General features: G+C 35.4%; 5 protein-coding genes and 2 long non-coding RNA genes across 10 annotated transcripts; 5 read left to right on the top strand and 2 right to left on the bottom strand.

Annotated features, from left to right (window-relative positions):
• Positions 1–7,862: 7,862 nt before the first annotated feature.
• On the top strand, positions 7,863–9,570 carry LOC113361177. 3 transcript variants are annotated; one of them, XR_003364997.1, is made up of 4 exons: positions 7,863–7,916; positions 8,670–8,727; positions 8,865–8,954; positions 9,256–9,570. It is a non-coding gene; the product is annotated as an uncharacterized LOC113361177 (long non-coding RNA). The 3 variants fall into 3 exon arrangements; XR_003364996.1 differs by having other exon boundaries at positions 8,865–9,009; XR_003364995.1 differs by lacking the exon at positions 9,256–9,570 and having other exon boundaries at positions 8,865–9,174.
• A 7,409-nt stretch (positions 9,571–16,979) lies between these two features.
• Positions 16,980–18,438, bottom strand: LOC113359341. Its single transcript, XM_026602993.1, has 2 exons — positions 17,612–18,438; positions 16,980–17,418 (listed from the first exon to the last, which is right to left on the bottom strand). Exons 1-2 carry the CDS (start codon positions 18,436–18,438, stop codon positions 16,980–16,982), a joined length of 1,266 nt encoding a protein of 421 aa, XP_026458778.1.
• A 4,700-nt stretch (positions 18,439–23,138) lies between these two features.
• Positions 23,139–31,146, top strand: LOC113359340. The gene is made up of 7 exons (XM_026602992.1): positions 23,139–23,412; positions 24,255–24,374; positions 28,661–28,723; positions 29,204–29,310; positions 29,390–29,494; positions 29,664–29,763; positions 30,924–31,146. Exons 1-7 carry the CDS (start codon positions 23,308–23,310, stop codon positions 31,098–31,100), a joined length of 777 nt encoding a protein of 258 aa, XP_026458777.1. The 5' UTR covers positions 23,139–23,307; the 3' UTR covers positions 31,101–31,146.
• A 7,518-nt stretch (positions 31,147–38,664) lies between these two features.
• On the top strand, positions 38,665–43,091 carry LOC113355962 (pentatricopeptide repeat-containing protein At4g30825, chloroplastic-like). 2 transcript variants are annotated; one of them, XR_003362684.1, is made up of 3 exons: positions 38,665–41,462; positions 41,767–41,854; positions 42,999–43,035. XR_003362684.1 is itself a non-coding variant. In XM_026598950.1 (2 exons), the coding sequence occupies exon 1, from the start codon at positions 38,762–38,764 to the stop codon at positions 41,447–41,449; it is 2,688 nt and encodes an 895-aa protein (XP_026454735.1). In that variant the 5' UTR covers positions 38,665–38,761; the 3' UTR covers positions 41,450–41,462; positions 42,999–43,091. The 2 variants fall into 2 exon arrangements, 1 of the variants encoding a protein (XP_026454735.1); XM_026598950.1 differs by lacking the exon at positions 41,767–41,854 and having other exon boundaries at positions 42,999–43,091.
• Positions 41,881–44,596, top strand: LOC113355963 (probable folate-biopterin transporter 6). Its single transcript, XM_026598951.1, has 4 exons — positions 41,881–42,788; positions 42,999–43,094; positions 43,188–43,361; positions 43,805–44,596. The coding sequence occupies exons 1-4, from the start codon at positions 42,210–42,212 to the stop codon at positions 44,435–44,437; spliced, it is 1,482 nt and encodes a 493-aa protein (XP_026454736.1). The 5' UTR covers positions 41,881–42,209; the 3' UTR covers positions 44,438–44,596.
• A 12,061-nt stretch (positions 44,597–56,657) lies between these two features.
• Positions 56,658–60,029, bottom strand: LOC113355961 (serine carboxypeptidase II-2-like). Its single transcript, XM_026598949.1, has 10 exons — positions 59,567–60,029; positions 59,315–59,422; positions 59,040–59,135; positions 58,834–58,926; positions 58,545–58,630; positions 58,188–58,457; positions 57,931–58,064; positions 57,600–57,698; positions 57,295–57,400; positions 56,658–57,109 (listed from the first exon to the last, which is right to left on the bottom strand). Exons 1-10 carry the CDS (start codon positions 59,832–59,834, stop codon positions 56,945–56,947), a joined length of 1,425 nt encoding a protein of 474 aa, XP_026454734.1. The 5' UTR covers positions 59,835–60,029; the 3' UTR covers positions 56,658–56,944.
• A 4,008-nt stretch (positions 60,030–64,037) lies between these two features.
• LOC113361176 lies at positions 64,038–64,517 on the top strand. The gene is made up of 3 exons (XR_003364994.1): positions 64,038–64,053; positions 64,130–64,240; positions 64,353–64,517. It is a non-coding gene; the product is annotated as an uncharacterized LOC113361176 (long non-coding RNA).
• Positions 64,518–72,089: the final 7,572 nt, after the last annotated feature.

Here is a 72,089-nt window from a genome sequence, read left to right as displayed (position 1 = left end):
TGTTTATAGGTTTCGTAACCCTACATATCTTTTCCTTCTCTGAAACTCTTTTCAATCAAAGATTGTTTGTTGAGCCTATTTTGTGACTTCCTCTCACAAACTCTTATGCATATGGATACTCCAAGCATCATGTCTTCTGATGGAAAAGATGTTAATATGATTGTTAAGCCATCAATCATGAAGGAAAAAGAAAAATCTCTGATACCTCCAACTATGAAAAGAAAACAAAGGAATGTGAGGAAGCCAAGAGTTGTTCCTTCAAATTCTCAGAAGTTTTCTGATGTTCTTGAAGTGTTAAAGGAGACAAGGAAGGAGATTCAGCAAATAAAGGCTTTTGTTTTGAGAACTCTTGAAATTCAGAAGGTCCTGGTTCGACATCTTCAGCCTAGAAGATTTATTGGAATTGACTCCTTTCTTCACGAACCATATGTACCCATGGCCGTTGCAGACAAGGAGTTTGGGGACGATAAAGAATTTTTCAGAGGTCTCGATGTCTAGGAAATCTTCTTATGAGAACTTTATTCTTGTGTTTTGAAGAAGAATAACTAGAGTTTGGAATAACCATTATTGTGATTACACATAGATATGTCCAACGATTTTCATCTTCAATGTTTTTAGATTTTTTGGTTTAAATTCTAAAAGTTTTATTTGGAAGATGATTTTTGCAGTATTAATCTTTATGATTTTATATATTGCAAATTGTTATGGGATATGTGTGTTTGCGTCCGTGAACTATGATTGTCCCATACATGGTCAAAAGTTAAGTCTTACGTATGTCGATATGCAAGTATTGATAAAAGATTGAATGAACTTTTGACAAACGAAAGTTAAGCCTTTTATGTCATTATGCAAATATTGATGGAAGAAATGATGAACTTTCGTTTACAAGGATTATGTCTATTGTATGTCACTATGCAAATAATGATGAAAGATAGAATGAATCCTTGTTTATTCCGCAGTATTGATCTTCCCTGATCCATATTTTTTATGTATATACTGTGCGGTTCCGTAAGTTCTCTTATGTTGAGCATTTCCGATTAAATTAATCATACGTTCTCTTGTAGTTAACCTAGTCGAGTATTCCGATTGAATTAATCATGGGTTATCTTGTAGTTAATTTAATTGAGAATTTTGGATACAAATTCAGATTCTTATGTGATTTGTGTTGTCCAAAGAAATCCTTCTTTTCTTGTGAAAGTAAGGTCGCTCTTGTTGTTCTTACGGGAATGGCATTTTATGGCGGAGAGTTCTTAATTGAACTTGTGCTTAATTTCCAAATCTTTGTGGGGAGTGCGGCTGTGGAATATTATAGGGGTTATCTTGTATCTTATAAAATCCTTGTTGAATGCATTTAGTTTAGGCTATATGATTGCATCTAAAAGGTTGATATGTGCTTTCTTTTGGTCATGAAGTATCTCTACGAAAGTTTCATTAGGATCCCACTAGTTTTCGTACCTTTGCCAATTTTATTGACAAAAGGGGGGAGAATTAATGTGTAGTTCACATTACAAATACATATGGTTTTCGGATCATTATGTAAGGGAGAGTGGTTTCCATATGAGATGGAGTATTGACTAAGAGGGAGTGATACATATCACCATAGTATTGTTGTCAAAGTTGTGATACAATTGAATTTTGATGCTGTGTAATAATACTATGACACTTTGTAACAATGATTGAGAGCTCTTGTTTTCTCATTGTTATAGCTACGGATTTTCAACAACGATGTTGCTAAACTTACAACCTTTGGAATCATTGGAGTACTTGGAAATGACGAAGATTTCAAGTAATGTTGAGGAACCAAGGAGATCATGCATGTGGAAGAGAAGCTGCAAAGTTTATTTATTTTGTATTCCATATGTATTGATAGTTTTGTCACTAAAATTGACAAAGGGCATTGTTCGGTTGAACTCGCATGCGTTGCTATCTCAAGCATGTTTGTCAATGTTAGTGATCAAAACTATAATTCTTGCTTTCTAGTCTACTTATAGCTAAATCTCGGACGATGTAAAGTGCAGTTGAGATCTAGACTCCACGACATTCATCACACATAGACGAATAACTACTCAAGGAACTGGTGGATCTTCATCGACTAAAAGGTATGTGGAAACTTGAACTTATCTATCACTCAAAAGTCTATCTACTCTATCTCCTATCTTGAGACAAAAGTCGTATTGCTATATAGACTTCGATTATACACATTTGCTATTTCGAGACGAGTTTATCTCGTTTATCTATTTCTCGAAATATGTTTTGGTAAGCTTTCGCTTTGGACATGTTCATCTTTACAAGTGACGAAAGTCATGTTGATTATTTCAATTTCTTGAAAATCGCTTTGATGAAGAATAGCGTGTGAGTAACCTTTACTTAACATCCTCTAAGAATATTTCAATGATTGAAATGGGAGTTTAGAATATATAATCTTGAATGGATATAAACATTGTATGTGAATTCATACTTGTGTAAGTCCATAATCCTTGAACCAAAGTATGCGTACTTTGCTGCTCAGGATAACCAGAACTAAAGTCCGCGTACTGAGGTTCACATCCGTGAATTTCTGCTGGAGTTTATTCGTGAACTTAAGTACCCGAAAGCAAACTTAATCCGGGTACTTAAGTATGTGTACCGGTATGCATACTTGAGTGCGTTATTTTCTAAAAACGGTTTATTCGTGGACTTAAACTTATATAAACTAGGGAATGTATAATTTGCAAACCGTGGATATAAAGTTCATGAATTGATTCGAGTGAATCTAAATCGTTTTTGCTTCGATTGTGTCTTGTATACTTCTATGAGATCTAAGCAATTGAACAACCCTTTAACTAGTTATTTTGAGTCATTTGTACTAGTTATGGTGAAGATGAATATGGTTGATATGAAAGTGCTCACATGGATAACCATTTGGTTAACTACCGTTGAACCAACTAGGTGTGCACGTTTAGATACGGTTACACAAACCTAAATGAACGTGCATTTCATTTGTGTATAACAAGCTAAGTTCCATCTGACGGTTGAAAGATATTAGCTTGAATCTAATCAGGTTTTCATCTAACGGTGGATATTGAAAGCTTTGTTGCCAAGGTACTTAGATTGCAAACCCTGATTTGGAAGTCTATATAAAGGATAACTCTAGCAACTGGGAAAGTTAATCCCCACACCTCCTGTATGATACTAGTTGCATAAGCTAGAGTCGATTCTCCTTTAACCTTAGGTTTCTTCTCGAGACCCTGTAGGTTAACGAATTGAAGACTTCATTGGGATTGTGAAACCAGACCCAACTATTTTCTCTGTAGTTGCGTGATCTTATCTTGTTGTTTCTATCGTGATTGAGTGCAATCGTAAGATTGGCTTGAGATTAATTTCTTCGATATGCAAGATAGAAAAGTAGTCACAAACATCTTCGTCTCATCGTTTGTGATTCCACAATATCTTATTTCGCTAGTCGATTAAGTGAGGTGACTTATAATTCCAGGCTGTTCTTCGGGAATATAAGTTCGGGTTATCAATTGGTTCATGTTCACCTTGATTTATCAAAAGACGGAACAAAACTCGTAGGTATTTCCGTGGGAGATAAATTTATCTATTCCTGTAGACTTTTATGTGTGATACAGATTTGTTTATTAAAGTCTTCGACTTTGGGTCGTAGCAACTCTTAGTTGTGGGTGAGATTAGCTAAGGGAATCAAGTGCGTAGTATCCTGATGGGATCAGAGACGTAAGGAGCGCAACTGTACCTTGGATCAGTGTGAAATTGGTCGGGGTTCAACTACAGTCCAGACCAAAGTTAGTTTGTAGTAGGCTAGTGTTTGTAGCGGCTTAATACAGTGTGTGTTCAATCTGGACTGGGTCCCGGGGTTTTTCTGCATTTGCGGTTTCCTCGTTAACAAAACTTCTGGTGTTTGTGTTATTTATTTTCCACATTATATTTTGTTATATAATTGAAATATCACAGGTTATGCGTTGAATCGATCAATTGGTAAATCCAACCTTTGGTTGCTGATTGAAATTGATTGATACTTGAACATTGGTCTTTGGTACCATTCAAGTTAAATTCTCTTGTATTCAATTAGATTCGCAGATTTCTATTTGCTTGAGTAAGTATTGAATCGAGAAATTGAGATGTAACTCTTTGATATAGTTTTCTTAAGATTGAGTCTGACTGTCTAGTTGATTCTCTTGAAAAGTATATTGGAGTTAGTCCATACAGATTGCTAAGCGAAATTTGCGGTTGTTAGACTCCCACTTTTTCAGCGTGAGATAGTCTTCCGAATGTTTACGTTTGACTCTATTGGGTTCTTCAATGATTATTAAACGTCATTTCCTTAGTCAGATTTAGAATTGTACCATTACCATTTCTCATTCATACACATATTCTACATATCAAACATTCAAAAACAAACAAATGGTAGTTATATTATACTCGACATGCTTCAAAAGAAAAATAAGTATGCCAGATGGAAGAATGTACCACATAGTGTCTGTTGAAACCATGTGTCAATCTTCGCACGCAAGAATCCCTCCATCCTTCTATCGGATCTATGTTGTTCCATATGGTTGTCAAATTCAAAATAAAAATCCATCAAAATAAATATATGTATGTACCCTTTTTTTTTCTTCCCATTTTCACTCTAAATAAATAGTTCCATCTTCTTCTTATCAAAGCTGTAATTGTCTTTCCTTTTTTGTTTTTCATGTTACTTTTCCATATATTCAAACTTGCCTCAAACTTTTAAACCACACATATTAATTTGGTCAACGGTTAAAGAGTCACTTACATTAGATAATATATAAACTTTAACGATCCTAAGGCCCATCTGTATTCAAATACAATTCAATGGTTATGCAAAGGCTCAACTTGAATGTCATTTTCGAAGAAAGTTGAATTGGTTATGGTTAAACTACCACATGCTAATTTTTGAACGTCGTATCTTCTTCGCGTGATGTCCTAATGACGCGGTCTAATAGAATTTCAAGTAGTTTTCCGAAATCTATCTAATAGTACTAATTTAATACCCAATACATTATTTTATCGATAATTACAGTTGGTGTTCAATTTAAATTAACTACATCGTTATGCGGCGTAACCGTTATTTGATCGGTAAATAAAGTTGGCCTGCTTGCCGGTTCTTACATGATTCATTAATGATAAGAGGTAAATATTGTATGTTAAACATGCACAGAGATTTTGTGCACCGAAATCTTGACCCGTCAATTCATTTTGATAAGAGAAATTGGAATATGTTTGTCTGTAGGGATTGTTTGTGACAATGTAAAACTCTTTCAAGGTTAGTTTGGTAATAATAGAAAAAACATAAGTGATCAGTTACTATATACTATAAACGGAATCTATGTGATTCCCTTGTTTAATGCTGCAATACTTTTTGAGGTTTGATTGGTTTGGAGAAAAAAAAAAAGAAGAAGGTGGTGATGAGGATGATCTTGGAGATCAGTTCAGATAAAATGGATCCTATGGAGATAATAGTTGATTGGAATCCCATGACGTGGTACCTTTTTTAGTTAACCTTTTAAAAACATTTAATCTATAAATTTTTACATAAATATTTAATTGAAAAGCTTTATATTTACCTGTACTTACTACCTACATGTTTTTTCTTCCTAAAATATTTTTAGTTATTCATCTTCTGGTACTTTCTTCGGATACTGTTTTGCAAGTGCAACTACTAAAGAGAATTGGTGTCCTGCTAGTAGTTTTCACAAGTGTATACAACAAAAACGAGGTAATTTACAAGATATACTTTGTCTCAGTTATATCTAGTCCGCGGTCCGATAATAGGAAAGAGGCATGTCATGGCTTAATTTAATGCGTGTTCAAGATGGACAGGTCCCAACAGTATTGTACTCTTGTGTTTTCCTCGTTAACAAAATTTCTAGTGTTTTGTGTTATTATTGTTTCCGCATTATGTTTGATTGAGTTGCAAATAGTATTTAATCGTCTTTGTAATTTGAAAATATTTTTCAGAGATTATCCAAATATATTCCTTATATGCTTTTATCGTTGATTAAAATTCACTCAAGGAACTGTTAAATTAGTTTTCGAAATGTAAAATTTAGTGATGTAATTAGTACCCTCTCCTTTTTAGCTTTTAAGTCATTAGTTATACATGACTCATAGATGAGAAACATTAAGTTAGGGACATATCAATCATGACTAGAACAGCTCCAAGTCAGGGTGGTGTGACTGGTGTCCAAGTGAGATCACGACTCAGGGATTACAAAAACGCAAAATTAAATCATCTCACAAGAAATAAGACTCTCTAGTTTCTCTCTGAGACTAAAAGTTTCATTCACAAATAAAAAATAAAGCTAGTGATCCTTAGGGGATCTTATTTCCTAACATCAAACCTCACCAAGAACCTATTTAGTTTTTTTTTTTATTTCTAATTTTTTTTTTGGAAGAAACTCTTATTCCGCTCCACTATAAATGATGCGCGCAAATGACCACTGGGTTATTATCTAATTTTCCAACAATATGGACACCGTGTAAGGATGCAAGTTAGGATGGATGTCTTTTTTGCTGAAGGACGAAGCTGCACATATTTTTTTGGTAGGAGAGTTTTTTTCTTTATTGTGTGTATCCTTATTTGTAGTGCTGTGACATCCCTGATTTCTTAAGAAACTGAACGATTTTTGCTAAGTTATACTTCTTTTTGATAACTGTATCCGGAAAACCTAAGTAAACTTTGTTGTTTTAGAAGCCAAATTTCTTAAAGCCAAAAGATCGAAAATTCTAATCTTGTAACTCTTGTTCGTAATTTTTTTTTTAGTCCTGTATCCTTGTTTGTGGTGGATATAATATCTACACATTTGCATTTTTTTTAATTAAAATTCACAAATATGAATAACTTGGTAGAACAAAATATAAATATTACTAAGAGCCTAAGACTAGGATGGGCTAAACTCCATAAATACAAATAATACGGTGGAGCAAAATATAAATACGTTGGATGATCTAATATAAAATTCGAAGAAACTGAAGGGTTATTTGGGTTGTGTATGGGGTAAACATAGTATTCCTGTGACGGAAATACCTACTCGATGTGATTAAAAAGAAAAATCTTAAAAATATAAACTTCATTGCTAATTTTGAATATGGGTCGTCTGGGTGAAGCCAAGTATTCTAATCGGGCTGGACAACAGTGGACTTGAGAAAAGTTTGTCGATATTACTATATATATCCTTTAATCCGACCACCCTGAACACCATCCACTAAATCGTACTAGTTACCGGCTTATCTTGACTCGAGTATATGCTGGTTCAAGTCTGTCAGATTTTCAAGCCGATAATACCTGTACATTGCCAACCTCCGATCATGGCTTACAACAACAATCGAAATAAATTTGAATACAATTGATAAAAGCAATATAGAAATTAGTTCTAATATATATATACACACAGTACCATCCATGCACATTTGAGGAGTTTTAAGGGACAATTCAATAAGAAAGTTACCTCATTCTTAAGAGATGTGATTTTAAGTATCCACTACAAATCCTCAACTAACAAATAAATCTCCCAAATTTAATTTTTTGGATTTTAACATTATTCCAAAATTTAATGTTTTATTTCAGGAGGAGAATCAGGTAAGAGCAGATGAGATCAATTATCTCACTTGTTAACGGGCTTCTTAAATTTTCAGCATATCTAGTTTCTGGACAAACTCTCTCAAAAGTTTTGCACCTTTCTACATCCTGGTCTCAATTTCCCAGTAAAATTTAGAAAAAATAATCAAAGGCACCAAAAAAAATGGTGTATACAGAGTGTAAGAAATGAGAAGGATGTATCCCAAATATGAGGCCTTGTTAACCCGTTTTATCCAATATATGAGGCGCCATTTGTTTCTTCCTCCTCTTTCTCTTCCACTAGTCCACCGATTTGATTATGAAAACACTCTAGCAGGTAAATATCTCCACTCCTACTATTTCATCCTCTTACACTTTGTATACACCATCATGTCCACCATCAAAATCTGCACAGCATCATCAGAACTACATGAATCTCAACAAAAAAAAAAATCAAATCTTTTGTTTATAAATTCATTTCCTAGTTGTTGTGTTCATCAAAAAATCAGTTATGTGAAACAATTTAGGGTTTGTAGATTGTCCACAACAGACTCAATTGATACTGCTATTGGATGATGAGATTATTAGAAAATGGGATTCGGCAGAATGTTGTTACATTTGGAATGTTGATGAGTCTTTATCAGAAGAGTGCTAATGTTGCTGATGCAGAATCTGTGTTTGAGAAAATGCAGAGCTAGAAGTATGCTTGACAATAGGATATCGTGACGGTTTAACTAGGTTGTGCAAGAGTCGACGCACTCAACTTTGTAACGTGTGAATCATTGTCAAATGGGTTGAATACTTGAGTAGTATATATGTACCTACGGATTTTTGTTTGCATGTTATGACTTATTAGCCAGGCACAGCTGGATATGATGCTGAACAACTCGTAAATTTTTATTTCATTGATTGGATTTCATCATCCTTTTCACTCGAGTTAATTCAGAAAATCAGTAGTAAGCCTCCCCACTACATAAACTCGTCATACTGTTTCTATCGTAGCAGCCATCAGAAACTACTAAAACATGTCGGTCAATGCTGCAAAAATCTACTTCACTTGACTGTTTAAAAATATTTTTCTTTTGAATAGGTGACAATGACTACACTTGGGGAGATGTTCCAAGCTGCTCGTCTGCGATTGTGCAAAGGTACATTCTGACTGCTGAAAGCTTTTGTACAACTAGAGTGACTAAGATTTAAGGGATTTTCTCATTCTTGTACAACTAAAGTGACTAAGATTTAAGGGATTTTCTCGTTCTTATAATCCGTTATGGAGCTTTGACAGGTGATCACCTCAGAAAATAAGCCTGTGAGGTGGACTACTCCTCTTGGGCTCCCAGTTGTGCAACCTTACCGCAAACCTGGAAGACATCTTGTGAGTTTTCAACAGTAGAAGTAGATACTAATGTAGTCAAGAATTCCTCGAAAATGTATGTTCTGAGATCGATCCTTTTCCACAATTTTGATCTTGTTGACCATTTTGTTTTAACTAGTGATGTATGTATGCAACGAAGTATAGTGATCCAATAGTTGCCGCCACAATCCTCTACTAGTTGAAAAGAATGATAATGATAGAATTTTTTTGGCCGGTTGAAGACTACATCCTATGTTAGCCAAATCGATTCTCCGAGAATATATTAAATTGCTTTCTGATTTTTGTTAAATATGTATTGTAGGTAAGAACTTCCCTTTAGGTTTTAGCTTTGCAGATATACAAGGATCTTCCAAGATAGATACAAATATTGTTCAGGTATACAAGGATCTTTCAAGAAATATTCAAATCATGTGAAGATATACAAGGATCTTTCAAGATAAACATAAATCTGTGGAAGATAGACATGGATCTTCAAGGATAAGTACAAATCTAGGTAGTTATTTTGGATAACTACAAATCTAGGGTTATTATGGAACCAAATTAGGGTGTTTTGGCTAAAATCCAACTCAAAGGAAGATGAAATTCTCGGTTTGCTAACCACACATAACTATTGTAATCATCATATCAACAAAATCTCTCCCTACGGGGTTTAATCCGTGGACGTAGGCACAACTTGCCGAACCACGTTAAATTCTTGTTTCTCTTTTATTTTTCTTCAATTGTTTCATAACCCTAATGTCATCATCATCGTCATCATCAATCAATCGTGTTTTGTGCCTAAGAGTAATTTTAGGTACAAACACCTAACATAAAAAAAATCAATTGGCACGGGTTCATGACTTCTTCTGGACACATGCATGTGATGTTTACAAGATGAACCTAATTTTTGACAGAGAAATTTGTTGAATTGTACGATATGCCAAGTTTCCAACCCATATAGTATAACGAGAAAACAATTTGAAAAGTTTGAAAACAAAACCAAATGGAGGGGAAAAAACGGTTTAGTCCAAAACCGCACAAAAAAGAAAAGATTAGTCCACTCCGGTCCAACTAGGAACAGATTAGTCCAAAAAATATATAAAGACGCTGCTATCCTTCGCACGCTTTTAATAAAGCACACGTGCATCGAATGGATACAGTTTTGTAACTGACACCATAAACGTAGTTGTGACACGTAGCTTGGAAAAAAAAACTGAATTAAACGGCGTAACGGACAAATCATTTATTCCTTCTTTTTCTTTTGAAGACTGAATAACAGAAGAAAAAAATCAAAACTACTCATACCTCAACATTTTGAACCCTAGAAAATTTTCAATTCACATAAACTTTCAATCAAAAACTCTAACATCTTACTAATCAAAACAACTAGATGGTTGAACAATCAGTAACATCATGTTGAAAGGAAAAAAAGTAGTTTCAAAGAAAAACGCACCACCAACAGTGCAAGATTCAACATCAACTGAAGAAGAAATTCCATCAGTTGCGGTAGAAGAAATTCAAAAATCAACATCACCAAGAACGAGATCAAAGTCAGCATTAAAAGATTCAACACCAATTTCATCCCCAACTCCATCAGTTGCTGCAGAAGAGATTCGGAAATCAACAGGACCAAAAACGAGATTGAAGAGATCATTAGAAGATTCAACATCAATTTCAGTACCAGAAACTTCAAAAACATCACCATCTAAGAAGAAATCAAAGCCTTCAAAGTCTTCAAAGCCTTCAACATCTGTTATCTAAAAAAAAAGGTAACAATTAAAGTCTAGTTCTGTCTATTTTTGAGCAATTTTTATTCAATTTCTTGTACATGTGTATAGATCTGTACACCGCCATGTTGTTACAGTGATTGATGTCTAGTTCTATCTTATTTTTAAGCAATTTTTGTGGGAATTGTTGTTGGTGTGTATAGATCTGTACACCGCCATGTTGTTGCAGTGATTCATTTCCAGTTCTATCTGTTTTTTTAGCAATTTTTATTGGAATTGTTGTTGGTGTGTACACACTAGTACACCACAATGCTGTTGCAGTGATTCATGTTATGTTCTGTCTGTTTTAAAGATGTTTCTGTAGCAGTGTACTGGTTTGTACATCAGCATGCTATTTCAAATTCATATGGCCTAATGTGTGTGTTGTGCCGTCACTTGTGTTTACCGGTGTACACACCTTTGCACCAACATGCTATTTCACCTTCATATGGCATGTTGTGTGTGTTGTCAACCTGTTGTGCCGTCACTTGTGTTTACTGGTGTACATATCTTTGCACCAACATGTTATTTCATCTTCATATGGACTAATGTGTATGTTATCAACATATTATCCCATCGTTTTTGGTGCTGATGTACACATCTTTGCACCAACATGCTATTTCACCTTTATTTTGCTTGTTGTGTGTGTTTTAAAGCTGTTTTTGATAGATTTATGTATGAGTGTAAAGATTTGTACACGCACATTGATTTATGGCATGTTGTGTGGGAACAAATGTTGCTTTAGTTAGTTTTCTGTAGGAGTGTACACAGCTATACACCTGTATGATATGGTCCTATTTATGCGTACAGTGATATGATTTGTACTTGTATGAGTATAAAGAATGTATTATTCTTCTTGGTTCATTTTCGTAGATACCAACAAACCATATAGGTCAAGTTTCCATGCCTTCAGTGACTTTGTGAATAGAAACCTTGAGGAACATGAAACAAAAAGAGGAGAAAAAGTATGGTTCACCAATTATCAACTAGAGAAGCAAAAAGAAGGACCATTCTGGCCTGTTGTAGATATCTTTGTCCACAAAAAAGCAGACCGGAAAGATGAGAAACATACAAGTAAAAAGAGAGATGATATATGGACTAAGAACCCAAACTCAACTCTGAAAATTATGAGACGATACTGCCATGAAATTTGTGACTCAGGGGGACATTATTTCATGTTTGATACTACCAAGAAGAACAAGCAAGTGGCAGTAAAGAGTGAACCTGAGGATTTGTTTATATTTTATGGGATTAAGATGGTGCCAATGGAAGTTGGAAAAGGGGAAGATGTAAAAACTGCAGCTGAAAATAAATACGGTCCGCTGATAAACAGATTGACTCTTAAGAAACGAACTGAGCTGGGAAAAAAAGATGTGGAAGAGGAAATCGTACGTATCATGAAGCTAAAACCAAAGTCGAAAATGGAGATTGAAAGAAATGCTGAAGACTTAGTGGTGTTGTTTACTATGTACTTGTGTATCACGGTCTTTTTTACCCAGGTAAAAGGAAGTATGATTAGCAAGAACCAGTTTGCACACTTTTTTGAGTCTTTGGATAGGATGAAGAGAACTTGCTGGCCAGTTCATATACATGAGTATCTCATGGCGAGCATTAAGAAAAATCAGGATTCACCACTTAAAGTTAATGGTTGTGTGCTTTATCTGTTGATGAGTTCACAGTTGTACACCTGATATATCCATTCACCATTTTAAATAATTCTGTTCATTGTGTTTGTTCCTTTCTCTTACATTTCCAACTATTCACCTATCTGTTAATGCAGCATTGGTTTGCTGAACACAACAAAATCATGAAGCCAAGCAATGAGGAAGGTGTGCCAAGGCTTCTTAGGTGGATCATCAGCGACGTCAGTAATACAATCGAGAAAGACCTGAATGATGCCATGAAAAAGGTATCTCAAAAAACTTTCTTAGAATAGTATATGTACATTGATATACACCTTTAATAAGGTGTACAGGATTGTACATTGTTGATAGATTTTAAGAAATTTGTCTTGTGTACAACAATTGACACTCTTACAACATGTGTAAAAAATTGTACACCTGTGATCAATGTTGATACTTTGGCATGTTTTCAGATGCAACCAGGATGGGTGAAGGATTATACTGATGAGGAGCGATTGCTTTTGGATGAGTACCGGAGGCAGAAACAAGAAAATAACATAGATGCTGTGAAAGAAAAGCTGCGCATTTCAGATATGCGAAGAAAGGAGTTGGATGAAGAGCTTACTGAAGTTCTGGATAGGCAAGAAAGGCTTCTTAGTTTCATTGAAGAGAAAAGACTAAAAGTTAATGAAGTTGGTCTAATGAGCTTGACAGAAAGAGAAGCTAATGATTTCCGTAATTACACTTTGCATGAAATCTTTAAATGTTGAAAGGAAATACGGCTTGAAACTGAGGAGGAGGAGGATATTGAGGAGGATGAGGAGGATGAGGATGATGGGGAGGAGCACAAGGAAGATGATGAGATTGAGGAGGATGAGGATGAGGAGGAGGAGGATGACAAGGTTGAGGAGGAGCACAAGGAAGATGATGATGACAGTGATGACAATGACAAGGAGGAGCACAATGAAGATGGTGATATGCATGATCATAATGATGATGATAATGATGATGGTGATGGTGATGACAATGACAAGGAGGGTAGCAAGGGTGGTGATATGCATGATCATGACAATGACAAAGAGGGTAGCAAAGGTGGTGATGACGAGCATGGAACTGAATCTGAAAGGAATGAAGTTCCGTCTGAAACTCCTGAAAAGCAAAGGTACAACATCACTTTTTTTAAATTTGCAAGTCATTTCTTTTTTTATTTGTGTACATAGTCGTACACCAGTGTGTGAAAGCTAATACCTTTTCTCAAAACTTGAATCTTTTTAGCACTCCTTCACCAAAGACCAATGAGGCAAATGAAGAAGAGGATGGCAAGGATGGAACAAGCCAAGGAGTTGAGTCTTAAACTGGTAACAAGCTGAGCTATATGTGTATCTCGCATTTCTTCTCATTTTCTATATATGTGTACCAATATGTACACCTTAGTGATTTCTCATTTTCTAAAAAAGTTGCATTTTTTTCAGCACTCTTCTGCCAAAGGAAGTTGAAATCCCTGAAGGTCAAGAAGAGCATATGAACCTTAATGACCAGGATACTGCTCAAACTGATGAAATTGACAAAGTAGCTGGGTGTGAAGCTGCTAACAAGCAAAGGTATAAAGAAAATGATCTCAGCTTATATATTTTATTTTATTTTGTTTCCAGTATGTGTGTACAAGGATGTACACCTTTATGACTTCTTCTGAATTTGTGTACATACCTGTACATTGGTGTAAAACTCTATACACCATTAAAAATTCTCATAAAAATTTCATTTTTCAGTACTTCTATGCCAAAGACAAGTGTAATCAATAAAGATAAACAAGACCAAGTGAACCTTGATGACCAGAATGTGATGGATGGCACTCGAACAACTGAAATTGATGAAGCTACTATAATTGCAGTTGAAGCCATATGTCAGTTGGATCCTAAAGAAGTCCTTTTACTCACACAAGGAGAAGAATCACAGAATGAGACTTATACATCAATTGAGGACCTTCTAGATAACTTGTCTGAAACTGTATTCGTAAAGCTTGAAAAAGGTTGTTACAGAACGACACCATCTGAAGTGAAGGAAAAGATGGCAACCCTGATCCGCCACGATTGTCCAAGCTTTGCATTATTGAGCCAAGAAGATCCAAAAGAAGAGTCGTCGCAAAAATCATTATCCAATGAAGATGTACGAGAAAGGATCATTGAAGAAGCAGTGCAGTTCATTAAACAAAATCCTAGTGAATTTTTTAGCAGCCAAGAGGTAGAAGAAGAGAAGACCACTCCAGTGAGGACAAGAGCAGGGAGGATGAAGGAAGCAGAGATGTTGAAGACACAAGCCGCTGGCAAGTTGTCCAAGACACCACAAAAGAGAAATGCAAAAAGAAAGCTAGATCCTGAATTCACTGCCGAGGGTAAAACCAAACGAGTTGTGATAAAAGCAGATCCAAAAGGCAAGGGGATCAAAGTGGGACAAGAACCAGGCTATCCTGCCCCAATAAAGAGAAAGGGAGATGTATATCGTCCTCACAATCCATTCCAGATGTTCGTCTATCACCACTATACCATGCTATGCAACCAGGACAGGACAAAAAAAGGGTACAAAAATTCTTCGACTATGCAAGCATGGAGTAAGTTCACAAAACACCATGATTGAATCTTATAAAAAAATTATGTGCACAACTTTATACACCATGTTAACATTTCCTTTATGTTTCCGCAGCTCTGTAGCTTGGCAACTAACAAGACTGGATGATCCAACAGTCAAGGAAGATATTTTGATTGTTGGAAGAGTACTTCGTGAACTGATGTTCAACAAATATCTGGACCAAGAGGTACTCCAGTTCTACATCCATCGACGTAGAAGAGCACTTGTCAGAGATAGCATTCGTCATCCAGATGACAAAAAGTACCTGAGCTGTGAAATTATGAGTCCTACTGCATGTGTAAGTTTCTCAAAACAAATAAGAAATGTCATATATAGTTACTTTAATATTGTGTACATAGTTGTACACCTAATTGACATGGCGTGTTCTATGTGTTTTTAGATTTCTTTAGCTGTGTACATTGATATACACCAATATGAATATATGATTGACACAAGGTCTGTTAAGTGTTGATTGTTAGATTTATTTAGCTATGTACATAGATGTACACCAATATGCATCTATGATTGACACATGGTCTGCTAATTCTTGATTGTTAGATTTATATAGGTGTGTACATAGGTGTACACCTGTATATCATACATGGATATACGGTCTGTTTTCAGGCCTACAATGTTTGATTTGTTAGTTTTTGTAGTAGTGTACATGCTTGTTAGTTTTCTGATTAAGGTGAGCCTAATTAATTTTGTTTTCTAACAAATTATTAATTGCAGTACTATGTCAAGTATAATGTCACCAGCGAGGTGCAAAAGCTTGTGGTTGATTTCATACGAGACATGCCTGAGAATCTGGAAGTTCTTGTAATCCCTATCAATCACTCTACAGATCAAACGAGGATGGGATTGCACTGGTCGCTTTTGAATTTTGATTTCGAAGCTAAGGAATGGAAATGGTATAACTCGTTACACTCAGAAAATGAGCAGTCATATAAAGACGATGCAAAGAAACTAGCAGATGTGGTACAAGTGGAACTCAATAAGAAGAGAGCATTGAAGGGTCACCCACCTATAGAAGAGCACGAATTAAACATCATGACATGCCCTTCACAAGGAATCAACCCGGACTGTCTAATATATACTTGTTACTTTATGAAACGAAGTATGAAGACAACAAAAGGTATGGAAAAAGGTCAGCAGAGGGCCGAAGACATTTGTCAGCAAATGAGATCAAAATTGGTGGCCAAGATGTTGACAAAAGTCGGATGGTATGAAAAGGTGTGGGATATAGCGAAGGACGAGGAGCATAATCAGTGGCGCAAGACTACAGGAAAGCAACCATTGAAGAGGAAGAAGAGTTTTTAATCTTCATTCAAGATCACTTTCTGAATTTCTTCTAAACATTTTTAATCTTTAGACAAATTTAAGTTTTCAACTTTCTGTTTAAGACTTGTCACTATTATAAAGACCTTGAATTAATGTTTTTTATTAGTTTCAATATTGATGTTTTGAAAATAGACTTGTGTCAGTACTAAAGTATGTATTACAGCTTAGGAAATATTAAGGTGTACATGATTGTGCACAGTTTCTGACAGAGTAGAAAATCTGACAGGCAATGGTACAAGAAGGTGTACATAATGGTACACATGTACTAACAGAAACATAAAATAGAAAAAGTAATAGCCTAGTATCAATCATTAAACAACAAAAATAAAAACTAATTACTGCATTAGAACTAAAAAAAATGAATATTACTAAACAAAATAAACTAGTAGCATCCATTGTACAACAAGGTGTACATAATGCTACACATGTAAAAAGATAGGTAAGAAAAGTGAAGTGCACAGGAAGGTGTACATAATGGTACACAGATCCTGACACTAATTATCCATGAATAGAAAAATGAAAAGACATTACCAAAAGTAAAAACCAAAAAACATAGAATCTTTCAAACAAATCAAACATAATAAAAAGCATCAAGGCATGGGGAAGGTAGCTCTGTTGTGGTGACCAAGAGTGAAGCACTTTATGCACATCATAGGCCTCTTTTGATTCTCCCAAGCCTTCTTGAAACGCTTTTATCTTCGTCTACCGGGTGGAGGCACAGGAATAGGAACAATAATCCTATCACTTGGATCATAAGACTGCGGCTTGTCATAATTGGGGATTGGCAAGATGATCTCTTGGTATGTCCTGTTGTACCATTCATTGGTGAAGTATGGCTCAACAAATGAATAGATGTCCTCCCTTGTAGATTTAATGGAAGAACAAGCATGTGCGCAGGGAAAACCATTTACTTGCCACCTGTGACACGTACAAGTTCTCTCCAACAGATCTACAGAATGAGTGCGGGGAGACCTGACTTCATACAATCTTTCCATAGACTCAACAACAGTCCAAGTACGACCAATGTTGATGTTCTCGTTTAGTAAATCCTCGTATACGGGAGTGAGCCTAGTGTTAAAATTTTCAAGACCTTCTACCCTTCTCTTAGAATTCATCTGCATAACCTTCAAACTAAGATAATAAAAACACAAAACATAAAATCAAAACATGATATAGAATAAATACAAATAAAACATGTGTACAACAATGTACACACAGTTACAGAATCACAGATATAACATGTGTACAAGTATGTACACATCAAGCAAATCCATGTGTGCGACAATAAAAAATAAATGAATGAAACACTAAACATAAAACTCACCGTATCGCATCGAGAAGAGCAAAAGCAGGCAGCTTTTTGAACTCAAGAAACCAGTTATTGAATGACTCGGCAATATATGAAGAGTGAGCAGCATATCTGCATACAAGGAAAAATGCATTTGCCCATTTCTCCTTTGGAATGGTCCTGAGATAATTACCAACATGTCCACAACCAATTGCATGCATGCCCCGCAAAGCTTCTTCAAAGTTCGCTGCCGTGTAAGAGTAAGCAGATTTGTAAAACAAATCAATAACGACATTGTAATTCGCATCACCTTTTCCAATAGGGAGATTGCACTTTATGTGGTAAAAGCAATAGCTGTGATATGAACTAGGAAATGCTCTTGGAATGCCCTGCAGAAGTCCTTCGTGACGATCACTAAGGAAAACAACCGGACGATCATCGACCACTTGTTGAAGATTATCCAGAAACCAAAACCAATTGTCTTTGTTTTCAGATAAAACAATAGCAAAGGGATATGGGTAAAAACCATCATTTCCATTGACACATGATGCAGCCATCAAAGTACCCCTGAATCTACCAATGAGGAAAGTAGCGTCCAAGTAAATCATGGGCCTGAGATACCTATGGCTATGCTTGCAAGCACCGAAACAGATGAAAATCCGCTTAAATATTCCAGTTTCTTCATCAACTTCAAGTTTCACAAAGCTATCAGGATTAGTTAGCTCAATGGCTTTCACATACCAATTTAAATCGCTATACGACTTCTCGTCGTCACCATATTGATCTTCAAATACAGCTTCTTTCCCTCTACGGGCATGGTGATACTTAATATTGGACCCATAAGTCTTCTTAAAGAGTGACATGATTTATTTGGGTTTTAAAGTGGGATCACCCTGTATACTATCAGCGATCAAATGCTTAACTAACTTGGTTTTCACCACAGGACTCTTCAACCTCAAACCAACACCACAACTACAAAAAAAAAAATCTGGAATAAGTAATGTGCACCACATTGTACACTTAATAAAATCTCAAAAACAACAACACACATGCAAAAAGAAAGCACATACCAAGCAAGAATATGAATTTTACACCACAAGTGCCACCCAAAAAGCCTACAATAAGTAATGTGCACCACAATGTACACCTAAAACAAGTCTACATATTAAAACCTAAAAATCAATAACATGGATCAAAAAAACAAGTGAACACCACTAACCTGTGAATAACGTTAGAATCTTTCAGCACAAACCGAGAAATGTCACCATTCACAGGCCCAAAGTGAATCCTCCAACCACAACCATCTTCTTCGCACTTTGCAGTAAAACGAGTCTTGTCGTTTTTAAGAATAAGAATCTTGTAACCAGTACACATCTTGTATTGATCAACAACAATCCTTACAGCTTTAACACCACCCACAAATTCTCTACCAATATTGTCAAAAACATAACGCCATTCATCGATAATGAGAGGCTTGGCCTTGTCCGCGTCATGATCGACCACCCTTACAAGCTTAGGAATTTCACTTACACAAGAGTTTGAAGTACTAGCACCAGAACTACTGCTACAACCATAATTAGAACGAGACAAAGACCTTGAACTAGTGCTACAACCAGTATGCTTCGGAATCACATCAACATTCAAATAGAAATCTTCATTGTTCATTTGAATAAGAAGAGAAACTAAACCTTGAAGTTGTATATCACCTTGTATAAAAACTACTTGATTAGTATCCATATAGGAAAAACGTATACTCAAAGGGGACAAAGACCTCCACTGCTTACAGGTAAAATGCTTCAATTCATCAACGGTGATTAAAGTATTAACACGAAACGCAGAAGAATGTTCACCACGATTCAAAACAACATGAACAAACTTCTCAGACATATTTGATACACCTGCATATAACAAAATATATAATAATAGTTTCAGATTCGCATAACCTAAAACTTGAAGAGTGTACAGGAAAGTACACATTTATTCGATGGAAAAAAATCAAATAACAGTAAACTTCAAATCAAAACTATTCCATCGATTAGTCGAAGATATAACAAAAGCTTCAGAATCTTACTAGAACACATAATTGAATAAACCAAAAGCATATGATCTAATATCAGTTCGATTTCATATCATGCATCATAACACCAAACACCAAAAAACAGTAATCAAAATCATTCCCCGAAAATCAAAAGCTAAAATACACCAAAAATCAAATCAATAACATACAAACAATAAGATGTAACAGATTGAATTCATATCATCAACTGATAAAATAAAAGAAAAACAAACTAAATATCAGAAAAGAGATTCAACGATGAAGCAAAAACAGAACTAACCTGAATTTGAATTCCGTTAAATATCAGGAATTCGTGAAATCCAACATAACCTCTATGAAACTGTTAAATCGCTGTTACTTGTAAAGTTGAATTCTGGATCATCTATCTCTGAAATCTGACGTGAATTCAAATCTCTAGTCCAAAAAAAATCCCGCAACTACACTTTACCAGTAATCTGAAGTTGAATCGCAACCAAATTTCTCTCTGAAACTGTTAAATCGCCTACGAATTTCTTCTCTGTCCGGCTCCCAGTTTTGAACTCATGTTTGAGATCTGAAATTTTCGATTTCAAATCCTCGTTTTATGTATGGAATGGTCTCAAGGGTAGTTACGGGATATTGGAAATACAGAAAAATCGGGATCCGTCACAATTTTGGACTAACTCGTCCATAGTACGGTGACACATAATACTAGGAGAGATGCCTAACTTGAACGATTTATCGACCAACAACGGGTGTTGCTCCCAATTTAAGTTTACTGTTACTGATTGGTTGCTTAACAGCTAGAAAATGAATATATTGAGTAGAGTTTGATTCGAACGTTGTAAAATGTTAAAGCATTTAGGAAATGGTGTTCTTGAATGTGCGGTTGCATTTGGTTTTCTGAAGGGTTAATGATCTTTTCATTTGTATGGGTCTAAGTCGTAACCAATACTTGTACTCTTCACTCCATCACAATCGTGCGTATCATCCATCTTCTTCAAAGCTTTACTCCTTTACTGTTCAAGACGATGACAAGTGGCACTCCATATCATGAAATGAATCCCACTAACTTTCTGTCTAGAGTCTATGGACTGTACTGATGAAAATAGATAGATGGAGACATGCTTTTTTCCTACTCAGTATTAGCTAATTTAGCTTTAGCTTCTGCTCACAGCAGTAGTAGTATTAAGTTGTTGTGTCTCGTCTTTTCTTTAGTTTCTTTCTTTCTCTGAATTTGTTTCTTTTGGGTTTAAATGTGAGAGTAGCTACATGTCTTACATAAGAATCGTTGATTTTATTGAACATTATCATCAGGTCAGGTGAGTGAGTACATTTAAGCCCTTTGCTAGGTGAGTGAGAAAAGGAGAGATTTGTTTTGTTGTTTCGTTGATTTCAGAAAAGGAATTAACCCTCTTTTGAAATTCTGTTATCTCAATCATTCTTGTTAGGTATAAATAACATCACTATTAACGTTTTTCGTATTTACGCATTATAAATCGACCAGATTTTATCCCTTGACATTGTCATTACTATCACCTGTTGAATTCCATGCAACCAAGTACTGAATTGCAAAGATGTTTCCTGCTCTATGAGGGAATGGAATAGAATCACTACTAATCCTATTCATAATTCCCCCTAATGGGTCTAAAATCACATATCCTTTCGGCTCATTGATATCGGTTCTTTTACATAGTCCAATTCCACTGAATTGCTTGTCTCGTTTAGTTCAATACATTATCTTATTGTTATGTTTAGTCAATGATAAAACATCCAACCTTGGATGGTGATAATTTTTTGCAAATAGACAGTTGACACTGGAGTCCAGTATATATGCTTTTGAAATGTGACTGGACTATGTTTACTTCTATCATCATGATTTTCATATTACTGTATATATGCTTGTGAAATGTGACTTCTAGATAGCTTCAACCACTTAAGTAAGTTAAATCTTGTAGGACTCGCTCAATTTTGGAATAATTTAGTTTCTATCGGGAGTCGGTTCAATTAGGTAGTAATGTAAAGGAGCTGTGTAATGCGCAGAAGGAGAGTGATTGGTGCTTGTGTGTTCCAGGTTGTGGTGTTAGACTGTTAGTTTTATTGAATGATGGGGATAGGATTGAGAAGCAGATGGAGATTTATGTTTAAGTTACATTCTACAGTGTGTATGAATCATATAACAAGAGCCAGAAATTTGTTTGGTTGACAATTGTGTTTCCCATTTGGCCAATGTGATTTCCTTTTCGGTGCCATACACCTATCTATAATAAGATCCCTAGCTGCTATACCTGGTGGCTTGTGCCTTAGATGGCGATAGCTATGATGACGAATTTGTTGGAGGTTTTATTAGTTTTGGTATTAGTATTGCCTCTGTTCTGCACCGATCTTTGTAGTCTGCTAATATTATATGTTCTTCTCCACTTCCTATATCGAACAAAGACATCTGCTCTCTTTTTGTTAATATTGTTATGATCTGTTTTTGGATTCGTATTGCTGGAGGAACAGTTTCCTTGAATGCTGAACTTGTCATGCGATAGTTTAGATGACGCAATGCAATGGGTTAAGATCATTGTTTGTTGGGTTTGTCACTGTTTAGAAAACATCCCGACAGTATCTAAAATTGTCTTGAATTGTTACTGTTTTATTCAACTCACTGATCTGTGCTTGTAGAGCAACAAGAAAGAAATTGCTGATATTTATGGTTTAGAGGCAGACAGAAAGAAATGGGAGTGATGCTGATATGGTTGAGGGTAATTTAATTTCTGGTTGGAGTGCATCTGTAGTCTGGACTAGCATTATTAGTAAAGGGAACTAAATGCCATTTTCTTGTCTTTTCGGCTTTTCCTGTATATCTATACAACACAAGAGTATATTCAATTTCTAATTGCTCATCTCTAGTTGGTATAGTACCCTTTGAATCCGCGGAAGTAAAACATCTATCTAATCTAATGTTAATAATAAGTTCTAATTCCTTGTTGGAAATCCATGAAGTACTCAAAAGAAAGAAATACTCATGTTCTTTGGCAGGAAAAAAAAAAGGAGAAAAAAAAAAACGATTATACCCGCCACCCACCCTATCCGCTGTAGCAGCGGGTAGAGTGGTGGGTAAAGTTTTCTTACTCGCCATTTAACGGGTAGGATGACGGGTAAAGATTTCTTACCCGCTATTCAGTGGGTAGGATGGTGAAATAGGCCATATCCTACCTCTATCCATTCCATTTATTACATCAGTATGATATAGAAAGGGGAAGAGACAGAGAAGTGAAGTCGAGGGAAAGAAAACAGGAACGGGGAAGAGAGGGAGAGAGAGTGTGAACTATGAAGGGACACTCTCTCTCCCTCTCTTTCCCGTTCTCTCCCTTGGCCTCACTTCTCTGTCTCCACTAGTTTGCTTCTTTGAGATCTATAATCTAACTGAATCAAGGTCTTTGGGCATTTCCCGTTCACAAGATGGAAAGTTGGGTCACGTAATTAACTAATTAAGGGTGCGTGTTCGTCTAAGTTTTCTGATTTCTTTCGTTGGTTGCAAGTGTAACTGTGCAATATAGTAGGGTAGAATAGGATAATTTTAACAATTATGTATATTTCGCGATATTGCAGCATGAATCGTCTGTAGTGGTTGAAATCGGATGACTTGGGGTGGGGTATAATCAGTTATCATTCAGACTCACTGACTAAAATAAGATATCTGTTGAATATGATTAAGGTTTTGTTCATGGGAGTCATCAGTAAAACTGAAGTAAATTTAAGGAGGCTGCTTGCAACAGCTCCTCAGCAGAAGAATCAAGCAAAGCTCATACATGTAAGTGCAAAGGCTTATTGATTTAGGACAACACTATCTGAGTAATATTATGTGTTACATTTTCTTGTTTGAAGCATACTCATCGTGCTGATAATAAAATCCTTGAAAATCTAAATACAGATACATACAGTATTCTGGTCTAATAATTGTAATGGAAGACAATTTGTATACCACAGTAATATGATGTTTTAAATAACCAATCTGGTTCAGTGTATGTTAGAATAGTTTTAAATCTTTCGATATCTTCCGTCCTCCTTCAACCATAAAAAAAACACAGTACATTGAAATCTTCCTTTATCATATTTATTGTGCTAATTAGAATAAATATGTTTGAAGATTTTAAGGGAAGAGCATATTTGTTAAATATATTCTTATTTTCTCAAATCCATTTTGAGCCGAATCAATTCCTTTGGATTATAGAAACAGCAGATGAGAGGGATATTTATATGAGGGGGAAGTAGCTCGTCAAAGTTAGAATATATTGCCTGTTTGTGGTGAGATTAGGACCCGCAACTATATGTGGAAGAGTATACGATATGCTATACTGGTTTCCAACGATATGAATTTAAACAATTTGATTGGGATGCTCTCGACAAGTAAAAAAAAGTAGTTAACCTTTACTTACAAGATCTCTTTGATGAAATTGGTCGAGAAGATTTTGACTTCCTTGATTAACTTGTCACCTTGTTAGATGTGGCTAAAATTTGTGATATCACCAAGTATGTGATATGTCTAGTTTATGATCCTCTCCCACATTATGGTTTTTGCATTCAGTACCAATTTTGTCTCAGTATATTTCTTGTTGCAAGTACATGACTGATGCTCATGACTCATCTTTGCAGTATGTTGCTACTTTACGAGAACAATTGGAGCAATTGGCAGCAGAAAGGTTTTGTCATTGTTTGATTTTTATATCTGTAAAGTTAAAAGACTGGACAAGAAAGACATATCTCTACGTTTTGGTCTAGTATCTCCTAAATCCAAGTTTGCTAGAATCTGTTTAGAATTATATCCAATTCTACAGCACCCACAGATTATAAATGTTATTCATCTTGAGTTTGCAATTAAATACTTTTCCTGAAGATTCACTCTTTTGGTTGATAATGCTTAGAGTTGGGTTGGAAAACGGAGCAATTTGTTCTTCCTGATTTGCTATCCCTTTACCCGTTGTGCAGGACATCCATGTTCTTTGTTGTGCATAAAGTATGGTATAGTGCTCTGTCATTAAATATTTTGAATTATATGTATGGGTCCCTAGAAACCGATGGGTAATCATAAACACCAAGTGCTTAAGCCTTTGTCCAAAAGATTACTCAGGACTATACTGTAACGCTTAGAGCATCCACAGTGGGCGAGGAAGACTAAAAATTTGGGTTGATTTTCTAACGCACCGGGACGGAGTAAAGATTAAAACCCAGCCCACGATCAAAACCCAGACCATATTTAGTCGCGACCAAATCCCAAATCCTAATATAATCGGGCGTAAATTTAAAATCCGTTTGTTGTCAGGCGTAAACTTAAATTGCGTTTGTTAACGGGCGTAAACCAAATTTACGTATGTTGGTGGGGCGGAATTTAAATTTACGTTTGTTGCGGGCGTAACATAAATTTACGCCTGATGAGACGGACAGCAGAATTCCGCTCGTTGCCAGGCGGACACCAAAATTCCGCCTCTCTGGGACGGACACCAAAATTCCGCCCCTCTCAAACGGACTTTTTTTTTACGCCCAGTAACTGTTATCAGAAAGATTATGAAACATGAAATGAAAATTTTCGAACGTTAGAATGATAAATTTTTCGAACGTTGGCGTTGGAGATTGCGTAGCAGATTTTTGACCGTTGGTAAGATATTTATCTTTTTCGAACGTTTGAAATTGAATGTTAATAACGGGTTTATTTTATACCTATATATACCAGATGATTTCCTTTAACATTTTCATATCATTCGTTGTATTCGGCAAGAAAAAAATAGTATCAGGAAGAAAAAATAGTTTTCCATATTTCAAATCATTTTGAAAATTTTCATCGAATCGTTTTTAATGGCACCACCACGAATAGCAAGAGGTCCAAATTTTACGACAATCGAAGATGTCACGATGTGTAAAATTCATTTATCAATATCTCAAGATCCCGGTGTTGGAGCCGATCAATCAGAGATTGCGTTGTGGACTCGTATCAAGGATGATATTGAAGCTCATTTACCGGATAAACCAGAGCGGTCTTGGAGTTCCTGGCAAAAACGATTTCAGGGAATAAGTAAAGAAGTTGCGTTGTTTTCGGCAAAACAGGCGGAAGTGGAAGGTGAATATCATACGGGATGGGGTCCGGAAATGACCGTGAGTATTCTCTCTGTTTTGAAACAATTATTTTCTAATATTGAGATGCCCATGAACCTAATTGTTTTTAAAAACATTAACAGCTCGAAGAAGTAAACAAACGGTTTAAGGAATGCAATCATGGAAGAAAATTTAGGCACGAAGAGTGCTACCCAATTGTCATAGAAAATATAAAATATAATCGTCGATCGACTTTTGTTTTTGATACGACGTACGATTTGGATAGTAGCGTGAATACCGAGGAAGATGGCACTCAAGTCGAGTCCGGTAACGACACAGATAAAGGAGACATAGAGAATACATACCTTCGTCAGATGGGAAAAAAAGCAGCTAAACTTTAATGAATCAAATTAATATATCCAAGGAAATAAACTTTAATGAAAATATACTTTACGTTGAAAATTAAAATAAAATCGATTACCAAAATACCTCTAATATTTGGAAGGGCCCGCTTAGTGCCTTCTGTTGTTTCCTACAAGCTTGTCGGAGACCTGCATACAATCTCGAAAAGGCACTACCGCCCCAGTCAAGGTCGTGTATTTTATCAATTTCTTCGAAAGCAGCTAACCATCCAGCATCAATATAGTTCTTTGCATTAGAAAAGAAAAATTGACCCAAAACATACATAAAAAAGGCAATTGCTATTCTATGGGCGAGGAGAGAATCTTCATTAGCCGCCACCAACTTATCTTCTTTGAAGTATGAGCTTAAATATGTAATTGTAATTGAGTTTGATACCCACGACGCCTCTTGTTCCCTGTGTGATATCCGGAAAAATCTTCTCACGGACATAGTCAAATTGGTATAGGCTCGAATCATACGGAACTACATAACCATCACCGATACTCAGTCCAGTTAACATGACCCAATCTAATGGCGTGAACCCCATCTCACCAAATGGAAAATGGAACGTGTTGGTTGTATCCCAAAACCTCTCAACAATATAATCAACAACGGCATGTTGGGTAGCGCTACACTCTATGTTCAACAATTTTTCCCACCCCGCTTTTTCAATCAAATATTTAACTCTAGGACAATGTATTGAAATAAATTTATAATAATGAATTACCGATGCCAGACATCCACGATGTTTAAACTTAAATGTTGGTGCGTCTGAAAATGTAATGTCTTCAGTAGCGTGCGGCTTATCATCTTCCACTATAGGAAACCTCCCTAACCCGGGAACGTCGACCTCCTCAATTTGACCGGTAGAGATTAAGTTGTAATCAGCTTCGGTAGATTTTTGTCTCTTGTTGGTCTTTTGGCGACCACTAAACCTCGATATAAACTTGTTCATTCTACGCACAAACATGTTAAATACAATTTCATAATTAAAAGACCAATCCACGAACCATAATAGACATAAATTTAACCGAACAAAATTTCAACATCATAAAATTCCATAAACATAAATTTAACCAAAAAAATAATTATCCAATTAACTATATTTATAACTATTTATAATAACAAAAATTCAATTAAATTACGAAACTAATTAACAAAAGATAAATTAAATTTAAATCACGTAACTAAAATTAACAAAAAATAATTATCCAATTAACTATATTTATAACTATTTATAATTAACAAAAAAATAAATTAAATTACGAAATTAAATTAACAAAAAAATATATTAAATTAAATCACGTAACTAAATTAACAAAAAATAATTATCCAATTATTAATATTTATAACTATTAAATAAAACAAAAAATTAAATTAAATTCCGAAACAGTAACAAAAGTAATAACATTAACATTAACATACTATTGGATTAAGACGTGATTAACCCAATTTTAATAAGATTTGATTAACCCAATATGAATATCCAATTAGTAATAAAGTCTGATTCAATTTTCAACGTAAAAACCCTAAATAAATTCGAACAAAAAATACAATACATGATATTATTATTACACAAATTGAATAAAGAAAGTAGAAAATACATACCTTATAATGGAGTTTTTAGGGTTTTTGTGGAGTTTTTAGGGTTTTTGTGCGGTTGGTAGATGGGAATGGAGAAGAAGAATATGAACTGAAGAGGGGCGGTGAAGAGAAGAAGAATATGAACTGTGGAAGAATATGAACTGAGAAGAAGAAGGCTCGTGTAGAAGAGATGGGTTGTGGTTGGGAAGGAGAGGCGGTATTTGTGGAAGGGGCGGTTGCTTAAGAGTACGCCCGATTTCATCAGACGGACAGGAAGAGTACGCCCTAATGAAAACCTAATGGGCGGAAATTTTGGATACGCCCGTCTCAGGCGTAAAAATATTTTACGCATGACAAATTCATCACGCGGACAGCAGATGTCCGTCCGTACAATTCATCACGCGGACACCAGATGTTCGCCCGTCTGATCTCACACGTGTTGTGTGACCGTGTTTAACTCGGGCGGAATTTATTTTTACGTTTCTTCGAGCGGTCATTTGGAATCCGTCTGATCAACGGGCGGAATTTAAGATTCCGCCCCATACGAAACGTAATTTATATTTACGCTCGATAACAGACGTGATTTATATTTACGCCCGTTTGAAACGTAATTTATAATTCCGCGCAGAAATGAAACGTAACTAATACTTCCGCCCGTCTTCATGCGTAAAATTGTTTTACGCGCGACCAAATTTGGTCTTCTCCCCATAACGTCACAATACAGATTAAACTCATATTTAGTCTTTTTTTTTGGTCTTTGATCTTTGAGTTTAGTCGTACCATTGCAGTCGCTCTTAGGAACCCAAAATATTAACTTCCTGCTTCTCCACACTTGCAGCTACTTGGAATTCACTGCTGATAGAGAATCAAAGGATTACAGTGTCAAAGAATAACATTTTAAGAAAAATGAAATATTGTAATGCCTTTTTACAGCTACTAGTTTTGTTAGTACTTAACTTTTGGATCTTTACTTTAGGATTTCAAAGGCAAAGGTGAGTGACTATTCAGAGAAGATTGAAGCACTGGCAGCTACAATAGCTGAAGAACCAGTAAGTGCATCTATTGTTTCACAACTTTTTGGGATCCTTATACGAATATCTTTTTGAGTTTTTTCTTTTATCTATTATTATTTCGCATAAGGACGTAACTAGACGCAGTCACTTTTCATGTCAAAACTCTTCACCAAAGGTAATTAGAAGAAAATGAGGAATTTCTTTGTCTGTACTCTGAAGTACGTGATATTGAAATAGTTATTGACCGTGTGAACAGGGTCTGTCCTACTTTGTTAAGAATAATAAATGGAGTCCTATCCCTAGACTCCCTACTGTTATGGAACATTAGCTCTTAGAAGGATTATCCTCTACACCTTCACTCCCTACAATACATACGACCCTACAGGGTTTCCAAAACTTTTGCAACTTTTACAGCGGCAGTTCAGTGCCCAAATATGTAGAGCTTCTTAGTTTTGCCAGTTCACTAGAGTTTTTACAGTTCATTAGAAACCTAACATATCTTTGGTTCGGTGGCAGCCTGTTTCGTCAGAATCCTCGGAGGCTTTTGACGGGGGTTGGGTCAAGGAAATTCCATTAAAGCCAGAACAAGGAACTCACATACCTTCTCCAAGATTGCGAAGGAGGTTGTTTTATGTGAAGCAATAGTTTGTTGCACTTGATGTTGATTTTTGCAACTAGCTTACGGTTTATCTAATTTTACAGGTCTCATTATAAAGTTGAAGATAGATCACGTGAGATAAAAGAAAGTGATTCATCAGCTCCGATCAAACTGGGTGCTGAAGCACATGCACATATTGACAAGCATAGGTAACTTACTTATATCTTCTGAGTTGTGGTTCCAATATGTTTACAAAACCAACATATTTCTTTGAGGGACACTCTCGAGGTTTAACAGGGAGTGCTGGGAGTTTTGATCAATGGAGAAAATTAGTCCTATTTTGCCTTCATTTGATTCTCTCCTCTGATCTTTCAACAGAAAGCTTCAAGAAGATTTGACAGATGAAATGGTTGGATTAGCACAAAGACTTAAAGAGAGTAGCCTTATGATGAGCCGTTCCATTGAAGACACGGAAAAGGTGTGTCGATTTAAATCTGATCTTGCATCAAATATTTTCTGTTCTTTGCTCTTTCTTTCATTTTTTAAATCAGATATAAATCTGTCAGCACACTTTCACACGTATCATGCATGGAATGTGGGGGTTAAGTTTCATAAACTAACACATAAGCATCTTGAGTACAGTTAAAAAGTTAAAAAAAAATATAATGTACAACTGGTTAATTAATAAGCATTGTTGTGCATTCAAAAAATCAAGCTTCTAGAAGAACTGTGCCCTTTTATGTCTACCTTTTAGAGTTATCTACCTTTTATGTCTATTTTTTATGTCTAAAATAATCAGAAAAGTCTGAAGATTTCCAGAGCAAGAATCAAAACAACTTTCTCCATTTTTAGTTGGAGGAGATGTTTTTGATGTAGCTATTGAACCTAGAATGGTCCAGGGAAAGAGAAAAGTATTCCATTCCCAGGACAGGCTAAGTTTATGATCTTGCCGTTTGTGTCAATAAATGCTAATTGGGTTTTATCAGTGTTACCATGTGCATGTGGTGTAGACATGTGACACTGATAACCTATATGAATCGTATCTGGACTCCAGAGAGTGTTTGTGGTACTGTCTCATCACTTCTGTGTCTTTTGGATCGATACTGCTAGTTTGGCCAGAAGTACCATTTGTTGTCCATCTATCGGAACGTCTTTGAAAATCGCGGTGAAGAATTTGTCTTTAACCATAACAGGAGACTGGGTGCTTGTTCGATGAGCCTTTACTTGTTCTTAGTCGCATTGCATTCAAGGTGATGCAGAATTTTGTCTGTCTCAATTGCTTGAATTATAAATCTATACTTGATATATGTTACATAAAAGTTTTAGCCTTTCGCTGTAAGTATTACTGAATCATCTGTAAAAGCAAGTCATGTGTAAAACTTCAAGAGCTAATCCTTGAACAAATTTTCTTAGAAGGATAGGGATACAAATTGCCTTTGTCATCTTCGATACCCATATTCATTAGAATCGAATATCTGTTTTATTACAAGCAGTTGGATCAATTTCAGGAGTGCTATTTTAAAAATAACTGCCTTGGTAAGGTGAAAAGAATTGGCTGCATGAGATTTTTTCTTTTGTTGCCAAAGTAATAAAAGTATAAGAAGAATATGATGGTTCTTATGATTTGAGTGAACGCAGGTACTTGATTCTACAGAAAGGGCAGTGGAGCACAGCTTGGCAAGCACTGGTAATGCAAATGCTCGGGCAATGGAAATTTATTCCCGGACTTTCAATACCACCTGCTTCACGTGGCTACTATTCTTTGTCATGATATGTGTTTTCATAATGGTCATACTTCTCATTCGTGTGACTTAGTTATATAAAACTGTAATCTTTTATCCTCCTTAACTTTTCCAGACCGAAAAGTATGTCATTCAATGCTGCTTTATCTAGTTTTTGTGTCAGTACAATTTCATGCATTAGTTGAGCACTTTAGGTTTGATTGCCTACCATCTTGTGTTTTTTTTTTTTTTTTTTTTTTTTTTTTTTTTTTTATAAAGAGAAATTGTGGTCATTTGCCAGAAGACCACAAATTCCTGGATCAAAATTTCCAGAAGATACAATTGGCATTGCTGTTTGCCTAACATGCTTAGCTATAGCATCTGCCACTTGATTATCATCTTGGCTTACATGAATAAACTCACAAAACAAAAAAATGGAGATTAAGTATTTTATCTCCTTTATTAAATTTCTATTCTCCCATTGAATGAGTAAGATGTTCCCATTAATGTTGTCGATTACTAGTTTAGCGTCTGCTTCAACTTGAATACTCGGGTACTTCATTTCCTTAGCCCAAGAAAGTGCCTCTCTGACTGCCATGCATTCAACTGCCTCTGGATTCAATGCTCCATCTCCACTGCTCCCTTTGATTCCAAGACATGTACCTGTATGATCTCGCAGCACAATACCAGTGCCCAAAGTCATTAGTGTCATGATTAAATGATCCATCAACATTAAATTTAACAACACCCTCAATAGGAGGTTTCCATTTAGAGATGGTTTTGCTAGAATTCATTATTGCAGACTGAGATGGATTAATGCAGTGCATATGAGAAGCTATATGGTAATGGATTTTATGCACAGTAGTGTGAGGGTTTAGAGATACTCCCTGAAAAACGACTTCACACCTATCTTTCCATAATATCCAGGTTCCAATCATTAGTGTAAGTAACCATCTCTGATCTTGGTTTGAATCAGCGGAGGAGAACCAGCGTATGACCCAATCTGAAACCGAGTTACAGTTTTCTCTGACAGCATCTATGTTGACATTAATGCCTCTCTAGACTGCTTGTAGGCGAAAATAATGTGTTCAATATCTTCACTCCATGTACGCAAATGTCATAGTGTGTTTCAACTTCTGAATTGTATTGACCCTTCTACTTTTAGTAGAATTAATGCCTCTAATGAACTTCCTAATGAAAAACTTGATACGATTAGCAGCTTGACTTTTCCACAAAGATTTCCAGATTCTAGGATTAATACTTACTCCATTTACTTGAACTTCATTTCCATTGTGAGTCAACAACTAGTGGTGCTTTTAACAGAGAAAATACCATCCTTTGAGGGCATCCATAACATCACATCTTCCTTACTACAATCTATGAAAAGAGATTGAATTTTAAGAGAAGTATCAGCATCAAACAACCTGTTAAGCAGGGTTTGATTCCATTGATTAGAATCAGGCAAGTATAACTCAGAAACATCTTCATAAAACCTGTAGAGATCATTTATGGGAGATGGTGGGTGATTCATGCCTGGAATCCACTTGTCCTTCCATATTTTTGTTTTCTTCCTATTATTTATCTCCATGAAGTAATTTTGCTTTACAACTTCAATACCTTTGGTAATACCATTCCAAGTATAAGAGCAGTTCTTGAATGAAATATTTTGATGTAAAAGATCTCATTCTTTGAAGTATTTGCTTCCTAGCACCTGGGACATTAGGCTGCTTGAGTCACTACATATTCTCCAAGCTAGTTTAGTGAGAAGTGCTAAATTCAGTTTCTCCAGATCTCTAAAAGCTAAACCACCTTGCTCCTTATCCTTGCAAACATTAATCCAAGCTATAGGGTTTGAACCTCTATTATTGTTGTAGCCCCAGAAAAACTGTATTTCAATTGTAGTGAGTTGCTGTATGAGATTGTTAGGAAGCTTGAAAGTTCCCATTTGATAGACAGGGAATGAGTTGAGAATATGTTTAATCATGGTTCCTCCACCTGCTTGTGAAAGAGAAGTACTTGATCAAGAGGAAAATCTGCTCTCAAAATTTTCTTTGATGGATTTAAATGATTCCTGTTTTGAGTGAAGAAGAATTAATGGTGATCCAAGGTACTTTTCCTTTGAGTTCATGCCTTTGACTCCAAGAATTTGAATCAGAGTATCATCAACTTCAGGTTTAGTCTTCTTGCTAAAATGAACTGCAGACCTGTCAAAATTAATTGTTTGACCTGTTTGAGAGTTGAAATTGTGAAGTAACTCTAGTAAGTTGTTAACTGAAGGAAGATTTGCTTGAGTAAAGATCAAGCAATCATCTGCAAATAGAAAATGATTAATGGCTGGGAAAAGAGCAGCTACTTTAATACCTTTGATGGAATTATCATGAAGAGCATTGGTGAGATGTCTAGAAAGATATTCCATAGATAAGATAAAAAGATAAGGTAAAAGTGGATCACCTTGTCTAATACCTCTTGTTGGAGTGAATTCTTCACAAGGAGAGCCATTAAGAAGGACTGATAATGAAGTAGTACTGATGCACTGATAAATCAACTCACATAAGTCATTAGAGAAGCCAAAACATTGAAGTACCTTAATTAAGAAAGACCATTCTAACCTGTCAAATGCTTTTGACATATCAAGCTTTAAAGCTAGCCATCCTATTTCTCCTTTCTTTTTTCTTCATGGAATGGATGATCTCTTGTGCAATTACTGTGTTGTTACTTATTAAATAATAATTAGGCGTTGTAACAATGTTGTACAGATGAGTTTATGAAAATTTAAGATGTCAGACTTCATTTTTATAACTATCTATGAGCAGACATTTCATCTTTCTAAGAAAACGATGTTAGGACTCTGATGACTAAGGAACATCATAAAGTAGGGTTTGAATGCTAACGTATTGTGTGATGCCTGCATCATCTAGTGACCAAGGAACATCAGATACTCAATAGAATATCAAGCCAATATGAAGATCATTTTAGAAATCTTCCCCTATGTATTGATTTCAACTCCAAAATCACACCTGCATTGTACGCCAACAAATTTTCTGAGCAATGTCTCAACCATGTATTAATCTAGCTGAATTTACGATGGATGAAGATTTGTCTCTTTGTCGAAACTACGTCGCTCTATATCCGGCTAGGGGTGCAGAACAACGTCAAAATGCGTAATAAGTATGAGTTATATCTATAGAATCTTTGATAACTTCTGCAATGATACCGACAACCCCAACAATCGCAATGCGTCTGGGTTGTTTTGCCGAATTGGAGATATAAAAGATGAAATTGGAGAATTCATAGCTTTGGTTCGACTAGTTGGTCATTATAGACTGAGGGGTGAGACAAATGATGATGTTGTATTGCAAGCTCTAAAGAAATGGTGAAGATGGAAAAAAAAAGAAATTTTAGTTTTGAAGCTCATTACGCAATCTTAAAGGATTTTTTGATATCTCGTTTTGGGTATTGAAAAGTACAAATACTGCTCGAGAAAAATTTATAATTAAGTCAGAATTTCATTTCTAGATAAATTAGTACTGATTACATGTAACGGTTACATTAACTAATATAATTTTAGCTTACAAATATTAAAAATTAAGGATAATTTTAGTTACTCGGCTCCACTCCAGCTCTTGTAATACGTCCCCCTTTGCATCAAACTTCCAAATCCACCATAAGTTCTTGTATTGAGACCCTTGAGCATTATCTCTTCCCCCACTTTGGTTTCCCAACCATGGACATGAAGGATCAACAGGAGACCCATCAAAGTTTAATGATCTTCTATAATCTTGATAACTTTTGGGACCTTCTTGTTGAACTTGACGAACTGGAGAACCTTGCACTAGAAGACATGGAGATCGTGGCACATCATGTACTTGTGTTTCAATAACTAAATCCCGGGAGGATGGAGTTATTGTACACTGAGAAAAATTAGGACTGAAGTTCAATGTATCCCCTAACGTGCGCAATTGTTGGACGTAAATACGTCTAGTTTCCATATCCCTTAACTCCATTTGATTCAATTGTTCAATCAATTTTTCTTGAGTTGCCGAAGTGCCTATATAAGAATTACGACGCTCGAGACCTTGCGACACAATCATAAAAATTTGACACTCTCCGGCAAGATTAAAAGTCTCAAGCTCCCAACTCAAAGCCGGCAAATCAGACCCAGCCGTGAGGAAGAAGATCTCGTTTGTCTTCAAGTCGAAGAAGATGAAGGTCCCACTGAAGGATAACTGTAGAAAGTTGGAATCACTGGTGGTGCATGTGTTGGAGCATCCAATTTCGGTAATGCTCTTCCTATTGCGACGAGATCCAGACCATAGATGTGTAAAACTTCCCTATTGTAACACTCTTGTACCATAAGTCATATTGATCTTCATCAAAAGGGGTGAATTTAGTCTCATACCTTTGCCATCCTCTTGCCTTTAGCTCTTAAGTATTTCTACCCATACACAATAGTTATTCTTGGAGGATTGAGTGGCACTCCCACTCTACCAACTAACTTTCTAGCACATCTCTCCCCAAAATAATAAACACCAATGTTACTGACAGGACTATACAACACCATGCGCTGCATTGAAAAGTTTTCTATCCTTCTGACCGTCTCAGTGTTGTATTCTTCAAAATCCTCATACGGCCTGCAAAAAACATTATATTTGTTCCTAATCGACATTTGGTCCCTCCACAAATGAATGTTATCCCGCTCATTGTTTTGTTGTCTTTGCTGCCAAGCATTTTCATTACTATCATTGGCCAAAATTTCGTCGTCTAGTCGAAAAGTCTTGGTACACCAATGTTGAAATATGCATACCACTAGTAAAATACATATAAAGAAAAGTAAACTATATTTAGTCTAAGGAATTTATAGCGTATTGTAGTTGCTAAATATTTGTGCACTGATATAAAACTAAAGAAATGGATTGGGGTATTTACCTCAAGGATGCCCAACAACCTTCAATGTTTGACCCCCACAACATGCGAGATCGAGATAAATGTATAATTCAACTAATCTAGCGGACCCCCAATCATAAGTGTAAGCCTTTTCCATATCTTGCAACGCCTCTAGCCACCCCACTTGAGTACTTGAGTTTGAGTTTGGGAAAAAACATGAACCGAGTATTCATAAAATAAATACCTTAGCAATTTTTGTATCTTTAGCAAGGTCATACCCTTCCATGCCAGGCTCGTTACCACCATGAAATTTGTTGACTATAAATGTGTCTGTAAACCGGAACTAGCAATTCCGCCACCGCTTAAAGCTAAATGATTTCGTTGTGTTGTTACTTGGAAGTACAATGAAAGTGCATATTTGTATCATTCTTCTGCTGACCAACTGTCTTGATTAAATGGAGGATCATCTCCCGCTCCAGAAGGTATCCCAAGTAGGAAATACAAATATAATGGTGTTATGCATAAAAATAAAAATTAGTTCATTTCATTTGTAATACTCGTATTAATTCCTTAACTATAAATCACAAGATTAAACACACCTATTTTGAAGTCATGAAAATGAAACGTATGTGTAGCATACCACCAACGCTCCATCAATATACTCACCAGTTTGGGCGAATTTTTATGCGCTTTGATATGGTACAAAGGAAATCGATCGACAATAATTTTAACACCACGAGGAAGTTGGTCATAAAATTTATGTAACTTCGTACCAACCACCTCTTGTTTTCTGTAGAGAACTATCCCGCTCAACCTTTATCGACAGATGACCTTCACTAATTGCCAATTCTGGACATGAGAGCAGCCGTGCATTGTTATCTTCCTCCAGATCTTGTCCTCTCCCCGTTAGAACTTCACTGTGTTTATTTTTAGGTGGTTTTCTATTTCTTTGTCGAATAAAATCTTGAGACCGAGGAGCCATGGTAATTAAATGGATGTTAAATATGTGTTTGGAAAACTGTATAAAAGATTGAAATTTTGTTGAAAAGATGTAAAGAAGATTGGATTTGAGTTGAAGAGATGTAGAGAAGATTGAATTTGAGTTGATATTATGTAGAGAAGAAAAAAATTTGTTGTGAGTAGAGAAGATTAAAGTTGAGTTGAATTTATAGGGAGTTGGAAATGTGACCGTTTTTTTGCAGTTGGAAATTTACTGTTGTTGAGCCACACTGAGCCGAGGCTCGTCTCAACTGGAACCGAGACTCGTCTCAATTGGAGAAGATCATCGGTTCAGTTGGAGCCGATTGCTTCAAAGTGCAACGGTCGAATTTGTTTGTCTCAAACCCCTTGTCCACTGCCCAAAATTAACTTTGACCATCCACCTGGCCTGCCAAACTGAGAAATTAGATGTGTCCCATTGGACTTGCTCTAAGGCTAAGTCCTATGGGTTAGATTGAGCTGCTAGATTGGCCAAAAAGTGTTGCAAGTCAAGAAAAAAGTGTGGGAAAAAAGTTAACACTACTTCTATCTACTTCTATCTCTTAGCAAGTGCTCGTAATTCAAGTAGCAGCGAGATTGAAACGCTGAATCATTCATCGCCCAAAAAGTGACTATAACGCTGAACCGTTCAGCGTTGGATACTTTTTAACTAAATGTTTATCATTGAGAGAGAGAAAGTGATGGAGAGAGAAGAAAAGATGGAAAGAAAAAAATATGTGGAAGAGTTAGATGGAGAGAGGAAGTGATGTAATTGGAGAGAGAGAGGAAAATATTTGAGAGAGAGAGGAAAAAATTGGAGAGAGAGGAAAAAAAGGTGGAGAGAGAGGTAATGATTAGAGCCTCTCCAATGGAATGTGTGTGAAGGAAAAAGTCCTAATCCACGTAGGATCCACAACAATATTTATAAAAAATCATCTCCAATCGATTGATGTGAAGATGATGTGGCAAAAAAAAGAGTTAGACATCCTCTAAGTGAACCTCTAGTTTTAAACATTCACTTAGAGGATGTGTTCATATCCTAGTCACACTTATATTAATTAAAAACCATTGAAAAATAAAAATGGAAAGGATTTTAACCAATTACATGCCTACAAATAAGTAAACAAATAATAAAAAACTTTAAGAATTAGAGATAAAAAATTATTTTTCCTAATATTTAGGATTTTATGTTCAAAGGATGTCTTAGAAGTGACGCCACATATGAAATATTTACATTCACCGCTGGAGAAGCTCTTAGTTTTTAGAAAAATAAAATTGTGTGGCGTTGTTTGGTTCAGCGATCAACGCTGTTCTATTAAACGTTTCACTGTTAGATTAGCAATATCATAGGACTTAGAAGGTTGCCCAGGTTAACGTGGATGGCCAATCTAGTTGCTAGATATCTAGCCCATATGACTTAGCCTAATACCCACCTGTCTCAACTTCACATATTTAGATTTCTAATACCCACTGTTCCAATTTCACATGATTGCTAAAGGAGATTACCATGAATATGAGGGGTACCGTTAGAGTAATCCGATGGTCCGGATCAACTTCATCTCTTTTGTCTCATATGAAACGATACTCACTGCTAAATCCGGGTGATCCGTCCTTTCGACAATCATGCAATTTCACAGTAAAAAATGGAAAAAATAAATAAAATCAAGGCACCAAAAACAATGTGTATACGGAGTGTAAGAAATGAAAAGGCTGTATCCCGAATATAAGGTGCTATTTACCCCGTTTTATCCAGTATATGAGGCGCCAATGCGCCATTTCTTTCTTTCTCCTCTTTCTCCTCCACTAGTCCACCGATTTGATTGTGAAAACACTCTAGCAGGTAAATATCTCCACTCCTACTATTTCATCCTCTTACACTTTGTATACACCATCATGTCCACCATCAAAATCTGCACATCATCATCAGAACTACATGAATCTCAACATAAAAAATCAAATCTTTTGTTTATCAATTCATTTCCTAGTTGTTGTGTTCATCAAAAAATCAGTTATGTTAAACAATTTAGGGTTTGTAGATTATCCTCAACAGACTCAATTGATACTACTATTGATATGAATGATGAGATTATTAGAAAGAAAGAAAGAAGAAATCTGTGGATGAGATATCGTGGTGTAAAGAAATTGGATGAGAAACATGTTTTAAGAGATGAGAAAAAAAAACCCTCTTTTGTATATAAATATAATAATGGGGTTATTGATGATGCTTTAGAATCTTCTGTTGATAATGTTTCGATGGATTCGACTGTGGGGCATTGTAATTCTATTTTGAAACAGCTTGAATGTTGTAATGATGATAAAGCTTTGAGCTTTTTTGAATGGATGAGAATTAATGGGAAGTTGAAAGATAATGTTGTGGCATATAATGTAGCACTTAAGGTATTGGGAAGGAAGGAGGATTGGATGGCGGCGGAGGGGTTGCTTCAACAAGTGATTAGCGATTCAGGGAGCCCACTTAGTTTTCAGGTTTTTAATACACTGATATATGCTTGTTTTAGGAAGGGGTATGGGGATTTGGCAACAAAATGGTTCCGCTTGATGTTGGAAAACGGGGTTCAGCCGAATGTTGCTACATTTGGTATGTTGATGAGTCTTTATCAGAAGAGTGCTAATGTGGCTGATGCAGAATTTGCATTTGAGAAAATGAGGGGATTTAAATTGCAATGTCAATCGGCTTACTCGGCTATGATTACTATATATACCCGTCTCGGGTTATATGATAAATCAGAAGAGATAATTGGGTTTATAAAAGAAGATAGGGTGGTTCCGAATTTGGAGAATTGGTTGGTTCAGCTGAATGCTTATAGCCAACAGGGAAAGTTAGTGGAGGCTGAAGGGGTATTGAAGGAAATGAGAGAAGCTGGGACTTCACCAAATATTGTTGCATATAATACATTGATCACTGGTTATGGCAGAGTTTCGAATATGGATGCTGCACAACTTCTATTTCATAACCTCGCAAATGTTGGATTGGAAGCTGATGAGACAAGTTACCGGTCTATGGTTGAAGGTTGGGGTAGAGCAAACAATTATAAGGAGACAAAGTGGTACTATGAAAAACTTAAAGAAGCAGGTTTCAAGCCTAACTCCTCGAATTTTTTTACTATTATAAACTTGCAAGTAAGGAATAAGGATGACGAGGGGGTCATAGCGACTCTCAATGATATGAGGAGGATGGGGTGCCAATATTCTTCGATCATTAGTAGTGTTGTGCAGGCTTATGAGAAGGTTCGAAGGGTAAACAAAGTGCCGCTAGTTTTGAGAGGTTCTTTCTATAGTCATGTTTTGGTCGATCCAACTTCCTGTTCAATTTTAGTCATGGCGTATGTGAAACATCAGTTAGTTGATGATGTTTTGCAAATTCTAAAGGAAAAGAAATGGAAGGATAACATATTCGAGGACAACTTGTACCATTTGTTAATTTGCTCCTGCAAAGAGTCTGATCATCGCGAGGATGCAGTAAGAATATTTACTCAGATGCCCACATTTGAGGGAGACCCTAATTTGCACATAGCTTGCACAATGATAGACATCTATGGTTTCATGGGTCGATTTAATGAAGCAAAGGACCTTTATTTGAAGCTGAAATCGTCGGGTATTGCTTTGGATATGGTTACATATAGCGTTGTTGTGAGAATGTATGTCAAATCTGGATCACTAAAAGAAGCTTCTTTGGTTTTATATGACATGGAGAAGCAGAAGGAGATTGTTCCAGATGTTTTTCTGTTCCGTGATATGCTTCGGATTTATCAACAGTGTCGTATGCAGCAAAAATTGGAAGAAATATATTACCAGATTTTGAAAAGCGGTATTGCATGGGATCAAGAAATGTACAACTGTGTTATAAATTGCTGCTCGCGTGCCTTACCTGTGGATGAGCTTTCTAGGGTTTTCGATGAGATGCTTCAACGTGGTTATGCGCCGAACACTATAACTGTTAATGTTATGCTTGATATGTATGGAAAAGCAAGGCTCTTCAAGAAGGCTAAGAAAGTATTTTGGATGGCCAGAAAACGGGGCCTAACTGACGTGATCTCCTACAACACTATTATAGCTGCTTATGGTCGAAACAAAGACTTAAAGAATATGAAAACTACTGTTAAAAAAATGGAATTTCATGGGTTTTCGGTTTCCCTTGAGGCTTACAACTGTATGTTAGATGCTTATGGGAAAGAAGGCGAAATGGAAAAATTTAGAGATGTGCTGCGGAGGTTGAAAGAATCAAGTGTTGTCTCGGACCATTATACGTACAATATACTAATCAATATCTATGGAGAGAAAGGGTGGATTGAAGAAGTTGCAGAGGTGCTGGAAGAACTTCAAAAATGTGGGTTAGGACCTGATTTGTGCGGTTACAATACATTAATAAAAGCATATGGACTTGCAGGAATGGTTGAAAAGGCAGTTGCTTTGGTAAAGGAAATGAGGGACAGCGGAATTGAGCCAGATCAAATAACCTACTCTAATCTGATTGCTGCTCTTCAGAAGAATGATAATTTCCTCGAGGCTGTTAAATGGTCCTTGTGGATGAAACAGACAACCATGGAGACTTCAAGATGCTGATTTTCATTCTCGGGTAACTCGGTGTACCTCTGCACTTGTTTCATATTTGATTCAATCACAAACAAGCTGCAGAACTCTCAAATAAATCATCTATTTCTGTGCTTCCCTTGAACTAATTTCCCCTCCTAAGATAGTGTGACTGGTAATAACGGTATAGCAGACTACCTGCTGCTCATAATTCTGCATCACTGAATTGTATGTAGTAAATAGTTGTAATATACAATTGTTCATAACCTCATGAGTTAAAATAGATTCCTCTATAGAAGTCATTTTCTAACTTGGTATATTCTTGTACATTCATTTTCGGATTGATGTAGCAGCCGGGCAGGGTGCACCTCTTTTTTGCATTGTCTGAAGTTCTAAATAATACTATTGGCTTCTTATTGTCTAGAAAATGGCTGTAAGGTATGACCTACCTCGCTTGTATTTTAGGTTCAACCACAGATAATTGCTCTACATCTATTTCTTTTATTCTGTTTCCACATTTTTCTGAAATGTGAATTGTATAGGGAGAATCTATTAGTTTATTGAAGCTCGTTTAAATCATATAATATACTAGAAATGAAAATATAAATATTTTATGATTTTATTGTTATTGGGAGTTGTTAAAGTTTTTTGAGTTTATAAGTTAAACAATAGTTTGATCAGTTTCCAAGTAAAATTGCAATAAAATTCTATAGTATTAAGTAACTGATAGTATCAGATTTGTTTGAGAGAGAGAGAGAGAGAGAGAGAGAGAGAGCAGTTGAATTGATGAACAATGAGTAAAAACAGGCTTCTTGTCTTAATCTGTGAACCCTTTCAATGGATTCAAATGCTTTGTAAAGAACTAAACACAAGTTTTGTTTTAGGAGTAGTTACAGTTTACGGTTTCAACCAAGGTTTTTCAGGATCATTATTTAGAGTAGTTTCAGATTATTATTGGAAAGATGTTCAGAAGATTCAACCATCAACTGTTCAATTGTATGTAGGGTTCTATTACATCCCATGGATTATGAAACCAGTATGGGGACTGTTGACAGATATTTTTACAGTCAACGGTTATCATCGGCGACCTTATTTCGTCATATCTGGTATTTTAGGTGTTGTATCGGCCTTGAGTGTTGCTTTGGTTAATGTTCAATTCATGCCAGCTTTTATGGCTTTGATTTGTCTTATTGGGGTCACGGCGAGCATGGCAATTGCCGATGTTACGATCGATGCTTGTATTGCTAAAAATAGTATTCAAATGCCATCGTTGGCATCCGATATGCAGAGTCTTTGTGGGTTTTGCACCTCTGTTGGTGCCTTGATTGGGTTTTCTTCTAGTGGTATGTTTGTTCACCAATTAGGAGCTAAGGTACTTGACTAACTTCACATTTACAAACTCTAATTTTCTTTCAATTTGGGTTATTTAGGGTGTATTTGGTTTGTGTTGCTGCAGTTCATGTTTTGACAGTAGGTTTAATTTAGGAATGTAGCTGTCATGTGATCAGAAAATGCGAATCAAACACAACCTCATAACTGTCTTTTCTGCTTTTATTGAATTTGAATGAGTTGTGAATTACAGGGAGCTTTGGGTTTATTAGCACTTGCACCTATATTGTTGATAATGTTAGGGTTTTTCATTTATGAGTCGAGGAGCAACAGGCCTTCTAATCAGAAGGTAAGAATTCCAAGTGATTTTTTTTTACAGCAATCTATGTTATTAAGTGTAAATGATCTTTACTCTGACGTCCAACTTGCCTTAAGAACACAGGCAACAACAGAGAAAGTGGCGGGAGCAATGAATGGGATGTACAAAACCATAAAGTACCCTCAAGTTTGGAAGCCTTCACTTTATATGTATCTATCATTGGCTCTGAGTATAAGCACCCATGAAGGGCAATTCTATTGGTACACTGACCCTAAAGCTGGGCCTGCATTTTCTCAGGTACATCGTTGCGTACTCTCCTGCTTCAATAGTATCACTCTTGATAAGCACAGATTTAGATTTCTTATTGGTGTAATATCGTGCATTGCCTAGACAAGTAGTTACCTCAAGGTCCATCTTGCACACACATGTTGCGAAAGCCTTTGAATAGTTGAGCTGTGTTCTGGTCACTGTTCTAAAGCAGTACCCTGTACTGTGGGCTTACATTAACTAAAGTAGGACAGTATTGGTACTCCGTACACTTAAGGCATGGATTGGTACTTGCATGCTAGTACATAACTGCAAAGTGAATGCTCAAAAGAGTCAAAACTTATATGACGTAGTAATTTCTATTTGTAATATTAACTTATCTTTATACAAAGGTAAACAGAAAGAATGAATGAATGATATGTAGGGGTCGATGTTTTTTAGTCTGAATTTTGTTTCATGTTATATCGATGCAGGAATTTGTTGGGATGATCTATGCAATTGGTGCAGTAGCTTCCATCGCTGGGGTTCTAATCTACCACAAACTGTTAAAAGACTACTACTCCTTCAGGAAGTTACTCTTTTTCGCACAACTTCTCTATGGCTTCTCAGGAATGCTTGATCTAACTTTTGTACTACGTTGGAATCTGAAACTAGGGATTCCTGATTACTTCTTTGTAATCTTCGAAGAATGTGTTTCGAGGATTGTTAATAGATTAAGATGGATGCCCATGATTGTGCTTAGCACTAAGCTATGTCCTTTGGGAATTGAAGGTACGTTTTTTGCTCTGCTGATGTGCATCGACAGTTTGGGTCAACTTTCTTCAAAATGGTCTGGTGGATTAGTTCTTCATCTGTTTCATGTTACAAGAAGTGATTTTACTAATTTATGGTTAGTGATGGTCATAAAGAACGCTTTGAGGTTTTCTACTTTGGCATTGATTTTTCTTGTCCCTAAAGCGGATCAATATGAAGTTTTGGTTCCCCCAGACTTGTTAAAGGGCGAGAACTTAATGAACACAGCAGGAGAGGAAGAAGAAACAATACAACTTGTAGCAATGAATGAGAAAATAGAAGCAGTTGAAGGGTCTAGCTTAAGAGAAAGATAGTTCACAGAAATTCGCCATCATAATCATGGAGACTTCAAGACGCAGATTTTTGTTTCTCGGGCAACTCTGGTGGTGCACCTCTACTCCCTCTTCATGATTGATTTTTCTATGACAAATAAGTTGCTGAATTCTCAAATACATCATATGTTTTTCTGCTTCTGTTGAATTCATTTCCTTCCGGAGAAAGTGACTGGTAATAATGTTATAACAGATTAACTGCAGTTTGTAATTCTGCGTCACTGAATTGTACGTAGAAATAACTGTAAATTACAATTCTTCACAACTACATGAGTCAAAATAAGTAACATGTTATAGGGGCGGCATGGTTTATTAGAGGGGCGGCAGTGTGATAGGAATGTCCCTTTAGTTGGTTAGGGGATGTCCTATAGGGGTTGTAAATTAACTAGATTACCCTCCCCATTTTAACCTAAATCAAAGCTAAATTGAAAATTTGTTTTCTTTCTTCTTCTCTTCTCCTCCTCCCATCAATCGTAACCTCCATTAAAATTCAAAATTTCACCATCTTCGATTACTCGATGATTCAAAAATTAATCAAGTGTAGTGTAATGACTTATATGAGGTATGTTTTGAAAATCCCGTTACGATTTGGTTTATTTTGTTCGATTTAATTTCTATCAAAAACTAGGGTTTTAGATGAAAAGTGAAATTGAAATTTCTGGGTTTATGTGAGTGACGGTTGATTTTAACTCTATTACGAACCGTAACTGGATATTTTGATGTTGTTAACGTAATAGTTCAATTACCAAACGTATGTTCTTATATCTGAGAATTTTCTTCAGATACGGTTGGTAACCATTTTAGTTTACGAACCGTAACTCAGTTGCGGTTGGTATCGAGCATTTGGTTACCAACCGTAACTGGTTTTACGATGGGGTTTTCTTCAAATTTAACCAGTTACGGTTGGTAGTTCATCTATTACGAACCGTAACTTCGATTTACGGTTGGTTATGAGCAAAATTCCAACCGTAATTAGCTCTGAAAATGTAAAAAAAATGATTTTTTTACGTATTTTAGATAACTTTGAGCAACAAAAAGCTAGTTGGGACTAATTTAGAAGTATACCCGATCATTTTCAGGTCCTGGTTCTTCATTTTGTTGGTTAATTTCTTCAATTGATTGAGATTGACCTTCTCCTCTAAACTTTTTTTTAACTCTAAAATCTTGATTTTGGTTTTGATTTTGAGTTAATATAAGTGAAATTAATCATTAACACTAAACTTGATTATCATCATTAAACTAGGTTATCAATTATGAGGGTTAATTTGTTATTTTCAGTATTTTTTTTATAAGGGACACCTTGAATGATCATGTAATGACCCTTTTTATCCTATTAGAATGCGGCCCCTCTAATAAACCATGCCGCCCCTATAACAGGTTACCAAAATAATCCATGTCGGCTTGATGTTCTATCCGACTTGGGACGGAATAATTTTTTATTTAAATAAATGCTACCAACTACAATAAGATTTATTTTGACCCATAAAAACTTGCAAATCTTAGATATTTATCGAAGTAATAATTTTAGATATATTAAGATTTATACCTAGATTTCATTTACCTAAATATCGTCTTAGAAGTTTTTTCTCGAGAGAAAAAAAAAACGGAAAATGGGTCATTTGTCCAAATATTTTTAAAACACGGTTCTAATAGACGAATAAATTAGTATGGGTGAAATGGACACAAAAAAAATAACAAGAATGAAACTGGATTCATTCTGGCTTAAACTTAAAAAATAGCGAGGATGAAACTGGATGCATCCTGTGGAAATTAAAAATAAGAAAAAGTATTTGAAAATGGACAGGATAAAACTGTTTACATCCTGACCATTTTTACATTTTTTTCCATTTAAATAGTATCAAAATCTAAATGTCTTTTTCACCCATAAATTATTGATTTTGATCTTTTTAACCAATTTTGTGAAAAATAAATAAATTAAAGGAAGTTGTTACACTTGAGTTAGTCAAGAAGATTCGGATAAATTTGGATAGAAAATCAAAGATTATCGCGTTCCCTTCCCTCAATTCCGGCCACTCTCTCTTAAATCCCAACTTTTTTTTGGTTACGAAACCTTAATCTTCACTTTTTCTCTCCCTTTCTTGCCAAAACCTCTCTATGAAACTCGATATATTACATTAAATCATCCTTTTTCCTATGGAGATTTTGTTATTGGTATAAACACGTGTTCGTAAACCAAAAGATTTTGTACCGCCTTTACCAAAGAAAAGTAAAAGGATTCATAAAACTGAAAGTTTCACTTACATCTTCGATTTTACTGGTTGTTTCAAGGTTTGAAAACACCAAAACGGCCGTTATAACGGTCACACCCATATACCGTGGCCGTGAGGGTCCCCGAACCCCGTGTCTATATAAAACCGATAAATAGGAAATAACGACAGTTTTTTAGGACAGTTTTTCCGTTTTCACACACGTTATAACTGTTTTTCTAAAATTGAATTTTACGTTTGTTGCTTCTAAATAATATTTTAAAGTAAGTTTTTTAGACCATTTTTTCCGTTTTCACGCCAGTTATAAACTTATAATCGTTTTTATAGAAAAAAGAATTTAAAAATATTTTTTTTACAATTTTTTTATTTTTTAAATTAAAAATTAAAAAACTACAATAAATTTTTTGAAAATAAAAGAATAAAATAACAATTTATAAAAAATGTCGTAACAACGTTATTAGACCTGTTATAACCGTTTTCACGCACGTTATAACCGTTAGATAGGGATTTCAGATCATAGTTCTTTTTTATTTTCTATTTAACTGTTATAACGCCCGTTATTTTAAAATAACATATAAAAAACGCGTTTTTTTCCTAAACAACATGTTTTTTGCCCGAAACGTGTTCACATCCGACAAAGCGCGGTATAACGGTCACACCCAGTGGCCGTGACCTGATGCGCGACCCGTTTTTCAAACCTTGGGTTGTTTTACTTTTCTTTCTTCCTAGTGGTATAAAAGTTTTCGGTTTCCGACCATGTTTTTTTTTATGAGTAACAGTAATCTCCAAAAAAAATGGTGATTAGTGTTATATTGAGTTCCAAATAGAGGTATGTATTTACCTTTAAAGACTCATCAACACTCTTATGAACATGTCCTTTATATGAGGGAACATATAGGAAACTCCCTCTTTTGATTTTGAATCTCTGGTTTGTATTCTCTTCTTCTTGTCTAATATGAAAAGGACCAACCTCAGAAGAGACTTGAAGTAACACGTTTTAAGCGTGATTATGAATATATTCACTACACCTATACTTAGCTCGAGTCAGACAGATGTTTCACAAATGCAAACGCGTCTGAGTGGTTATCTATCTTACACATGTATTGACTATTCAATCTAGGTTTTGACTTATTGATTGCCGTTGACCGGTGGGTTTTGGCCGTTTTTAGATAGGAAAGTTTTGGAGGCTTTGGGTGTTCAAATCCAAGCCTCGTTGTTGGGTCGAGCTGAGGGCATTTTGGAATCTGATCTTTTGCACACTTGACATTTTGGAACATGTGGTTTTGGACCTTTGGTAGAACACTGATGGGAGAGCAGAACCAATTTCTTCATTCATCTTTCAGATTTCTACTTCTGTTAATCGATCTTTTCAATTTTTAGATTCCTTTCTTCATTGATTGCTTTATAGTCTTCTTACTCTATGCTCTTCTAGTTTCTTTTATTGGATTTACAGTTTTCCGATCAATTTTATAAAACCTAATTCTCGATTTTGCAATCGGTCTGTCTTTTTAATCTCATCAAATCAGTGATTTTTTAATCAATTATTTTAATCTGTCAGTTTCATTATGGAAAAAACTATAATTATCCTTATTATCAGTTGTTTATTCGTATCTCTGTTTTGCAGGGAAAGATTGGTAGGAGCTAATGCTCGGTTGAGACCATGTTAGGTCAGTATCTCGGTTGAGAGAAAGGTGGAGAAGCTACAGTGTTACTGGTTCGTTTCTTCATTAGGCGGTGGAATTTCCCCATTTGCAAGTAAGGATAATAATTTTATAATTAGACACTATCTTTGGGAGAAGACAAATATAATCACTACATTGATACCATTATGTCAGCAAGATATTGTGTATACAACGGTAGAAGATTTTGATAGGAACTTTTCTCATGTCAGCCTTTTTCAATATGTGCAACATTGGAAATATCGGTTTGCAACAAATGGAAAAAAATTTCAGAACAACTATAGCACTATTAGCATGCAAAAACTATTTTTTATATAAAGAAGCAAACTGCATTACATTATTAAGGTTTATAAAAGCAACCATCACAATCTTCTCTACCATCTCTGCTCTTCTAAAACACAAAATAGTTTCCATTATTGTTTTTTTTCAGCTACTAGGAAACATGTATGATATTCCCACAAACAATTACATAGCTCATCTCACTAGAATCATAGAAGATCAAGAGAATCCCTTAACTTCCTCAATCAAATCCTACCTTGAATTTCTTCGCTTTGCTACTAGGCAGATACAACAGAGAAAATTTCCAAGACTAGTTGTCAAATTATTCAAGGAAATAAAACAAGGAGATGATCCAAGAGGTCTAAGAGTAGGAGAACTGGCTTATGCTTTGAACATGGCATGGACTCCATCTGGAAAGATCATTATCAAAAAAACTGATGATCCTAGAGTGTTCATAATTAGATTTTCTAATGCTGGTGACTATGCTGCTGCAATATATTTTATACCAAATAGGGTGCATGGAAAACTTCTTACTATGAGACACTGGGGTGGAGATACAAGAATTGAAGATATTGACTTTAATGCTCAACATTACTGGATCAAATTTACTTTGAGAGGTGATTTAGTAGCAAAAGGGTTTGTAGCAGAATTGGTGGCTGAAAAAGTTGGTAGAGTCCTAAATCTCAGGGGGCCAAGTGAAGAAAGAGAGTGCAAAGCTCATGTTCTAGTTGATATAACTAAAGTGCTAGTTCATCAAATCAAGATTATTATAATTGAAGGCACTGATAGAGAAACAGTAAGGATGGAAATTTTCTTTATGGAAATCCCTCATGGAACATGCAGAGACTGCTGGCATGTTGATGCTGAACATTCAGAGGATAAGTGTAGAGCTAGATACTTGGATTATCAAAGAAACTTTCCTAAAATTTTCATCTATGAAGAAGGTGAAGGTGAAGATTTTCCAGTCAACCAACAAGAGAATATCCAGAATAATGAGAGAATTAATCTCATCACTGATGCTGTAGCAGGCCTGAGGATTTATGAAAGTGAGATAGACAGAGTGGATTACCTAAACAGAGGAACCAAAAGAAGAATAATGGATATTGAGGAATCTACTGGGGAAAGTAGTAAAGGAGTAGCAATGACTTACATGCAATAAAAAGACAAAGCTAAAGAAGTTGGTATTATTGGAGATGAAAGGTCATCAATCATTGCTGATGATTTTAATACAACTATTAAAGGAAAAGCAATTACTGCTGATGATCTAAAGGCAGCTCTAAAAGGTAAGGCAGTTAAAAGCAGTTTCAAAGATGAAAGGCAAAAGAAAAAGGAATATGATTGGTTCAGACTCCTGAATAACTATTTTATATTGGGAAGAGGAACTGGTATTGTAATAAATGATGAGGGAGACAAAAAAGAAGATGAGCTTAATGCTGCTTGTGTGGAAATTGAGGGGGATAATAGTTCTATTCCAATAGTTGTGGCAGAAGAAGTTCTACAAGAGGAGGAAGGTGAACACATGCAGCAAATGGGTGAAATAAATGTCAACAACTCTAAAACATCTGGATAGTATGGTGAAAGAAATGAAGAAGCTGAATGTAGTAAGAAAGCACAAGACATTAATTGGGTTGTCTTTCTCCCAGAAAGCAGAGAGCAAGATACTGATACTGGCATGGAAAAAACTGAACATGGCTCTGAACATCTTTCCTCAGCTGAAACTATAGAGGTAATTTTAAAACCTATTTTTTTATACTTCTGCATGAAAATCCATATTCTTTACATGTTTGGTACTTTTCTTTCTCTTAGCATATGTGATATAAATATTTACGTCGCAGAATTTTTTAACTACTCTATATATATTCTCAAACTCAAATCTCTTTTTAAAAATGAAAAAAACATAACTTTCATATATTCTTTGCCTGAAAATATTTTCTGGATACATATGAACATTAAAAGTACTCTTTACAGAAATAATAAGGTGGTAACTAATGGTGATAATATGATCTGCATTGCTCATGGAATTTTTTCTCTCCTTGACATAATTCATAATTTTTATAAAAGAATGGTACATTGGCAGTCTAATATATATGTTTCTTTACTTCAAATATATGGCAAAATGAAAAACATTGTCTGCACTGACTGCATGTTTTGGAGCAATAAATATTTAGTTATTTTCCATTGGAACTTATATGCAACCTTATTTCCTCTACAATACAACTTACTAGTTAGATATGTCATGGCTGGAGAAGATGTCAAAGGTCATGAGTTTAAAGTTCTTTCATGGAATCTTCAAGGCATTAGATCTAAACTAAAACAGGACCATCTTAATCACTTAAATAAATCTAATGATCTTGATGTGATTTTTCTATCTGAAACAAAAGTTTGAATGTCTTCTGTTGAGCAAATTTTTAGAAAAATGAAGCTTAAAGATTGATTTATAATACCATCCATAGGTAGATTAGGAGGTTTTGCCATTGCTAAGGGATATCAGCTAGGTTGCTATCTTTTAAAAATAACGTGTTTCATTTTCAGTTAATTAAAGACAACATTAGTATGAACATGTCATTTATATATGGAGCTATAGATAATCATATTAGGACTGAACAATGGGATTTTTTAAGCAGTATTAGTGAAATAGATATACTTTGGGCTATTATAGGAGACATGAACTTCATAATGCACAAAGATGAAAAAGAGGGAGGTAATAATCCTTCTACTAGAGGTTTTGCGTATGTTTTTCACTGTATTCAAGCACCGGGTTTGGTTGATTTAAATTTCACTGGTCTTCCTTTCACATGGACAAACATGCGCATAGGAAATCAAAACATTCAAGAAATAATAGATAGAGTTTTTGTTAATCATAAATGGTTAGAATACTTTCCAAACTCTAGAAATAATCACCTTACAAGAGTAGCCTCAGATCATGTGCCTATTCTTTTAGAAACAATTCCACCAAGAGAGAAAATATCTAGACCTTACAGATACATGAGATGCTGGTCTGAGCATAAAAACTATAATGATATTATAAGTGGTTCAATTAATAAGAGCAAAAGTAAACAGAAAAATCCGTTAGGGATGCTTAAACATGTTGAATATGATCTCAGAATTTGGAATAAGAAGGATTTTGGTAACATTTTTAGGAATATATCCACTATTCTCACTACAATTGAAGAAGAAAATCGAAAACCATACAGTTTGGAGACAAAATGTAAAATAGAACAACTTCAGAATGATCTTAGCTCATGGTATGAAATAGAAAAAATCTACTGGAGTCAACATGTCAAGGATAAATGGATTAAGGAAAATGACAATAATACTAGATTTTTTTACCAAAATGCGTCTGAAAAAATAGAATTAATAGTATACACACTCTTAGAGATAGTACATGTGTTTGGATAGAGGGGCAGAGTCAGTTAAGTTCTATGTTAACTAAACATTTTAGTAATGTGGCAAAGACAAGTGGAATGGATATTGATCCCGTTTTCGAAGAAATTTTAAAACCAGTTATTGAAGCAACTGATAATGAAAAACTTAGTAAAATACCATGTGAAGAAGAAATAAAAGAAGATCTTTTTATGATGAATGCTTGGGGGGCTCCTGGTCCAGATGGTTTCCCCCCAGAATTTTATCAACAACACTGGGAATTGTTAAAAGAAAATATTGTTAGCTGGGTTCAAAAAGTTTTCAAGGAAAGAACTTTTAACAAAAAAATAAATCATACCTTTATATCTCTAATACCCAAAATAAAAAACCCCAAAACCCCTAGTGATTTTCTACCAATAAGTCTAAGTAATGCTCTCTATAAGTTAATATCTAAGATAATTGCTAATAGAATTAAACCTGTTCTTGGAAATTTTATTTCTCAGAATCAGTCGGCTTTTATCCCAGGGAGACAAATAACAGACAACGTTATTGTTGCGCATGAAATCCTTCACACTATGAAAACTAGTAAAAAGAAGAATGGTCATATGGCAATCAAATTAGACATATCAAAAGCTTTTGATAGGCTTGAATGGAACTTCATATTATTAGTTTTAAAGCAATTAGGATTTTCTGAAGATTTCTCTGATCTTGTTCTTGCCTGTATCTCCTGAGTTACTTATTCAGTTCTAGTGAATGGTTCTCCGGGTGAATCATTTTCTCCTACTAGAGGTATTAGGAAGGGGGATCCTCTTCCCACCTACATTTTCATCATATGTATGGAAGCTCTATCTAAATTATTAAATTTTTCCGAAGAGTCTGGTAGAATAACAGGAATAAAAGTTACGAAGGATTGTCCTTCAATTACACACCTTTTTTCGCTGACGATTACTTTTTATTCACTACATCTAGTATAGATCAGTCTAGGAACATTCTACATGTGCTTAAAACTTTTGGTGAATCTTCGGGACAGGTTATCAACTATCAAAAATCAGGTATCTATTTCAGCAAAAAAATATAAAATAAACATTGTAAATTGCAAGCTAGAATTCTTAAATTAGGCAGAATAACAAAGAATGATACTTATTTAGGAACTCCTTTATTTTTTAATAGATCAAAGTGTTTTAACTATCAAAATCTTCTAGATAAAGTTTATAGTAGGGTCCAAGGCTGGAAGGCTAAGTTTCTTTCTCAAGCAGGAAGAACTACTTTAATTTCTTCAGTGACTAGTGCTCTTCCTATGTACCAGATGATGTGTTTCTTAATCCCTAAAAAACTTTAGATAATATTGATGCTCTTCAGAGAGATTTCTGGTGGCAGAAAAACAAATGTAATAAAGGAATATACCTTAAAGCTTGGGAATCAATGTGTATTAACAAGGCAGATGGTGGTTTAAGAATAAAGAACCCTTATAAATTCAACCTAGCTCTTATAACTAGGCTGGCTTGGAGGTTGCTAGAAAATCCATATCAGTTATGGTGTGTGATCCTAAGGTGCAAGTACTTTCCAAAAAATAACCCCCTGTATTATAAAAAGAAGAAAATCAAATCTTGGGTTTGGACTAGTATCTGTAAAGGATTAGACATTATCAGAGAGAATCATACTTGGGAGTTAGGAAATGGAAAAGATATTCATATTTGGTCAGAAAAATGGTTACCAAGTGGTAAAATTCCAAAACCAAAAAATATTTCTTTAGCTAATACTGTAATTAAAGTTGCTGACATAATAGACAATAGGGGAAATTGGAATTTCAGTATTATAAATAATTTGTTTGAGAAAAGCGACATTGAGGAATTACAAATGCTTGAACCTAGTAGTAACTTAGACAAGAAAGACTAAAGTAGATGGTTGGGAACCAAGGATGGCACATTTTCTGTGAAATCTGCTTATAATTATCTGTGTAACAGAAATCATTTAAACATGAAAGTCGAATGGGTTGGAATTTGGAAACTTAATGTTATGCCAAGAGTTAAAACTTTTATGTGGAAAGCTCTAAGTGATTGTTTACCAGTTAGGGAAAGTTTAGGTTTATACACTCCAATTGATATCACCTGTCCCTTGTGTAATAATAATGCTAGAGAAAATATCAAGCATCTTTTTACAGAATGTGTTTTCTCTGAAGCTATATGGAGAGGCCTAGCTTTTCCTCATTTTTTTATGATGCTGCTAACTTAAGCTTCAAGGATTGGTGTATTTCTTGGATAAAAGATGGTAGCAATCGTGACTTTATTGCTTATGTTCTTTGGTATATTTGGAAGTACAGGTGCAAAGTCGTTTTTGATAATGTCAGTGTTAATTCAATTGATTTGGTTGAGTTCATCAGAAAAGATTTGCCAAACTACACTAAAAACAAGAAGTATTCTGATTCAATAAGAACTGGTGCAAGTACTTGTGATAAAAATCATCCGAATTGTGCTTTTACTGGATATGACTTGGAACAAGATATTACTTATGTTTTCTTTTATGCTGCTTTTTAAAGTATTACGAAAAACTTTGCTTATGGGATTGTTAAAACTGATAATTCAGGTAATATTCTCGACTTTTCAGGAGGTACAAGATGGTGCTCAAGCTCAAAAGAAGCAGAGTCCAGAGCCTGCAGAGAAGCTATCAAATGGATACAAGGATTCAGAGATGGAAGAATAATTTTCCTCAATGATAAAAATAATGTTATAAGAAGTATGGAAATGAAGAACAATTTTGCAGTTGATTGGAGGTCTAAAGCAGTTCTGCAGCAAGCCTTAAATTATAACCAGTTTCTTGCTAGTTCTTCTTTCGTTTTTATTAAGCGGAAATGTAATTTCTTTGCGGATAAATTAGCTAGAATCCTTAATAAACATCAAAATATGTATATTAACTCTAGGTACTGGGATAAGGTTAGAAAGGATGCGTGGATCCTTCGGTTATGTAAGCTAAACAATGTTTCTTCTGCTTCTTAGCTTTATAAAATGTTCCCTTTATCAAAAAAAAAGTAGCTTTTAATTAGTCTTATTCTCTTGTGCGTTAAATTTTTTATTTCTTATTATCATATAATTTTAAAATTAATCAAAAGATAATATTGAAAAGTTCCCACGAAATTGATTTTTTTGGAGCGCCTTAGGAGTAGGAATTTAATTCAAGAATCGGCTCGAAAATTTAGACTAGTGATGAACTTGTTGAGACTTAAGAAACCTTGCTTGATTGGGGTACACCCAAATTAATTGGAGTATATCTAATGAGACAAAAGCCAGGTCATTTTGAAGTAAAACAGGCCATCCTTTAACCTTGTATTTTCTAAATGGCTAAATATTCTTTTTTAATTAACACTAAAAATTCTGATTAGGTTAATTAATTGAGTTTAGATGAATTAATTAAGTAGATTAAAACTTATGAATTTAAGTTATCAAATTTTGTTTTTGACAGAATCCATGTGGGAAGTTTTTTGATGAAAAAAAAATTGTTTTGAGAATTTTTTTTGCAACGGAAATTAAAAAAAATACTACCCAAACACTTATAAAAAGGGGATTGCAAAGCTGATGTATGAAATCATACTCAAAATTAAATAAGAAATCAACACTTTCAGTTCTGGAACTATGAAAAGTCGGCAGGGTCTACGAATGCCGACTAACTTTGGCTGACAAGGTCTACGGATGAATAACATGCCGACTATATCCGGCCGGCAAGGTCGGTGAATGAAGAAGATGCCGACTTTATTATTTTTGACACACATGAGACTGTTGTAAATGTTTCACTAGTCGGCATCTTATTGATTTTTTACCTTGCCAGCTACCTTATAGTCGGCAAGGTCGACAAAAAATACCTTGCCCACTATAGGATTTTTGACATACAGAGAAAGGTGTTACAAATGCATAATTAGTCGGCAAGGTTCAAGTTCTTGGTCAACAAGGTTCAAATTTTCAAGTTCTTAGTCGGCAAGGTATAAGGATGAATACCGTGCCCACCCTGTAAATATTACTTTCAGAAACAAAACTCTTTGAAAAGTCAGCATGCTATTCAGCCTATAAGCTTGCCGACTAAAAATAAATATGAAAGTCGGCATGCTCGACAAACAAATACCATGCCGACTGTGTAACTACAATTCAACAATTTCAAATTTTCTGATCTAATTTGTCATTCAAATAACAAAACAAAGTACTAGAATGAGTTTTGATTTAGTAAGGTTTTGATTTAATTTGGCATAATTGAGGATATTTTTTCATTTGAAAACGATGAAACATAGAGTAGGGGAAATAAATTGATCATTTGATTGATGATGAAGGAGAAGGAAAGAAATTAATAAGGTTGATCTAAAAACAAAAAGGGTGGTTTTGGTTATTATTAGGAAGAAGGGTAATTAGGTAACTTTACATATATTAGACACCACTTAATCCTCTATTATGGTTGGGAACAAAATAGATATACCCCAATCTCGCCGGGTTAAGAAAGGCAAGTGAGGTCGATATACCCTACTAAAAAAAGATTAGATCGACCTCTAACCTATAAGTTAGGTCCTCTATCGGATTTTTGACCTTTTGGTAAAAAAATGGCTTTCTTTTTCAGTTTTATATGTACAAATATCAATAATACTTGAGAGTGATGTTGATGTTTCACTGCAAATGTGCCGACAAAATTTAAACCAATGGCATTTCTAAATTTAGGTTTAAAGCATGATGAATTTGGTGGGTGTATTCCACTTTTGGCTTACAAGTAACAACAATGGTTGGGACTTGGGAGTACTACTTATGTCACAACATTCATGGATATCATCTGGAAGTGGCTATTTATGAAGATAAACATGATATCAGCTCAATCCAGTCCTTTAGGGAAAAAAAGTAGTGCACAGAAATTGGCCAGAAGTCCAATAATATTGCTTAATTGGGATGTATAAAAGGAAAGCTACAATATGATTAAGAATCGGCATGTTGCACGGATAAACTTGGCATGGCATTTCCCGACAAGAACGCCTTGACAAGAGTTAGTGCAAGTTTAGGTCTGTGTAGAGGGACTTCATGACCAGCTCCTCTCACCGAAACAAATGTCAGACCTTCGTAACCTTGAGTCCATCCTCCAACCTGTTGTGATTTAGCACACAAAATATCGTTTTAGAAAAACACAAGTATCCAAAACAAAATAAGTAAAACTCTAATACAAAATAAGTAAAACTCTAATACAAAATAAGTAAAATTCTAGTACAGAATGTTTCGATTTCAATTGTTCTCTTTCCCAAAAACAGGAGACTGTGGTAGTTGGTAGTTACCTGGCCATCATCGTACCAAGCACGAAACGGAGAAACAGTTGGAAGCTTGAGGGCATCAATGCTGTACCTTGTGGCGGTAATAGGGATTACAGAATCTGTATCACCACTGATACATAGAAGTGACCGAGACTGTTAGGATGATTGATTTCATGATTCTTATTATAACACAGAGCTAAATGTTTACAGGCCTTGACATAAACTCAGACGCATAGGAGTTTGATACATGGTTTCAAGTACCAACTCAGAAGAAACCCTATTAGTACATTCTTAATATAGCGGAAACAACGGCAGAGAATAAGAAGTACCTGAACATCCAAATTCGAAGCCCCTCTTTTATGAGCTCTTTGTAAATGGGCAGCATCGACCTGGGTGAATCCTTCCAATTGTCAGCACTTACTTCATCACTGCATAACAGAATCACCAAAATGCATGATGTAACAGATGTAATAGTAGGACTGAAAAAGATCGCTCGTGAAACAGATTAATATAACCATAGGTTCCAAAAGAAAACACAAAAAAAAGTGTAGACAGTTTTGTTGCGTTTTCCAAATGGCAAATTCAAATTACATTAAGAAACACTACTGCCAGTGTTTTTGAGATGGATCCATATCCCTGTAGGAGTTTCTGTGATCATACCTGCAAGTCTTCCATTTAGTTGGTGCAACTGCTGGATTTACATGAAGTGCCTTTTGAACCTCGGGTAAATTGAAGTAAATTGTTGAGTCAGCTTCGGTGCAAGGATCATACTTCTCACCCAAGGGCGCAACCGACTATAAAAATTTATACCACCATAAACTTCAAAGCTAATATGCTAAAACTGTGTTACCAGTTATAATTGAATAATATGCAAGGGTTGACGTTTAAAGATTATCATATTTCAATTTGATACTTACATGAAATCTTCTCCGCAAGTGATTTAAAGATAGTCTGCTGCCTGTAGCTGTGCAGGAAGGGGTGTAAATGCTGTATGCGTCGATGTTTCCATTTTCTTTGTCAGCAACATCAAGAATCTTATTGCATTCAGATGAGGGGTGAGTGGAGGATTCAGAGTCACAGTAAGCATTCAGCAGCTTGTACGTTTGATCAGATATCAAACCGGTAGACCACATAAATTGGAAAATACCCAAGTCATCATGGTAATCATCAGTTACAGCATTCCCAACCTGCAGTAGACAATAATATAATTTTCAGTTCATCTTTCCAGTGCAAAGATACCCACACCCCAAATCCTTGAAGCAAATCCATCTTACCATGTAGCCCTTTAGATTGATTGACTTATCCCCGGTTTTCTTATAATGCTTCACTATAGCTTCAGCTAGCTGAGGAACATAATGTCCTAAACAAAGATTCCAACACTAGTAACTGTTAGTTCCAATACAAGATACTCTAAAATGGATAACTAAGCAGTATACTGTTCCATCCAAAATGATAGCTGTCAGGTTCATGGCATGATATCGAACAATGTCATAACTCATAACATAAATGATTGATCATGTTGACATAATGAAAGCTGATGGAGTTAAGGAATCTTTATCAAACCTGCATAGCTCTCTCCACTGAGATAGAACTCTCTTCCTTTATACTCGGAAAATCTCTCTAGCCAATTGGATAGAAATGCTAATGAATCTTCAGCTGAATAAACAAACGAGAACAAGAACATATAGTAGTAAGAACAAAAATCTTTTTTTGTTCGGAGTATCAATATAGCGAACAACCAAGGTTAAACAAGTGTTGCATAGTTATACCAGTACTTGCATCCCCATTATTCAGCAAATTTTCGGATTTGTTTGAATAGGAGAAACCAACACCAACCGGAGAGTCGAGGAATAACACATTGGCCACTGCATATTGGACACAAGTACAGCTAATTATAAGTTTACATGAAACCAAAAGAACTAAGGAGTTGCAGCCATTTCAAATTTCAAATCAAGGCGGATTAGTAAAGCAAGCACAAATATAGAGCTACCTTTCAATCAACACAGACACACACAAAAAGAAGAAAATAAGAAATTATTCATACCTTGATTCCAAGAGTAAGGGTTTTGATAAAGGGTCTTCCCATCAGGTCTAATATGAAAAGGACCAATCTCTTCTGCCTCTCCATATGCAATAGAAGAGCAACCAGGACCTACAGAAACAGCATTTCTGCATTTGTGTTACAAGCATCACAACACCCATATCATACAATTTGCAAAATGAAAAGGAAAACAAACCCCAAAGTGTTCAAAACTGCAAAAGATGTTAAATTGAAGTAGTAATAATAACAACTGACCTCCATTGAGCCAAAGAAGAAGAGGTTTTGAAGATGGGTTTTCAACAGCTTCAAAGAACCAATAAAACAAAGCCTTGTCTTTATTGACATCAACATACCCAGAATAATGTGCAAAATTAACCTCAAACGATTGTCCGGGTAATTTGTACACTCTATCCAAATCTTTCCTCTCGAAACTACTGACATCCTTAGTGCCAGTAACACTCTGAATATCAATGATTAGATTCAGAACAAGAACAAACACAAGAAAACATGATCCTTTCATCATATTTTCTTCAAATGTTTCTTAGATTTTGAAGATAACTCAATTGGGTTCTTCTTCACTTGTAGGAATCTCAGAAGAGACTTGAAGTAACACGTTTTAAGCGTGCGTTGAATGATTGCTGCCATATTTATTTATTTTTCTGTTTTTGGGATAACGAATTACAGTACAGTTTATCATGATTGCCTGGGGGTTTGATTGTGCACTTCACCTGTACTTAGCTCGAGTCAGAAAACCTCCGGGTATTAGAAAACTTCTGAGCGGTTATCTATCTCACACGTCTTGAATCTAGATTTTGACTATTGATTATCGTTGACCGGTACGTTTGGCCTTTGTGGGCACTGATTTTACATTCTTTCTTTTGGAACAAGTTCATAATCCAATTTTAAACACTCATTCTTTTCCATGCCTTCTTAATTTGACAATATGGGATAGTGGTAAAGTTGCTGGGATGATATTAACTACATTCAAACTCGTCAGTACCAGGGGCCCAGAGTGTTTCATTCTCTGTTTGTCTAGCTCCTTGGATTCGTAGGCTGCATTAAGCTTTTCTTTTAAATTCTCAAGTGATTGTTAATTAGTCCAATGCATGTTAAATTTTCAATTTTGCATTACATAATTTTCAAAATTAGCTAATTATAAATTTGATCCTCTATCGGAAAAGGTGGAGAGGAATGTAGTTATGTTTGGTCTGGATTTTTAGGATTTGAGGCCAAAACTAGCCGCGGACCTAGACCAAAACCAAATATATATAACGGGGCATTAGTTTAGGTGCGAGTATAATGAGCGTTTTGGGGGGCTTGTTTTGGTCACGGAATTCGTAACAGCATTTGCAACAATATCTGTAACAGTGATTCTATAACAGTTATACTCGTTTAACACTTATATTGTAACAATTTTGTAACACATTCTGTAACAATTTTAGATCTGATGGCTGAGTTTTGTTGGCAATCAATGACCAAGATTAAAATTAAAATTTTAGGTAACGGAATTTTTACCATTTTCATGCCATATTAGCCATCAATCGGGTCGATTTCCATTCATTTTCATCGCTCCTAACCGTAGTCGGGGACAATAACTCTTCGATCGTTGACTCAATTTCGAGAAAAAACGACCAGTACCCATTCAATTGAATCGATTAAAAAAAATGAAAAAAAAACGTTGCAAACAATGCATTTTTAGGCCCCATAAGGACAGTATAGAAGGGACTCCCTTCGGTCGTCCCCATTAGGCGTGAGTATAGTAAGCATTTGAGTGTGGAGCATTAGTGTCTGAGTGGAGCGTTGATATAAAATCCGCCAGACTGAACTTCAGATGTGCACTATAAGCACGCCCAACCTGCAGACGTGCACTATAACTCCGCTTATCATCAGAGTTCACTATATGTCCGCCAGAATAAATTTTGGTCTCCTGCCACTGCGCTTATCCTTCAAAACTACTAAATGTTTTTAGGATCAGGTCTGGTTTTTAGTATTTAGTCGGTCCATGACTATGGATGCTCTTAAGTGCTTTAAATTCGATCCTCTATCAGAAAAAGGGAAGCAGCCCCACTAAGTTAACAGCAAGGGTTTCTCAATTGCATTTTATTATTTTGAAATGGAAAATGTTAGTGATAATTTACTAAAAAATTAACGAAGGAATTTTAAATCGATAGCCCATTTCGTAGAGACACTGTAGAAGTTGTTTTCGCTTCCAGAATAAGATTTGGCTTCTCTTAAATATAGCCATGTTTTTATTAACTATAGCCTAAAAAGTTTTAAGTTAAAACGAAAAACCAAAATTATCAAACGAGTCCTAATTTTTTAACTAATAAACCTACTTTTTTCCCAAAATTAAAATATGAACCCTATTTTTTTTAGTAGGAATTACCTATAGATCCTATTATAGTGTTCTTAGTTAGTGGCAGGTCCACCCACTAAAGCCCAGTAAACAGAGGTCCATAATTAAGAGAAAACATAAAAATGGACCTAATTTTTTAAGCCCAGGTCCTTACACGTGCGGGATAACTAATGCGAAGTTTAAAAATACCACAAATAACCCTCCCTATTTAACAGGGATTATAAGCACGAGAAGAAAATTAACCTTTCATATTCGTTTTCTTCTTCTCTTTCTTCTCACAGCTGCTGCAAATGGATTCTGTACAGATCCAAAAAAAATTCTTCAATCTTTCTCGTTCTATCAAATCAATGTTTATTTTAGGGTTTCATGATCGAATCGTTGTTGTGTTTGATTACGCTTTTCTATCTCCATGTTTGATTTGTTGATTATTTACTAGATCTAGATGAATAATCATATTTTTTGTTCATTTCATTGTTAGATTTACTTATACCACTTCCATTTTGTTGGTTTTAGATGTGTTTCAGTTTGTTTTTGTATATGAAGCAACAATACGTATATCCCGTACTGACAGAAACTCAATTTATTAAGAAGAAGAAGATGATGATGATGATGATGCATCGTTATGATTTACGACGAGAAGATTTGTTTGTGTTTCCGGGTATGTTTTTTAATCATCTTTTTTGATTATTTTGTTCGTTTTTCTTCATTTGATTTTTTTTCCGATTGTATTATGAAGATCAAATCGATTTTCATGATGCTATTATGTTTTTAGGTTTGATACAGTTTGCTTTTGTGTATGAATTGACAGTACGTATACGACGTACTGATACAAAATTCTTATGATTCGGTTATATTCAAATTTTTGCCATTTTTTTTGGTTCGATCTATGAGTACGTATGTGTAGTACTGAAATATGTGCTTTGATTCGGTTATATTCAGAGTTTTTCCATTGTTTTTGGGTTCGATCCATGAGTACGTATGTGTAATACTGAAGTATGTGCTTTGATTCAGTTATATTCAAAAGTTTTCCACTGTTTTTGGGTTCGATCCATGAGTAAGTATGTGTAATACTGAAATATGTGCTTTGATTCGTTTATATTTCTGAGTTTTGCTATTGTTTTTGGGTTTGATCCATGAGTACGTATGTGTAATACTGAAGTATGTGCTTTGATTCAGTTATATGCATGGATTCATCACTTCTTCTTGACATGCAATTGATTTCATGAATATGCAGTACATATATGACGTACTGTTATAAACTTCTCTCTTACATCAAATAATTTTGACAGAAGTCATTCTGGTTTTTCCTTTTCATGGTATTCCATTGCATGTATAATGAATTGGAATACTAAATAAGAAAAAGAATATTCTTGTCTCATATTAGTTATTTAGATATGAAATTGTTGTATTAGCTTGGATTCAAGATTATGTCCACATAGCCAATCCTTAAGTTAAGGATTATGATTTTCTTTCCTTTAGATGTCTCTGCCACCTCTTTCTACTAATCGGTTAATGTTATTGACTATGTGAAGAAACTTTTGAACCTAAGAGATACTCGAAGGCCCCTATCTGATATGGATCGTAATAAGGTTTGTGTTTTTTTGCATATGTTTTTTTCGAATAATTTCCTTCACTTGTACTGTTGCTCAATTGTTGGAATCTTGTTTTAAAGCTCATACTTTCCCCAATATTCTGTATTGTCTTAGTCCTTATTCTATTCCTCTTATGTTACCTTACTAGATTAGAAGAGCCTTGAAAGGTGTTCGAGTTGAGCTGACTCATAGGAAAGGCAACTGTCAAAAAATTGCAGGCATAACTTCTCGGCCTACAGACCAGCTAATGTGAGTATAATGTATTTGATATTGATAATGCATTAAATTTGAAGGATTTATCATATACCCGTGAATAAATCTTTTCTGTTGTGTCCATTGGTGCATCGTGTGGGACGAAAATGAGATGTTGTGAAGATGAGAATGAAATCTAGAAGGTGTATTCCATTGATGTATCTTTGTACTTATCTTCTCTTTCTATGCATCAGGTTTCCTGTAGGGGATGTCACAAATGAATCCGTAGTTGGGTACTTTCAATAGAAGTACGACATCAGTTTGCAGTTTCCTTATTGGCCATGCCTTCAAGCTGGCAGTGATGCACGGCCTGTATACTTGCCTATGGAGGTAATTCCCTTCTGATTATGCCGTCTTATCACAATTCCGTTCAATCATTTTGGTTACCTTATCTAATTAGATTTGTTTATTTTATTTTGAATGACAGGTATGTGCAATTTCTGAAGGGCAAAAATACTCGAAGAAGTTGAACGAGAAGCAAGTAACCGCCATGTTAAGAGCTGCTTGCCAGCGCCCCAGAGAGAGAAGATAACATTGCAGCGGTAAAAATTACTTATTGTACTTGTCTTTCTGTATTTTTAAACATTTCTTATGCTTGGAAAACCCATGTGGTGCCAGATCGCAAGAGGGAACCATCACAAGGAAGATACATTTGCCAAGGAGTTTGGAATAAATGTTTCAGACATGATGGCATCAATCCACGGTGCTCGAGTTTTGCCACCCCCTGTGGTAAATATCTCTGTGCCTATGCTTAACGTTAATTATTTACTTCATAGCTATTATTTTTGAAACAAAACTTCATAGCTATTTAACTGCTAACATCTGACTGCTGTTGTTTCAGCTGAAGTACCATGAAGAAGGTCGGGAAGCAAGAATTCAACCTCGCGTTGGGCAGTGGAATATGATAAATGCGGTAAGCTTAACCCTAACGTTAAATCTATTAATTATAATTGTTCGGTTGTATATCTCGACTTGCTAGTTTCTTTGATGCATTTATGAGAGTCTGTGTTATGTGAACCTGTGAGGCAATTCTTTTCCCTTCAAAACCGAAGTCACTGCTACATGTTAATGTAGTTTGAAATAGTCATTTTAATTCCAACAACCAGGTGCAATAATTTGTTAACTGGTTTGATGCAATAGCCTATACCGTTCTTCATTATTAAGTCTAAGTTGTTTTGATGCATTCTTATATTTATTGTTGATTATTCTTTACTTCCAGAAAATATTTTTTTTTTATCTGGTTGACTGTACCATGATGAGTGTCGAAATAACCATTTTAATAAATGATGGCAGCGGATGGTAAATGGTGGTAGGATTTATCATTGGGCATGCCTGAACTTATCTCAAAGAACAAGTCCTGGTGCTGCAGAGTATTTCTGTCAACAACTGGTTGGGATGTTTAAGACCAAAGGAGTGGTAAGATTGTTTCTCCTCCGAACCCCATGTCTCCAATATATTTCAAAACATCTTCAATAATGGGTCGTGTCTCTTGCTTGGAAATTAATCGAATGCTGCTTCTTCCAATGTGGTCTGGACTGCCTGGCCAAATAGAGCGCACACTTGTAGATCTTCACAAGGAAGCAACTTCGAAGAAGACAACAGAGGATTTAGTTGCAACAAAGCTAATCATTTCTTGTTTCAGGTTCAAAGTGATCATTTTGATGAGTTTTTCGCCCCTGAGTTGGACAAACATGGTTATCAAGCTCTCTACAAGAAGAAGACAACAGAGGTTTGCTTGCGGACATTTTTGATTTAGTGGTCATAAACTCAAAATATTCCTGTAAGCAGTTCAACAGATACATACTCGAATTCATAAGCAGCAGATATATACTCGAATTTGTAAGCAGTTTAGCGGATAAGTGTTCTATTTGTAAGCAGCGCGACAGATATGTACTCAGATTTGTAAGTAGTGTAGCAGATATGTACTCGAATTTATAAGCAGTGTAGCAGATATGTACTCGAATTTATAATCAGTGTAACAGATATGTACTCAATATAATGAATGTGTAAACACACACGTTTGGTAACAATGAGTATTATGATAATTTTCATGTTTTAATTAATTTTGGACCTCTAAATAAAAAAAAATCCGGTTGGACCCTACTATAACTAACTTTGTGGGCTTAGGACCAAACAAAAAAATTTCCTTTTTTTTTATTCCAAACTAAATTATATTTGAATTCTTTTCTAATGGTTCTCTCATTCTTCTTACAAATCACCCTATTATAAACCTTACTTTTTTATTTTTCCTCAAAAAAAAAGAAAGAAATTAAACCCAACTTTTCACATTTTCTATAAAACCATGTTATTTTACCAAATCATGATTATCAATTGAGGTTATATATTCTAAATTTTCCTTTATAACTTCTCCACAACAATAATATCAATCGAAAAACGAAATGAAATCAACTAGGGTTTTGATTCTTTTCCTAAAATCAATTTTCTAAAATTTCATAAGCATTATTATTCTATAAAAAAAATTCTAAGTTGATTTTCTTTTTTCTCGATCATGATAAATAAAACTTGGTATTCTAAGATCATCAATTATATATGCAATGGATATTACATAAATCTAATTATGAAAATTACATGATTAACTTTATTTCATATTTTTAATTTAGGAATTTGATAATTTATTTTGGCATATATATAAAAATTATGTATAATTTTATGGGTTATGTTAATAATCATATGAACCCGTTTGGTTGAACTAATGACTTATTCTATGTGGGCTACAGTTAATAAAAGCATGAACTATATTTAAGAGAAGCCTAAGATTTTTCGTTGCAGTATTTTATAACTAAAAATGTAACATTCAAATTATACCTTTACCGATCTCACATGTAGCTTGTGAAACCAGGAAAATTAACATCAAGATTTATCCCAAGTGAAAAAAATTATTGAGTACGCCAATGATTTAGGTCCGAGCATTGGCTTTAGGGATGCACAAGAACCGGTCTAGAGTCCCTGTACCGGCCTGTAATCGAAAGACCTGTACCGGAACCGGTGTAGCCGGTACATGGACCGGTTCTCAACTTTCAGTCCCGGTCAATACCAGGTACAGGGACCGGTTCTGGAGGAAGTACCATTGTGTATCGTCTTGAAAGTCCCGGTGAATAATAGACGTTAGATATTTTAGTTAGAAGTAATCGTGGCCATAAGTCCTAGGTATATACTCATCTGATCTATCGAGTAAACACTAGTCTTCTTCTTATTTTCTCAGAACTGAAAACCAGTTCACTTCTTCTTCTTCTTCACCATCCCTGAGTCCCAGACAGTGAGTCTCTATCAGATGCACCATCACCACCACCTTCTTCTCTGCCACCACCACCACCACCACCAGATACCCTCTATTTTGAATCGAAGAAGGAATTGATTGAGATTTCAGTGGAGAACAAACGTAAAAACGAGAAGTAGATTGGATCTGTTGTTCTCGATCAATGAGATTTGATAAATTGAAAAGGAAATCTATCATGGGTTTCTGCTGGTGGTGTTCAATTAGGTCGAGAAGAGCATAAATATGGGTGGTTTTGGGTTTTGATGGATGATTGAGAAGAAGGAATTGAAGTTAGGGTTTAAAATTGAAAACTTTGGGTTTCAGTTAGATTTTGAATTAGCAGTGGTAATTGATTTTATCTGATTGATCTATCTGACTGAACATAGGGTTCTTAATTGCATGTTTGATTTAGGGTTTTGTTTGGGATCAATTTGGAATATCATGGATTGAATCAATTGATTTTGTTGAAATTGAACAATAACAGGTAATTGTGAAATGGGTTGGATTTGTTTGATATTTGTTTTGTGTCTATCTAACTTTTTTAGGGCTGTTTATACTTTTAGTTGTTGATACATGTGACTGGTGGTGGTATGGTGCTAGAAAAACCATGAAGCAGTGAATGGTTATTGCAATTTGAATTGATTTTGACTTAGTTTTGGCGAGAAAAACCATTGAGAAGATTGATCTTTCTTCCATTGATTTGTATAATTGAATGAATGTTTGTTAACTGATACAGAACTATGAAATTACCTTCCTTTTTTTTTTGGTTATCTGCAAGTTTAATTACGTAATTGTAACTGGAATAGGTAAAAACCCGGTACCGGAGGTACAGGTACAACTCCAGGTACATGTACCGGTCCTCCAAATGAGGTACCGGCCAACACCAGGTACAGGGATCGGTTCCATAAGAGAATTGGGCCGTACCGGAGTATGTGCATCCCTAATTGGCTTGGAAAAATTCTCATATCACATGATTTTTCACACTTAAAAAATTAATTTCTATGTTTCAGAAACTTGATACTTTATTTTTTCATAAAATAAAGTATCACTTTTCCAGAAATGGAAGTAGTGTTTTTATATAAAAAAATCAATTTTATATTTATAAATATCACCGATGACGTTGAGAGTGATGTTAATGTCCACTACAAATTTGACGGTAAAATTTAAACCTTCAACGCATGATGATTTTTGTGGATGCATCCCCTTTTGGCTTCTAAGTAAAAACAATTGTTGGAGCAATGCAGAATGCAGTCAATCTCGGTCGAGTTGAGTGAGACATCACCGATAATTCCTGTTTCGACACTTACCCGAGACTAGACACGCTATGTCGCCGTTATGGCATTCGTCCGATAATCTCGGTCGTGATGGACGAGATTAGGGTGGGGGACTGGAAAAAAATAATCCTTATTCCAGAGGTTTCAATTGTTACTCATGTTTTATGGGTTCATCTAATTGTTGCATGTTCATAAATCGATGATATGATCGAAATTCTCTTAAGTTTGAGCTTTGGAATTCTAAAAATTTACGTTAAAATCAACAACTCTCCTAGGTTTGCAATTCTGATTTTGTATGTATGTTTTGTCTGTTTCATCAAATATCGTGTTTCAAGTGATATGCTAAGTTTTTTTTGATGGCATAAAATGTTTGATATAATAATTATATGTATGCATAAAATTTGGAACCGAGATTTCACCGATGTGCAATATTCCAGAGAAAATGTCGCGCAATCATTGTGCGATAGTCAGAACCAATGTTGCACAATCATTGTGCAATAAGGCAGAACGAGTGTTGTGCAATCATTGCGCAGTAGCCAGAACGAGTGTTGCACAATCATTGTGCATCACATAACAGAGCTCAACAATCATTGCCGGTCACTCTGAAATACATGGCAACGGCGATGAAAAGTGAAGCGGACATGTCAATTTGCTCCCCTTTCCAAAGATTTAGAAATTGCAAGTTAACATATATAGGGAGGGGTAGTTGGTTGAAGGTGCATATGTTGACCATTCACCAAGTAAGCTTCATAGCTTAGCCGCAGGAGTATAAATGATGCCTAAGGCTCATTTATAGTTGCGTATCCTTGTGAAGAGGGAATTTTATGCTTAGGCATCACTATGCCATGCTGCGGATCCGATGATGCATAATCATTGTGCATTTTTACGGAACGACCTATACGGACCAGGCCATTACCATTATTTCTTAGCCACGACTTTGCAAACGAGTTTGTCTTGAGTTTTTGTCCCTTCGAAGATGAATTACAGTTTGTGCTTGATCCCTTTAGAGTAGGGAAGGTTACGTAGGAAGCCGCAATGAGTTGCAGCATTGCCGGTCCAGCACTTTGTCGCTCATATTATCTAATTGTGAGATGATTGCGGCATTCTGGCCTCTTATATCATCTGGATCGATATTGCGATACAAGAGAAGATTATGTACAAACTTGATGAGGCAAGTTGCGTTCCATTCCTTGGATGGTCATACTTCCTATCAAGACGTTCGACTTAGGCATGTGCCAATGGCGCACTGGGCGTCCTCGAAAGTGAGATGCCTCGATATGCAAGTTAGTGGAGCTTGCATAAGTTAAGTGAAGATGGGTATTAGGCCTGCAATGGCCTATGCGTAAGTTCAAGGCATGCCTCATGCCTGGACAAGACTCGCCAATATGAAGGTTACTCAGCTTGATACGAAATTCAGCGATGAATTGCCTATGTTGAGGCAAGGCTTTAGACCGTTGTTCTATGCTAAGTTGGAACAGCGTGGAAGCTAAGTTAGCTGCATCATGCTCCAAGAGCATGCTTTCAAGGGCAAATGAACGTGCATTTTTCTATCTTTAAGGCCCGGTAACTAGCATCATCATCGCGCATATGGGTAGTTATGGTCTGCGCGCCCAGGCCTGTCAGGCGTAATTTTCCGGTCTGTCACACAAACGATACCTTTTTCTTCTCAAACGTGTATTCACCTCTAAATTGGAACATATCGACACTAAAAAAATTATTGTTTCTCAAGATAATTTTTCACTTTAAACCACTTTGATGATTCCTAAAAGATACACTATCAAATATTTCGTGAGAACATCATCGAAACAAAAGTCACAATCTACTCAGCCTCTCTCTCAGAAACAACAAGAGAGATGCCCTAAACATCCAAATGGATGTCATTAGAGGTATCATGTATACGAATTATACTGATATCCAAACCTGCAGCTTCATCACTCTCCGAAGGTACATGCCCTTAGAAGCTACAACGTCCATAGAAACACAAAAAATAACCCTTTCTTCAATCATATGCCGAAGATGCATAAGCCAAGACTTGTGTTAAAAAAATTGTTTCTCATTGAAAAATAAGAAACCATACCTCCACCACAACTGAAATCTCCTCATACTAAGTCCAAACAATACCATGTCATATCAAACGTCATGTTAGAGCATTGCTCGGTTGAAACCAAGAAGCGTTGGTATGTCAAGGTTGGTTGTCATATTTTAATATCAAAACTCATAAGTCATTTGATTAGATTACTAGAGTCAACTTTATTAGGTTAGACTAGGAAGTCTAGAAATGTTAATACATACAAGTATTAGTCTGAAGACCTGAAGATTCCGAAGATGTATCAACCACGACGATAACATCATAATTCCACTCGAGGTTAGTAATACACGACTTGACTTGTTTCCATTTTTATATCGTTATCTTTCAAGTCGTTTCGGATTGAAAACATAACATACGAAGTTATATATGTGAAGCTCTAGTATAATAGAATTGATCATCATATTGTGATCAAAGTGTCAAGGAACAATATATATATATATATATATCAATAGTGATAAGTGCTTTATATTGGTGTATTGATTTGCGAAGTATAATGCTTACCTTTTGGACTTCGTAATTGTGGCGTCGACATAATCTTTGTAACTTGTTATTAGATTGTATAGTAAGCATAAGTTTGATTTCATACCTATAAAACTATGTTTAACTACATATATAAGTTTAAGGAAGTAGACGTATAAACTTGTTTCATAGTCGAAAGGAAACCAAAAGGATTTTATTCAAGAAATCTAAATTCTCCTTTTCTAACTCAGAATCAGAGGCCGAATCAGAATCAACAGATTTTTCTGCACAAGGAGTGGAATTTTCTGTCTGATGGTCATAAGTAAGCTCATCAGAGTTATCTAGTGAAACAATGAGAGCATTACTCATTTCAAGAGAGCTTTTGTATTGAATAATTGAATCATCTTGAAACTTGGTTCGCGAGCATCGCTTTCCAGATTGTCTGTACTTCCTCAAGACATTTTTGACTTGTTGTGTGATCATAGATATATTCTCTTCATCGTGATAAACACAATATTCATCATCCCAAGACAAGTTCTCCTTTGAAGAAGTCATACTTGTATTGGTTGTGGCTTTAAGTGCAGAAGTGCTATCTTTAGGCACACTATGCTCGTGATCAAAGATTTTAAACTTCCCCGAAGACACTGTTTCTAGAGAGAGTTTCAAGGTTATTCCCTTCCATGATGGAATGTTTCTTAGGCTCGTATCTTGCTGGTAAAGATCGGAGAATTTTCATCACAATGTCCTTTTGGGGAATGGTATTTCTTAACACATAAGATGCATTAACAATTCTAGACAACTTTTGATTAAACTCATCAAATGAATATTCATCATCCATTTGAAGATTTTCACGGTCAGAATTTAGGTTTTGAAGTCTAACTTCTTTCTCTGAGGTATATCCTTCAAATAAGGTTTCTAAGATATCCCAAGAATTTTTAGACTTAGTGCACGATATGTCACATGATGCTGAAGTTCTCGGCTTATGGCGTGGATAATAACGTTTAACCCATCAGAATTATGCTTTGCAACACTTATCTCGGATATATCTACTATGATTGATTAACGCACAACCAATGGTATTTCAATTATAAATATAAACAATATATTGCGGGGAAAAAATAACACAGACACCGGAATTTTTGTTAACGAGGATACCGTAAATGTAGAAAAACCCCGGAACCTTGTCCAGATTGAGCACCAAACTGTATTAAGCCGTTAGAGACACTAACCTACTACAAATTAACTTCAAAATGAAATGTAGTTGAGCCCTAATCGAGTCTCCCACTTATTAAGGTACATTCACGCCCTTACACCTCTTGAATCCCAGCATGGCTCCGCACAATTGATTCCCTTAGATGACGTCACAACAGCTAAGAGTTGCTTCAACTCAATTGAAGACTTTAAACCAATATGCATCCTATGGATTAAGCCTATATGTGATTTCCTTTACGATCAAAAAGTTTTATCAAGGTGATGGAA

Source organism: Papaver somniferum, chromosome 3 (assembly GCF_003573695.1).
Source record: "Papaver somniferum cultivar HN1 chromosome 3, ASM357369v1, whole genome shotgun sequence".
NCBI lineage: Eukaryota > Viridiplantae > Streptophyta > Magnoliopsida > Ranunculales > Papaveraceae > Papaver > Papaver somniferum.
The sequence above is the reverse complement of the archived record's forward strand: the minus strand, read 5'-3'. Positions and strand labels throughout refer to the sequence as shown.

Bases quoted from the DNA above. Each gene is read 5' to 3' on its own strand.
- LOC113359341 (XM_026602993.1), bottom strand. From the start codon at position 18,438: ATGTCACTCTTTAAGAAGACTTATGGGTCCAATATTAAGTATCACCAT. The intron at 17,419-17,611 runs GTGAGTTTTATG...TTATTATCTTAG, and splicing joins GCTCTTCTCGATGCGATACG to TTTGAAGGTTATGCAGATGA.
- LOC113359340 (XM_026602992.1), top strand. From the start codon at position 23,308: ATGATTAAGGTTTTGTTCATGGGAGTCATCAGTAAAACTGAAGTAAAT. The intron at 28,724-29,203 runs GTAAGTGCATCT...GTTCGGTGGCAG, and splicing joins CTACAATAGCTGAAGAACCA to CCTGTTTCGTCAGAATCCTC. The intron at 29,764-30,923 runs GTGTGTCGATTT...GAGTGAACGCAG, and splicing joins CCATTGAAGACACGGAAAAG to GTACTTGATTCTACAGAAAG.
- LOC113355962 (XM_026598950.1), top strand. From the start codon at position 38,762: ATGTCCACCATCAAAATCTGCACATCATCATCAGAACTACATGAATCT.
- LOC113355963 (XM_026598951.1), top strand. From the start codon at position 42,210: ATGAGTAAAAACAGGCTTCTTGTCTTAATCTGTGAACCCTTTCAATGG. The intron at 42,789-42,998 runs GTACTTGACTAA...TGTGAATTACAG, and splicing joins TTCACCAATTAGGAGCTAAG to GGAGCTTTGGGTTTATTAGC. The intron at 43,362-43,804 runs GTACATCGTTGC...ATATCGATGCAG, and splicing joins CTGGGCCTGCATTTTCTCAG to GAATTTGTTGGGATGATCTA.
- LOC113355961 (XM_026598949.1), bottom strand. From the start codon at position 59,834: ATGATGAAAGGATCATGTTTTCTTGTGTTTGTTCTTGTTCTGAATCTA. The intron at 59,136-59,314 runs GTATGAATAATT...TCCAATATGCAG, and splicing joins CCCTTACTCTTGGAATCAAG to TGGCCAATGTGTTATTCCTC. The intron at 58,927-59,039 runs GTATAACTATGC...TTGTTTATTCAG, and splicing joins TAATGGGGATGCAAGTACTG to CTGAAGATTCATTAGCATTT.